This window comes from Salvelinus namaycush, chromosome 13 (genome assembly GCF_016432855.1).
Source record: "Salvelinus namaycush isolate Seneca chromosome 13, SaNama_1.0, whole genome shotgun sequence".
Taxonomy (NCBI): Eukaryota; Metazoa; Chordata; class Actinopteri; order Salmoniformes; family Salmonidae; genus Salvelinus; species Salvelinus namaycush.
Window position 1 is genome coordinate 39,248,306 of NC_052319.1, and position 72,089 is coordinate 39,320,394.

Below are 72,089 nucleotides of genomic sequence, written 5' to 3' on the forward strand. Positions count from 1 at the left end.
AGAGAGAGAGAGAGAGAGAGTGAGAAAAGAACCAAGAGAGAGAGTGAGAGCGAAAGAGAGAGAGTGAGAAAAGAACCAAGAGAGAGAGTGAGAGAGAAAATAACCAAGAGAGAGAGAGAGAGAGAGAGAGAGAGAGAGAGAGAGAGAGAGAGAGAGAGAGAGAGAGAGAGAGAGAGAGAGAGAGAGATTAAAAGACTGTTCACCTTTCTGTATATATACATAATTTGAAATGTCTCTATTCTTTTGGAACATTTGTAAGTTTAATGTTTACTGTAAATGTTGTATTGTTTATTACACTTTTGTTTATTGTCTATTTCACTTGCTTTGGCAATCTAAACATATGTTTCCCATGCCATTAATGCCTTTAAATTGAAATTGAATTGAGAGAGAGAGAGTGCGTCACTGCATGCGTCTGTCTGTGTGCGTATGTTTCTATGTGGTTTGCTCTTCATTATATCCTCTTGGATGTGAACAATACATTAGCTGCCTATGACATGAAAAAAAGCAGGAACACATGAACAGGGGGGGTAAATGTGTTATTCCAGTCTGTAAAATAGTATACTGTAACGTGGAGAGGAATGCTCTGAAGGGAGGTTACTATCAGCAAAAAGCTGAAAGCTGATTTTACATTCATCTCTATGAAATACAGAGAAATAAGTAATACTCAAGCCTTTTAACCCTTTACATGGGGGGGGGGGGGCTGTGGCATTATTTAAGATGCTCTTTGAAAATGTAGGGTGTCAGATGTTTTCGGAAGATGGGCAGGGACTCTGCTGTCCTAGCTTCATGGTCGAAGCTGGTTCCATAATTTGGGTGCCAGGACAGAGAAGAACTTGGACTGGACTGAGCGGGAGCTGCCCTCCCATAGGAGTGGGAGAGCCAACAGGTGGCAGAACGGGTTGGGGTGTAGGGTTTGAGCAGAGCCTGAAGGTAGGGAGAAGCAGTTGCTCTTGCTGCTCTGTAGGCAAGTACCATGGTCTTGTAGTGGATGCGAGCTTCGACTGGAAGCGGAGGAGTGGGTGATATGGGAGAACTTGGGAAGGTTGAACACCAGGTGGGCTGCAGCGTTCTGAATAAATTGCAGGGGCTTGATGGCACAAGCAGGGAGCCCAGCCAACAGAGAGTAGCAGTAGTCCAGATGGGAGAGGACAAGTGCCTGGATTAGGACCTGCGCCACTTCCTGTGTCATGCAGGTTCATTCTATACGGATGTTGTAGAGCATGAACCTGCAGGAGCGCCTTACTGCTTTGATGTTTTCAGAGAACGACAGTGTGTTGTCCAGGGTCACACCTATGTTCTTTGCACTCTGGGAGGGGGACACTGTTGAGTTGTAAACTGTGATCTAGGAGAATGAGAACAGAAGAGAGAGAGAGAGAGTCAGCTTAGGCAGTGCGGAGAGCCTCCATGACATAGAGAAGAGCTGTCTCGGTTGAGTGACAGAGAGGTCACTGTCTGTCACTCAACAGTCTGAAGCCTGACTGGTTAGGGTCAAGAAGATTTGGCTTGCTTTACTGACATTATTTATTATAATCCTCAAAGCCTCATCTTTCAAAATAGATTGAGTCATCTTAATTTACAGCATTTCCCTCACTCAGACAACAAAACATTTGCAAAAGTTGCCCAACTAGCAGGTGGGAAGGGGGCAACTTCTTGTTGTGTGTGGTGCTCAAGTTCAGATCAGCTGTCAGTCAAAACCCATACAGAGCTGTGAAGCGCAGAGCTTGATCTTTGACGTCATGTATAGCATGTTACTGTACAGCCACTACGTTCCAGTTTTGGTGCGACTCTGCAATTTTATACAGGTCCGAGTGTAAAGGGCTACAAACATTTAACCTTGACCTCTGACGCCAAAAGGTCATCAAAAGGTTAGGCAGATCAATGCCACAGGCCTCTCTACTACTCTCTGCAGTAATGGTAGAAATGGTGGAAAGGGGACAAGTCTGTGTTGGCTTGCTCCTAGGCAGAAACTTGCCCTCTGCCCTGTGACTGCAGCCCTCTCCTCCTCTCCTTTCAAAGTCACATTTTCACTTAATTAAGTCATCAGTGGAAGAGACAGGAAAGGTTTGATTGATCTTTTCTGCCATCGTTTCAGCAAATTAGTTATAGGGAAAGACTCGAGGACAAGATAGAGGCCGTGCCCGAAATCTGGCTAGCCGACTATTTACTTAAACTGCATACTAAACTCAGCAAAAAAAGAAACGTCCTCTCACTGTCAACTGCGTTTATTTTCAGCAAACTTTACATGTGTAAATATTTGCATGAACATAACAAGATTCAACAACTGAGACATAAACTAAACAAGTTCCACAGACATGTGACTAACAGAAATTGAATAATGTGTCCCTGAACAAAGGGGGGGGGGGTCAAAATCAAAAGTAGCCCTCCCTAGCCCTCACCCTCCGATCCAACACGTCCCAGACGTGCTCAATGGGATTGAGATCCGGGCTCTTCGCTGGCCATGGCAGAACACTGACATTCCTGTCTTGCAGGAAATCACGCACAGAGCGAGCAGTATGGCTGGTGGCATTGTCATGCTGGAGCATTGTCATGCTGCTTTGTTTTTTTACTTTGAGTGAGAGGTTGTTTTCCTGACATCACACTTCGAGTGCCCTCAGCTACTCCCTGTAGCCTGTCTCCTCCTTGTTGTAATGCAACAAAATGGGAAAAATGCCAAGGTGGGGGAATACTTTTGCAAGGCACTAGTTTCCTAAGAACTCGAAGCGAGGCGACCATCTCTGTCGGCACCATCTTGAAGATGAACTCCTTGTCCTGGTTGCCAAGCGTCACATCTGGAGGAAACCTGGCACCATCCCTACGGTGAAGCATGGCGGTGGCAGTATCATGCTGTGGGGATGTTTTTCAGCTGCAGGGACTGGGAGACTAGTCTGGATCAAGGCAAAAAAATGAACGGAATAAAGTACAGAGAGATCCTTGATGAAATCCTATTCCAGAGCGCTGAGGACCTCAGACTGGGGCGAAGGTTCACCTTCCAACAGGACAACAACCCTAAGCACACATCCAAGACAACGCAGGAGTGGCTTCGGGACAAGTCTCTGAATGTTCTTGAATGGCCTAGCCAGAGCCCGGACTTGAACCCGATCGAACATCTTTGAAGTTTACCTGAAAATAGCTGTGCAGCGACACTCCCCATCCAACCTGACAGAGCTTGAGAGGATCTGCAGAGAAGAATGGGAGAAACTCCCCAAATACAGGTGTGTCAAGCTTGTAGCGTCATACCCAAGAAGACTCAAGGCTGTTATCACTGCCAAAGGTGCTTCAACAAAGTACTGAGGAAAGGGTCTGAATACTTATGTAAATGTCATATTTCCGCTGTGTATATTTGAATAATTATTCAAAAAACTGTTTTTGCTTTGTCATTATGGGGTATTGTGTGTAAATTGATGAGGGAAAAAAACAATTTAATTAATTTTAGAGAAAGGCTGTAAAGCAACAAAATGTGGAAAAAGTCAAGTTGTCTGAATACTTTCTGAAGGCACTGTATATATATATATCTTTGAAATATATTTCAAACCTTTTGTATAGTGTTGATAAGAGTCACTTCGAGGGCTGGGCCGCCCTACAACATACAGCGATAAATGTCAAGATACAGTAACGTACAGTGTGTTTTAGCTTTTGTTTCTCACATTTATTTTTCCCCCGGTTTGATTTGATTGATGTTAAAACTTAAACAAATAAAGGGGAGAAAATCCATGAGCCCTGAACTGTAGTCATCCATAACCCCTGGGTGTGGCTAACACATTTACACAGCTTTTATAAAGACTGTCTGGGCTCTAATTCAAACAATAGCAAAAGCAGTTTATGGCCTCTCCGACTCCAGCTAGAAATCTCCAGCTAGTTAGTGTGAGTTTTCGTGAGTGTGTATGCATGCTTGTGTGTGTGTGTGTGTGTGGGATCCCAACCAGACAGTTTATTTTAATCTCTATCACATAACCGCTGATGGTGATTCCAGGCTCAGCATTTCTATTCTGATTTGGATGTTAAAGGGCAACTCCTCCACTTTTCAACCTCACGTTCATTATCTCCAGCACAATATATAAAGATATAAAGTTCAAATCTTCTACCCAATGACATCATCAAAGGTTAAAACATTTGAAAAAAGTGTTTTGTTTTTTTAACCACTATGAGATTCGCTGCTATACAGGCAGACATTAAAAAAACCTCCCTTGGGTGACAAACTCATTGCAGGTTTTGAAAATCCACAGTTTATTACTTTTAATTCTACCCTGTGATGTCACAGAGAAGCATTTGTTTTGAGGACCTTCTTATCTTTCTAACCACAGATAATAGACAGTCGTGGTTTTCCCATCCCGGTATGTAGACACTGGTTTGGTGCTGGAGATGATCACTATGAGGTTGGAAAGTGGAGCATTTGCCCTTTATAGGGAAAATCCACTCAAAAACTATTCACTTTAAGTGTGTGCTTGCAAGTGTGTGTGTGTGTGTGTGTGTGGCTCCAACCAAGGTTAATAGTTCCAGTGCTCTGAAGTCTGCTAGTTATTATCCAATCTGTGCAACAACAAACTCCTGAGCATTGAAACTGAATGTCTTGAATTAATATCATCATTTGGAGAAGCGTTTGATTGACTTTTAAGCTTAAAGGGCCAATTTCGATGGAATAAATTGGATTTCCACATTGTGTGGAAAATGAATTTATCCTCTTCTATGTGTTGTGACACCTTGACTACTGTACTAAGCCCTCTTAATGCCACACATGGAATCTATCCTCTAACAGCAGCATTTCTACTGTAGATTTGTGTATTTGTGTTTATTAGGAATCCCCATTAGCTACTCTTCCTGGGGTCCAGCAACATTAAGGCAGATCTATGTGATCTTCCTGTTATATTTCTATACCAGAGAGATCCAGCATCAACAACATGCTCGTCCTCTTCCTTATCCCCACTTAATGGAATTCAGGAATGTTCTTTGTCTCATGTCTCGTGTTTTGTCTCGTGTCTCGTGATTTGAGACGAGAATGTTAGTGTAAGTATTTCACACGCACCGAAGTGCGCACGCACACGCACACACACACACACACACACACACACACACACACACACACACACACACACACACACACACACACACACAAGCATTTTCGCTACACTCTCAATAACATCTGCCAACCATGTGTATGTGACCAATAAAATTAGATTTGATACATACACACACACACACAAACACACACTTTGTTTTGAGAGGTGGATCATAACATATGTTTTAGTATTTTCTTCCGCCTGAATTACAGAGGCCAGGGAATCATTCAGATCACACAGCACCTAACTAAGTTATTCAACAGTATATGAGTGAGTGTGTGTGTGTGTGTGTGTGTGTTGTGATTTTCATTGTCTCCCTATGAGGAACATTTGTAAATGAGGATGTTAATGGAGTCATGGTTAAGCAGGTCTTCTCAGCGGAGGACAAGTCTTCACAGTAGGACTTGGGGTGTCTTTCAGTGTGCTGAACAAATCATTCATTTATATGTGTGCTGTGCTCTACAGAGGACATAGAACAAGAGGGACGTTATACCTTGTTAGGCTCATTAACAAGGAAACAATGTCATGTGTGCTGTGAGGAGACACACAGGCAAATCAGCACACACACACACGCATGGAGGCATGCACACACACACACACACACACACACACACACACACACACACACACACACACACACACACACACACACACACACACACACACACACACACACACACACACACACACACACACGCATGGAGGCATGCACAGGGTTATAGTTAGGGTTAGGGCAGTGGAGGGTATCTTTACAAGGGTGTAAAACTGACTCTAGCCAAGTATACAGTACCATGTTAGCAGCTGGGAGGATTTTCTAGTAAGCATGACCTGTTCCCTCCAACAAGCTATCACACACTCACATCAGAATTAGACATTCATCCATTTTTGTCAAACGTCAAACTTTGAAGTTGTTCCAAACGTCAAATTTCGAAGTGTTAAAGGTTAAATTTAAGCATTAACTCTGAAATCAGAAGGTTAGGCATTAACTCTGAAATCAGAAGGTTAGGCATTAACTCTGACATCAGAAGGTTAGGTATTAACTCTGACATCAGAAGGTTAGGTATTAACTCTGAAATCAGAAGGTTAGGTATTAACTCTGAAATCAGAAGGTTAGGTATTAACTCTGAAATCAGAAGGTTAGGTATTAACTCTGAAATCAGAAGGTTAGGTATTAACTCTGAAATCAGAAGGTTAGGTATTAACTCTGAAATCAGAAGGTTAGGTATTAACTCTGACATCAGAAGGTTAGGTATTAACTCTGACATCAGAAGGTTAGGTATTAACTCTGAAATCAGAAGGTTAGGTATTAACTCTGAAATCAGAAGGTTAGGTATTAACTCTGAAATCAGAAGGTTAGGTATTAACTCTGAAATCAGAAGGTTAGGCATTAACTCTGAAATCAGAAGGTTAGGTATTAACTCTGACATCAGAAGGTTAGGTATTAACTCTGAAATCAGAAGGCTAGGTATTAACTCTGAAATCAGAAGGTTAGGTATTAACTCTGAAATCAGAAGGTTAGGTATTAACTCTGACATCAGAAGGTTAGGTATTAACTCTGAAATCAGAAGGTTAGGTATTAACTCTGAAATCAGAAGGTTAGGTATTAACTCTGAAATCAGAAGGTTAGGTATTAACTCTGAAATCAGAAGGTTAGGTATTAACTCTGAAATCAGAAGGTTAGGTATTAACTCTGAAATCAGAAGGTTAGGTATTAACTCTGACATCAGAAGGTTAGGTATTAACTCTGAAATCAGAAGGCTAGGTATTAACTCTGAAATCAGAAGGTTAGGTATTAACTCTGAAATCAGAAGGTTAGGCATTAACTCTGAAATCAGAAGGTTAGGCATTAACTCTGAAATCAGAAGGTTAGGCATTAACTCTGACATCAGAAGGTTAGGTATTAACTCTGAAATCAGAAGGTTAGGCATTAACTCTGAAATCAGAAGGTTAGGCATTAACTCTGAAATCAGAAGGTTAGGCATTAACTCTGAAATCAGAAGGTTAGGCATTAACTCTGACATCAGAAGGTTAGGTATTAACTCTGAAATCAGAAGGTTAGGTATTAACTCTGAAATCAGAAGGTTGGGTATTAACTCTGACATCAGAAGGTTAGGTATTAACTCTGACATCAGAAGGTTAGGTATTAACTCTGACATCAGAAGGTTAGGTATTAACTCTGAAATCAGAAGGTTAGGTATTAACTCTGAAATCAGAAGGTTAGGTATTAACTCTGACATCAGAAGGTTAGGTATTAACTCTGAAATCAGAAGGTTAGGCATTAACTCTGAAATCAGAAGGTTAGGTATTAACTCTGAAATCAGAAGGTTAGGTATTAACTCTGAAATCAGAAGGTTAGGTATTAACTCTGAAATCAGAAGGTTAGGTATTAACTCTGAAATCAGAAGGTTAGATATTAACTCTGAAATCAGAAGGTTAGGTATTAACTCTGAAATCAGAAGGTTAGGTATTAACTCTGAAATCAGAAGGTTAGGTATTAACTCTGAAATCAGAAGGTTAGGTATTAACTCTGAAATCAGAAGGTTAGGTATTAACTCTGAAATCAGAAGGCTAGGTATTAACTCTGAAATCAGAAGGTTAGGTATTAACTCTGAAATCAGAAGGTTAGGTATTAACTCTGAAATCAGAAGGTTAGGTATTAACTCTGACATCAGAAGGTTAGGTATTAACTCTGAAATCAGAAGGTTAGGTATTAACTCTGAAATCAGAAGGCTAGGTATTAACTCTGAAATCAGAAGGCTAGGTATTAACTCAGAAGGGTTAAGGTTTGGGATAGGCTGAAAAACAAAATCTCGAAAACAGCTTTCTATCTCTTTGAACATGTGACCTTTGGCACCAGAGGCAGATGCTTACTCCCATCCGGCATGCCCGTCCACAACGCCCTAGTAAACCCAAACCTACTAGAAGGTAACAATGCTCACTGTTGCCCCTAGTGGCCCCTACATCATCTCCCGACGTCCTCAGACATGGATGGACGTCAAAAACTGACTTGTATCACTGGGTGACCTGGCTGGTTCCCTTAGTCTGAGAAGAGAAAGGGGGAGACCTTCCTCCTTCAGCTGTACAACTGAATGCATTCAGCTGAAATGGACTTTACTATAATGGGAATGTGTAATACACACACACACACACACACACACACACACACACACACACACACACACACACACACACACACACACACACACACACACACACACACACACACACACACACACACACACGTCACATATTGCCCTTCCTTGTTCTTCCCCAAATTGGAGATCAGTCCTTTCTTTGTGTATTTATTATGTATTTAGAGTTTTGCAGTGATTTTTCATTTAGAAATTATGCACCTTTTTACTTGGCATAATTTACCTTGGTTTGCTGTGTTCTCTTCCTTGTTGTCTTAATGTATTTATTGTAGACTCCACCCCCTTGGCTGTTCGCCTTGGAGAAGAGAATTGGCCAAGGTCTGCCACACCTGGGCCTCATTGACTAACGAGCTATCTGAACTTCTTCAAATGGAATTTCCATTTCACTCTGGGGTTGTCTGCTAGAGGAGGAAGACTACCGCCAAACTGCTGCAACAACAACAACAACAACAACAACAACAGCCAGCCAGCCAGCCAGCCAGCCAGCCAGCCAGCCAGCCAGCCAGCCAGCCAGCCAGCCAGCCACTGATGTCCTTGTCACCAGAGGTGGACCATACATGTGTGGTGGAATACTTCTGTTCAGAATGGCTCCCTGCTCATGCGTGTTTTCCTCTCTGTAGCACCGGACTGGACCGGAACGTGGGCTGGGTGCCACAGACGCTTGACTACAACGGAAGACAACGAGTGGCTGCCAAACAAACAATTCAACCAACAGATGAGCAACCGACTTGAACAATCCTCCAGCAGCACAGACATTATCTCAGGGACTGATGCTGAGTTCATATCAAAGTGGGAAGGTGATATTTACCACCTACGACTGGGAAAAATCCACTTCAACTGGCACTATAAACGGGTGATTTTTAAAACTGATCATTTTAAATAATTAAACAGGGTAAATACCCATCTGTGTGTGCACGTGCTGGTAGTCCTCTCTCACTGACCTGCTAGGGGTCAATAATGTCTACAAATGGGACATGGAGGTCATTACTTGGAAATATTTTTTTTTTTGCATGCACATTGCTATTGAGGGCTTCCAGCATTTTAAAGTAGTCAACTGGTTGAGGATTCCAATGGGTGGGGAGCAATCAGCAAATCTGAGTATTACCTTAATTGGTTTGTAAATGGCTTTAAGATGTTACAACCATCTACACAATACATTAAGCCACTGAGTTCTTCAGTAAGGCCAATGTTTGTCTACGGAGATTGCATGGCTGTGTGCTTGATTTTTATACACCTGTCAGCGACGGGTGTGACTGCAATAGCTGACTCCACGTACTTTTGTATATGTAGTCTATATCAACTCCATCTACTGTCCACAATACATGAACAACAAAAGATTTGGTTCGCCAGTCACCAATATTAGCTTTACACTTTTCAAACATCAAAAGGAAAAAACTGACTACTTTAAAATGGAGATACAACATTATCTCTATGGCATGGGAGAGTAGACAGGACATACTGGGTAACAAAACCTTACTGCTGTTGATGTGTTAGTGGGGCTCACTGTTGCTTGACTCAAGGTGATTGTACACTAACAGGTCCAACATGTCATTGGCTCCTTCTCTATATTGTGGATAGTAAGTCAACCATGAGACACACGCCAGAGGGCCGTCTGTTTGATACCACCCATATTAAAGCTTTCATGGTGCTGTTGAAAAACAACAACTCCTGTTTCCTTCCTCTTCTGTAGAAAGAAACATATGAGAACTCTCTCCATGCCTTACTCTGTAATTACAACCAACATTCAGTGGGTTTCAGCCCACTACAGAGACTACACACTTTGAATCAGCCTATATCAACCCTGACTGAAGCATGTACTTAATTCCCATCCGGTTTTCAATACAGAGGTTACACGCCCACACACGCAGTTCACTCCAGTACAGGCTTCACTGAGTAAACAACAAAGATGGAATGCAATCTAAGATGTGACGGCAAGAAGCCCTTTTTATCAAAATAATACACGTTACTTACCAGAGAAAAGTGGCACAATGAAGCAACAATTGGATCTAAAGTTTAAAAACAATGAATTAGATGTAAAAGATATGGAACCAAATAAAATAGAGATCATGCTGTAATAGAAAGTATTATATGAAATGTGTCAAAGCCAGTAAAATACCACGTACGCTTTAATGTGATTTGAATGATAAAAAGTAATGATTGGTTGAGATAATGGAGGCAGATGAAGACAGTATTCTGGTTGGCTTCTCTCTACTATGAATCCTGTGTTAGAATCAGACTACTCTACTACTGACACACACAGGCATCTGGACATCTCATGTTCTACTCAACGACCTGTGTGTGTGTGTGTGTGTGTGTGCACTAACATCCCCAGTCAAGATACTGATAGTTTCCTTTCATATCCTCTATAAAACATATACGCTGGCCAGCTGTGTGTGTGTGTGTATTGAAGTTCGGAGTGATCATATTGGGGTACACAGGGCTGGCCCATAGCAGACGGTTCCCTGGGAGAGTTTTAATTGGTTCAGCATCAGTGGAAAGAAAAAGGGAAAGGGTTGGGGGTTAACTGCCTTGCTCAAAGACACAGGAGAGGAATGTTCATCATTCCCAGCTGCTCTCCCCTTCTTCACTACAGTCAGCATCAGGGCTTTGAGATAAAGTCCTCTTACCAGGGTGAATAAAGATAGAATGGCTTTCTATCTGTTTGTACAGAGGTCAATGATTGTATTCTTGCAAGGCTGTAAAACTGTATTGCTCTGTGATACTAACACACACACACACACACACACACACACACACACACACACACACACACACACACACACACACACACACACACACACAATGTAGCGAATATTAGGAGGATATCTGAAACAGGGCTAGAACCAACGATCTTACAGCTACAGGGCAATCATATTACTAGAACTAAAATGCTATTTATATTATATATATATATATATATACACACTACCGGTCAAAAGTTTTAGAAGACCTACTCATTCCAGGGTTTTTCTTTTTCTGTGTAACGATTGTCTCTTCTTCAGATGAGGAATATATGAAGGATCGGACCAAAATGCAGCGTGGTATGTGTCCATGTTACTTTAATATAACAGAACACGAAAAAATACAAATAACAAAGTGACTGACAAAGAAAACCGAAACAGTCCTGACTGGTGAAAACAAAACAGGAAACAACTACCCACAACCCATAGTGGGAAAACAGGCTACCTAAGTATGATTCTCAATCAGAGACAACGATCGACAGCTGCCTCTGATTGAGAACCATACCAGGCCAAACACAGAAATACAACAACATAGAAAAATAACATAGACTGCCCACCCCAACTCACGCCCTGACCAAACTAAAATAGAGACATAAAAAATGAACTAAGGTCAGGACGTGACATTTTGAAAATAATAGTGAAGACATCAAACCTATGAAATAACACATATGGAATCATGTAGTAACCAAAAACGTGTTAAACAAATCTAAATATATTTTATATTTGAGATTCTTCAAAATAGCCACCATTTGCCTTGATGACAGCTTTGCACACTCTTGGCATCCTCTCAATCAACTTCAACTGTAATGCTTTTCCAACAGTCTTGAAAGAGTTCCCACATATGCTGAGCACTTGTTGGCAGCTGTTCCTTCACTCTGCCGTCCGACTCATCCCAAATCATCTCAATTTCGTTGAGGTCGGGTGATTGTGGCGGCCATGTCATTCATGGCAGCATTCCATCATTCTCCTTCATTCCATCACTCTCCTTCTTGGTCAAATAGCCCTTACACAGCCTGGAGGTGTGTTGGGTCATTGTCCTGTTGAAAAAAATAATTATAGTCCCACTAAGCACAAACCAGATGGGATGGCATATTGCTGCAAAATGCTGTGGTAGCCATGCTGGTTAAGTGGGCCTTGAATCCTAAATGAATCACAGTGTCACCAGCAAAGCAACCCCACACCATACCACCTCCTCCATGCTTCACGGTGGGAAATACACAAGCGGAGATCATCTGTTCACCCACATCGCGTCTCACGTTGACAAGGCAGTTGGAACCAAAAATCTTCAATTTGGACTCCAGACCAAAGGACAAATTTCCACCGGTCTAATGTCCATTGCTCGTGTTTCTTGGCCCAAGCAAGCCTCTTCTTATTATTGGTGTCCTTTAGTAGGGGTTTCTTTGCAGCAATTAGACCATGAAGGCCTGATTCACACAGTCTCCTCTGAACAGTTGATGTTGAGATGTGTCTGATACTTGAACTCTGTGAAGCATTTATTTGGGCTGCAATTTCTGAGGCTGGTAACTTTAATGAACTTATCCTCTGTAGCAGAGGCAACTCTGGGTCTTCCATTCCTGTGGCGGTCCTCATGTGAGACAGTTTCGTCATAGCGCCTGATGGTTTTTGCGAGTGCACTTGAAGAAACTTTCAAAGTTCTTGAACTGTTCCGTATTGACTGACCTTCATGTCTTAAAGTAATGATGAAATGACATTTCTCTTTGCTTATTTCAGCTGTTCTTGCCATTATATGGACTTGGTATTTTACTAAATAGGTCTATCTTCTGTTTACAACACCTACCTGTATACCACCCCTACCTTGTCACAACACAACTGATAGGCTCAAACGCATTTAGAAGGAAATAAATTCCACAAATGAACTTTTAACAAGGCACACCTGTTAATTTAAATGCATTCCAGTTGACTACCTCATGAAGCTGGTGGAGAGAATTCCAAGAGTGTGCAAAGCTGTCATCAAATCAAAGGGTGGCTACAGTGCCTTGCAAAAGTATTCATCCCTCTTGGCATTTTTCCTATTTTCTTGCATTACAACCTGTAATTTAAATACATTTTTATTTGGAATTCATGTAATGGACACAATAGTCAAAATTGGTAGAGTGAAATGAAAAGAAAAACTTGCTAAAAAAATATTAGAAACTTTGAACATCCCACGGAGCACCATTAAATCCATTATAAAACAATTGAAAGAATATGGCACCACAACAAACCCATCAAAACTCAAGGACCAGGCAATGAGGGCATTAATCATAGAGGCAACAAAGAGACCAAAGATAACCCTGAAGGAGCTGCAAAGCTCCACAGCGGAGATTGGAGTATCTGTCCATAGGACCACTTTAAGCCGTACACTCCACACAGCTGGGCTTTACGGAAGTGGCCAGAAAAAAGCCATTGCTTAAGAAAAAAATAAGCAAACACGTTTGGTGTTCGCCAAAGGGCATGTAGGAGACTCCACAAACATATGGAAGAAGTTACTCTGGTCAGATGAGACTAAAATTGAGCTTTTTGGCCATCAAGGAAAATGTCTGGCGCAAACCCAACACCTCTCATCCCCTCGAGAACACCATCCCACAGTGAATATGGTGGTGGCAGCATCATGCTGTGGGGATGTTTTTCATCGGCAGGGACTGGGAGTCTGGTGAGAATTAAAAGAATGATGGATGGTGCTACATACAGGGAAATTCTTGAGGGAAACCTGTTTTAGTTTTCCAGAGATTTGAGACTGGGACGGAGGTTCACCTTCCGGCATGACAATGGCCACAAGCATACTGCTAAAGCAACACTGGAGTGGTTGAAGGGGAAATATTTCAATGTCTTGGAATGACCTAGTCAAAGCCCAGACGTCATTCCAATTGAGAATCTGTGCAATGACTTAAAATTGCTGTACATCAGGGGAACCCATCCAACTTGAAGGAGCTGGAGCAGTTTTGCTTTGAAGTATGGGTTGAAATCCCAGTGGCTAGACGTGCCAAGCTTATAGAGACATACCCCAAGAGACTTGCAGCTGAAATTGCTGCAAAAGGTGGCTCTACAAAGTATTGACTTTGGAGGGTGAATAGTTATGCAAGCTCAAGTTTTCTTTTTTTTTTTTGCATTTCTTGTTTGTTTCACAATAAAACATATTTTGCATTTTCAAAGTGGTAGGCATGTTGTGTAAATCAAATGATACAAACCCCCCAAAAATAAATTTTAATTCGAGGTTGTAAGGCAAGAAAATAGGAAAAATGCCAAAGGGGGTGAATACTTTTGCAAGCCACTGTGCTTTGAAGAATCTCAAATATAAAATAGATTTGGATTTGTTTAACACTTTGGTTACTACATGATTCTATATGTGTTATTTCATAGTTTTGATGTTTTCACTATTATTCCAAAATGTAGAAATAGTAAAAATAAAGAAAAACCCTGGAATGAGTAGGAGTGTCCAAACTTTTGACTGGTAATGTGTGTATGTATATATATATATATATATATATATATACACGCATGCACGCACGCACGCACGCACGCACGCACGCACGCACACACACACGCGTATGCAAGCACACACACACACACACACACCTTTGCAACTGTCATCTTGAAACACTTCTGGAAATATAAGCATGGCAGAGAACCCATCAGAGATGAGGCAGTAAACGTGGCTACAAACCAGGTTGTTCAACCCATGTTGGCAATGAGCTGAGCGGTTGAAAAAACTCCTGTGGGATAAATGAGAATCGTATAAAGAGGTTATAATGCATTGTAATTATATTTTATGAAGTATACAGAGGGATACGTATCATAGTTACACAACTTGACTCTGTGGAGGCTTACAGTAATAATATGTAGCCTACAGTTTAGAGGAGAATAGATGCACTGCCAAAGTCTCAGTCTAAATTTACCAAAGCTTTCAGTTCTTAAATGACCCAAAAGTCCATTCATCTTTAATGCGCCGCTTATTTATTATTGTTGCCATTTGAACAAGTCTTGCATGGGGAAAGCCCCGGCTATTTTGGAACATTTCAAAGGGAATGGATGTGGGCAATAGAAGCCGTTCCTCATTACAGTTTATGGGAGGAACTTGACATTGAGATTAGCTATGGTCAGTTCTCTTCCCAGAGAGCTCTCTCCAGCGGGGTTGCCAGTTGTGAATAAAATCCAAACTTTTAATTGAATTAAAATGAGCAGTAAATGTAAAATGAATTCATAAATTAGATATTGTATTTTGTGAATCATTTGGTGTTTTATAAGAGTAGTTTTAGTCAGAAGGGTTTCCCAAAAGACTGAAAGACTACAACATTTCCAGATAAAGAGATTTAGTTTGCAACTGGCAACCCGCTGTGCAGGGGCTGGTGCTGTATAGCGCCGCCGCACCAGCGAGGAGAGTCGAAGGCAGGGCAGATGGTTTGTGTGGACATTACTGGGATAGCGGCAGAGTTTTAGGTTGGGAAATCGGGAGACTGGAGATAGAGATGCGTTTCCCATACAGAAGAGCCACTCTCTACAGGTTTTCCTCTTGAATCCGGACAAAGACTTCTATGCCGAAAACTCCCAGCTTTTTAGATGGCTTATTTGGATAGTTGGACAGTCTTTTCAAATAACGGTCAGAGAGTGCTGTTTCGAGAGTGCTGTATCAGTTAACTTCTTAACTTGTGGATGTTAAAATGCTGTGTACACTTGGAGTGTATAACTGATATGCAAAGAAATTCCAGAAGCACAAAGTCAGCGTCTTTTCCCTAAATAGTGTGGTGATTTGGAGAGCTGAACTTGGAGGTTTGGAATAACGGTTTCTAATACCCGGAATGATTTTTAGGAATTGCTGACTCCGTCAATGAGTGGCTAGTTTGTTGAGTTTTCCTGTCTACGTTTTCATGCAGCTGTCATGTTGATAGCAGGCTGGTGAAGTAGGGTTGGGGTTATCTGCTGTTCCACTGCTTTAAAACACAACACTAATGTGTTTGCCTCTCTCTTGCAATCTATTTTTTACTGCGCTGTACTGTATTTTTTATTTACTGAAAACAACTGTTCTAAATAGACATACAGGTCCCATGTACACTATTGAATATTTCTCACTCTGTCAGATTTTTCATTGTAATTGACAGCTTCCCATAATGCGGGGAGCGTTTGTTCTGGGTCTGTTTCTGCTCTGTCTGCTAGCGTGGGCAGGACACGCAGACAAACAGACCCATCTCAAACAGATGCCCATACTCAACAACGGGCGTCTGCAGCCGGGCGCAGCCGGCAGAAAGCGCCCTGTCGGCGGGGGAGGGACCTCCCGCCCTGGACCCAGCTCAGCCTCGGTGCCCACCGGTCTCAGCGCTACGCGCGGAGAGGACATGCAGGCAGACCAGGCCTCTGTTCCTCGGGCCAGGACTGGGGCTGGACAAGGCAGAAGAGGTGGAGCGCTGGCAGGGGCAGTAGGGAGGAGGGCAGCCGGGCAGCGTGTTCCCCTCCATCCTGTCATGCTTCAGGATGAAGGCACTCTCAGGGTGAGGACCAGACAGACCCGCATACCAAGCAGTGCAGGGTCACCTAACCTCCTGGCGAGCTTTGCAGGGAAAAACCGAATTCTGGTGATTTCTGCCCCGCACGACTCAGACGGTTACTACCGGCTAATGATGACACTGCTGAAGCCAGACGTGTACTGTGAGCTGGCGGAGCGGCATGTGCAGCAGATCGTGATATTCCACCAGGAGGGGGAGATGGGTGGGAAGGTGAGGCGGATCACCAGAGAGGGGAAGGTGATGGAGGAACCTTTGGACACAGCGCTCATCCCCCGCCTCATGACCTTCCTCAAACTGGAGAAAGGTAAAGGCATGGTCCTATCTGAAAACTATCCCCTACTCCTTCAGTGTTGGCAGATCTGTCACTCCTGTTCATCATGTTAAGTTTGTATATGACAAATGAAAAATGTCCTTCCTTTTGCACATTACATATTCCAATAACATTATTGTTTACGTATCCCAGCATTGGGATATGCATAGGCTCTTGAGGAACTCCGATACTTTCAAGCTTCTTTAAAACTACAAAAGTGTTAAGTATTAATTTGTGATAACAATACAACAGAACAGATGAACCGGAATGGCATTTACTGTCACAGGTGCCCAAAATGAACTATATCAAAGCCACGCCCCTACTAAGCAACATCTCTTCTGATCTGAGCCACTTGGTCATATCTCAATCACAGGAGTTTGGTGGCACCTTATTTGGGGAGGGCGGGCTCATGGTAATGGATGGAGCGGAATAGGTTGAATGGTATCAAATACATAAAACAGTTGGTTTCCATGAGTTTGATGCCATTCCATTTACTCCGTTCCAGCCATTATTTTGAGCCGACCTCCCCTCAGCAGCCTCCTGTGATCTCAATAACCCAGCACACATTATCAATACCCCAGCAGTTTTTAACAAAACAAACCAACTTAGTGTCACAACGCCAACAACCCAGCAATGAACCATTACCATACTGGTCACACCTGTCCTAGACCATTCAAACATGTCACCTGTTTGATGTGGGGGTTACAGGGTTGTGTGGGGTTGGCTATTTGCATGTTTGCTGCATATGATATGCTGAAAAGCAGTGAACATGAATATTAAATTGTGAGGGTAACAACATAAATCTGAGTCTTTCCAGGTAAGTTTGGGATGCTTACAGCGTGCTTGGTGAGATTGTCTCCTTTCTGCATGTTGATTGTGGCCAAAGCCATGAAAGCTAGACTATTTTATTCAGTAAATGTAATCTCTTATCTGTCACCCTGTCCTGTCCAGGTAAATTTGGAATGGTACTTCTGAGGAAAACCCTCCAGGTGGAGGAGAGGTACCCCTATCCAGTCAGGCTGGAGGCCATGTACGAGGTCATCGACAAGGCACCAATGAGGAAGCTGGAGAAGATCCGACAGAAGGGATTCGTCCAGAAGTGTAAAGGGGCGGGAGTAGAGGGCCAGGTGGAGGAGGGGGGTGGAGACTCAGGGACGGTAGTGGAAACAGGTGGACAGGTAGACCCGCCCCCAGAGAGGAAGCCGGTGAGGAAGCCAATGAGGAGACCCACGACAACCACCACTGTTGCCACAACGACAATGAGGCCGACGACAACTACCACAGCAACAACTACCACAACTATGCGACCCACAAGGACCACGACAAAAGCCACCACGACAAAAGCCACCACGACAACCACACCAAAACCCACACCAAAACCCACAACAACCACGACTAAAAGGACTACAACGACCACAACTAAACAGACTACAACCACACAACAGACCACCACTGCTACTTCCACCACAACCCAGAGACCCACAAAAGCCCAGACCACCCCTGACTGGCTGCCTTCCCCTAGGACCACAGCTGAGCCATATTACTATAACCGCAGAGACAGGGAGAGGCAGAGGGACAGGTACCCAGCCAAGACCACCCCGTCTGGGGACAACCGAACAGACAAGGAGGGGAAGGACCACAATGGCCGTCAGCAGGCAGAAGTGGTGCCCACCCAGCACAAACCCACCAAGGGCAAACCGACCAAGAGGAAGAATGAAATGGTATGCTGTGGACTTATTACATTTCACTTATTACATTGCTGTTGAGATAGAATGTTGCATCAGGCTTGATTTTGGTGATCAATTAAGTATTATCCTCCTCTCCTCTCATCCAGGTGTTAAATAATGAGTATGAGGACAAGTACGAATCTGGCCGGCCCACCGTCAGCGACCCAGAGACACAGACAGAGGTCAACACAGAGGTCAGCCCAGCCAAGAGGGGCAAGGGAAAACACGACAATACTGAGAAGAAGAAGAAAAAGAAGAAGGGCAAACCAGACAAGGCCGCCAAGAGGGACAAGGCCGAGAGGAGAGGAGCGAAGGCAGGGAAGGAGGGCAAAAACAACGGAAAGAAGAACGGAAAGAAGGTGTCAAAGAATCCTGAGAAAGAGGAGTACTACAAACCCACCAAGAAGCCTCCGCCTCCTAGGGGATCCATGGCTTCCTTCCTGGACTACTTTGAGAACAGGAGAAGACTCGTGGTAAGAAAAGTGTTTCCCGTTGTTTCTCGGTGTGGCGCCAGGATCCCCAGAGAAACCGTCAGGACTACAAACGCACCACTGAAACAAATAGAAGACTTTAGAGAACTAATGAAGCAATATATGGGATATTGTAACTAATAACAAAAATAAATTTGATTTAAATCCAATTTGTTCCACATCCCAATAACATATCAAAGCCACAATACAATAGCAGCAATAGCACACAGTCAGAAACGTCATAGCACTGACATAAGCGCTGTAGTAAACTGCCTAGCACTGACTTAACAGCTTTAGAGTACTAGCAGACTGTATAGTACAGTTGTGTTGTTATAGATTGGAGTACAGCCTTTCAAAAATTTTATCATAGGAGTGCAGCCAAGGGCAGGGTGGGAAACACAGTCCTCATCCTCTCCCTCCCCGCTGTCTAATGTAAACACAATCTCAACAGCGGTGTGTGTGTGTGTGCTGGCGTGCGAGTGTGTGCATGCATGTGTGTGTAACCCGGTCTAACCCAGTCTTTCTTTCTCTGTGTGTGTGTGTGTGTGTCTCCAGATCATAACAACCCCCAATGAGGAGAGCAATATGTACCTGCAACAGAAAGATGAGTACCTGGAGACGGTGTGTGAGATGGCCATCAGGAAAGTCTCCATCATCACCATCTTTGGCTCGCTCACCAACTCCACCATGAAGATAGATCACTACCAGCTGGGTAAGTACCTTAAACCATCATACCACTACAGACAGGGTCGACAATGGTGAAAATGGTTCGGTGAATGGAGGTGAATGGGGCACTATAAACATTGAATGGTAAACAGTATACAGAGGATGTAAGATATGGAAGGGTTTCACAAAGACAGAGTCCGGGTCAGGAGGAGAAGACAGGGTCCAGTTCAGGAGGAGAAGACAGGGTCCGGGTCAGGAAGAGAAGATAGGGCCCGGGTCAGGAGGAGCGGACAGGGTCCGGGTCAGGAGGAGAACACAGGGTCTGTGTCAGGAGGAGAAGACAGGGTCCGGGTCAGGAGGAGAAGACAGGGTCCGGGTCAGGAGGAGAAGACAGGGTCCGGGTCAGGAGGAGAACACAGGGTCTGTGTCAGGAGGAGAAGACATGGTCTTGGTCAGGAGGAGAAGACAGGGTCTGGGTCAGGAGGAGAAGACAGGGTCTGTGTCAGGAGGAGAAGACAGGGTCTGTGTCAGGAGGAGAAGACAGGGTCCAGGTCAGGAGGAGAAGACAGGGTCTGGGTCAGGAGGAGAAGACAGGGTCCGGGTCAAGAGGAGAAGACAGGGTCCGGGTCAGGAGGAGAAGACAGGGTCTGTGTCAGGAGGAGAAGACAGGGTCTGGGTCAAGAGGAGAAGACAGGGTCCGGGTCAGGAGGAGAAGACAGGGTCCGGGTCAGGAGGAGAAGGCAGGGTCTGGGTCAGGAGGAGAAGACAGGGTCCGGGTCAGGAGGAGAAGACAGGGTCCGGGTCAGGAGGAGAAGACAGGGTCTGTGTCATGAGGAGAAGACAGGGTCTGTGTCAGAAGGAGAAGACAGGGTCTGTGTCTGTGAACTTATCTTAATTAAGCTATTGAAGTACCCATTGGTCAATCTAAGAGACATAATAAACAAATCCTCATGTAAATCTGTCAGTTTAAGGTGGAGATATCTGTTTATGCATGAAGATTCCCAAAAATAAGGGGCTAAAATATGTGTCCAAAAAACACATGCCGACCGTATTACCTCCCAAGAGAATTTTCTTCGGGTTATAGTCACATCGGTGTATATTCCCCCTCAAGCCGATACCACAACGGCCCTCAAGGATCTACACCAGACTTTATGCAAATTGGACACCACATATCCTGAGGCCACATATATTGTAGCTGGGGATTTTATTAAAACAAATTTGAGGAAAACGCTACCGAAGTTCTATCAACACATTGACTGTTGGGTCCCAGTACTCGCGCTGGGAAAACACTCAACCATTGCTATTCTCTCTTGCGGGAAGCCTACAAGGCCCTCCCCCGCCCTTCTTTCGGCAAATCAGATCACGACTCCATTTTGCTCCTCCCTTCATATTGGCAGAACCTCAAACAGGAAGTACTCATGCTAAGGTTTATTCAACGCTGGTCTGACCAATCAGAATCCATGCTTAAAGATTGTTTTGATCACGTGAACTGAGATATGTTCTGGGGCCTGTTGCACAAAACTAGGATAAGGGATTAAGCCAGGATATCTTGGTGATCCTGGCTCAATTGATCCGTAATCCGGTTGCACTAAAGATGGATAGGGGGCAGGAGGATATGTTATGGTATAAATTACCATGGAGATTTATTCTGTGGAGCTAGCCTGCTCCAGACCAGGCTAAATTCCAGGATCTATTTAATCTCATCCCTAATGTCAGTCAGCAGTCACCACAAATGGAAACCAATAGTTATTTCACTGCTCACTATACATTGTTATCACATATAACTAGACCCACTGTTATTATTTAAACGTTTGTGATCATTAATTTCAATGATTTTGGATAAAAAATGATTTTTAGATGATGTTGCTATCATTAGATAATTTACAGTTTCCCATAGACTATAAGGCTATATATAAAATGATAGAATATTAGGGCCACAGAGGGGAAAAAAACACAAGTCATAATATTGTAACCAGTTGTTTTAAAGGAGGACAGTTGTTAAAATGACAGATGTGGGGCATTTCGTGAAATTGTACTTCAGTATGGTTTCATAAACAAAGACATGCTGATGTGCCAGAATATTAAGTATCACATTGTCATAAGTATCAAAACTGTAAAAACAATATGTAGCTTTTCTGCAGAAAGAACCAGCCTCATAAATTTATGACTTTATCCTTTTTCTTCAGTGTGGCCCTAGTACTCTGTCATATAAACAAATACACATTCCATATGAATATAAAAACACAATGTGTAACATTATGTTCCTTTATTGAATAAGGACAAAACAAAGCAGGTAAACCATCAGCTCCTTTCGAAACTGAAGTCACAGTGACTCTACAAGATGGAAAGCACAGAATCCAAGCATATTATACAAAATGATACATACACATTCAAAGGTCTGTATATAACACACCCTGCATGTCTGCACACTAAAATAAATGCAGGACAAATCCATACACATCAACTGAACAGACAAATGAATGGATGCAGTAGCCTCCCTGCAGCCTTGTATTACACACAGTATACCGCACAAACATCATAAGAGGCCAAATTCGTCAAAAAACGAACCCAAAAAAAACCAAATTCCTCTGCCACCGCAGGACATATTTAACCAAAATTGAAAGCACACATACTAACTAAAATAATTCAACACATATTGGTCCCTCAGCAGCCGACCACTGTCGTCATCAGGGAAGATTGCCGGATTGTCCCAGTCCATGGCTGGTGGCACTCTGGGGGCCCTCTCCTTCCTCAGGCAGGCCACATTGTGGAGGACAGCACAAGCCACAGTAATATCACATGCCCTAACAGGGCTGACCCTTAATTTGTGAAGGCAGTGAAAGCGTGCCTTCAGGAGGCCAAAGGTCATTTCAACTCTGGCCCTGGTCCTGGCATGGGCATGGTTGTAGGCCTGCTGTGCTTCCTGGGGGTCTGTGAAAGGTGTCAGGAGAAAAGGCTGGCAGCCATACCCCCTGTCTCCCAGCAACACACCAGAGAATTCACCTGTCAACACAAAATCTCATCATTACTACCTCATAAACACAGTGATATTCTTGACACAGCCATGATGGTTATAAATAGGGGTTGTGTGGCTTACCTTGTGATAGGCACTGATAGATTTCAGAGGCCCGAAAGATTCTGGAGTCATGGACTGAGCCAGGCCATTTTGCCACAACATTGCTGATCACACAGTCAGCATTGCAGACCATCTGAAATCATAAGATGAGGAATATTACACCAATCAATGCACATCACTGGCAATGCAGAGTGTTCGTCAATGGACAATATCAAAAAGTTATGTTCACCTGAACATTAATGCTGTGAAAGGATTTCCTATTCACAAAATCGGCCTCATGGGCACCTGAGGGGGCTTTTATCCTTATGTGTGTGCAGTCCACTGCACCAATGACATTGGGGAAACCTGTCACACAAAGTAATGAGTATCCTACTATGTGTTAACAGTTGTCCTGTAATTTGTAGATCCTCTTACCTGCAATCCTATAGAACTCCTCTTTGATGTCACAGAGTCTTCTGTGGCCAGGGAAGGAGATGAAGACATCTGCTAATGCTTTGATAGCCAGACACACACTCCTTATTGTGCGGCAAATTGTGGCCTTGTTCAGCTGTTCTGCATCCCCCACTGAGTACAGGAAGGCTCCACTAGCAAAAAAGCGCAAGGCCACACAAACCATTTGCTCCACACTCAGTGCATGGCTCCGTGCAGTGCGGTGCTTAATCCTGGGACCCAGTAGTCTGCATAGATACCTGATGCCATCTGCAGAAAACCTGTATCTTTCATATAGATGGTCATCAGGGAAGGCCAGTGGGTCCAACCGGTCCCTGAAGACCCTTTCTCGCCTGAAGGCTCTCCTCAGCACAAGTGCTTCTTCATCCACCACATCTCGCACGAATGGGCATGCCATTGTCAGAGCAGAAAGGAACACACAATTTTGGGCCTTCATATAGGCTAGTGGCCACACCTGGTGCTGGGGGGGTGGGCAAAAGAGGGCGATGCCTTATAACGATGACTTGGTTGTACTGATTGCTGGGAAAATAAAAAAAACCTTAGAAAGATGCCACCGTCCTGTGTGCTCACAATAAGAGCTCATATGTCATGGCTCACTTGACTTTACGAGAATATACCTAATTTTTTATTTTGAGCTGTGTCATCTTCTTGGAGCTGGGGGAGGAAAGAAAAATAATGATTAATACATTTGTGTTACAGTTAGCATACAGTGTACATTGAAGGCATATCTCACCTCCCTCTCAAGTTTTTTTATTTCAAGGTCCAGTTTCCTAATTGTCCTCTTTTTTATTTCGGACTCCAGTGCAAGATTTTCCATCTTTTTCTTCTTGTACTGAATGTCTATGTCTGCCAGTTCTATTTGGCGCCGGAGGTGGTTGCCATACAACTTTCTGATAGCTTGTGAGCTCTGTGAACACAATACAATTAGCGCAGCTGGAATTTGGCAGGATGTGGTGTCCTTTTATTAATACGCACTATGTTGCCAGGCTGGTTTTCCCACTGTATAGCATCTGGGTCCTGTAAAAGAAATTAGATTTTTTGATTTTGATGAGGACTCCTCACCATTGTAGAGTAAATAGTACTTTCACAGTCTTAACATGATACCTCATGCCTTCTGGAATCCAGAGAGATGGTCTCCTCCTCATCATCGTCTCCATCATGTGCTGTTGCTGCTGCACTGGGGCCTTCACCCTATCACATTTAATCGGATTCATATTGAAGCTAGTAGACAAGACATGCCAGGCCTACAGTATGCCTTTGATGGAGTACTCACTGGATCAGCATCGTCTGGTGCTTGTGCTGGTGGCTCTAACAGGAACACAGTGCTGCCAGACACTGCAAGGCAATAGGTAAACCAAAGTCAGACAGTCCAAATTGATTCAATATGAATGTGGTTGTATCCCATGTAGAGATGGAAGGACATACCTTGAATGAAGCGGGTGGCATCTTGGGAGGAACCTATGCTCGTCTCTTTCCCCCCAGGGATCCCCTCTAAGACGGGCCTGCCTTTATTTAGCTCCAAGGCCATGTCCTCTGCTGGGGTAAGGTCAGCCTTTGGTGACCCACCACCCGTGCCTTGTCTGTGGGTATTCTTTTTCACTGCTAAAACAGTACAGACAATGTGTGAGCAGGCACCTTCTGGGTACAATATATGCTTGTGCTTTGTTAAATATTAGTCAGGGACCATACCATTCTGCAGAATGTTCTTGTATTTGATTTTGACCTGCTGCCATGTCCGTTTTGGCCCGTTCATGTTTAATCTACACACACACACACACACACACACACACATTTAATGGAGTCACACTGCAAAAAATTACTTGGTATTTTTGTCTTGTTTTCAGTAAAAATATCAAAAAATGTATCATAGCTTTATACAGTGTGATGGAGTTACTTTACACAATTTCACTCATATCTGCAGTGCATTTCAATTAAAAATTTAACCGTTTCATAATTACAGTACAACTGCATTTTTGGAGATGTGAATTAAATATTTGAATTGTAATGTTTCAGCGGAGCGGTGAGTGTGTAATTGTGCACTACTTACGCATTCAGGCGGTCTGCAATACTTTGCCACGCTTTTTCTCTTTGCTTTATCACTGTGGCGGTGTTGCCTTTCTTCTTAATTATATCTTTTACCTCCTCGTATGCCTCCATGAGGATTTGTGCTTCCGACGGGGAAAAGTACGCGGCTCTAGTTGCCATGGTAAATCAGTTAATCTGTGATCTGTGGCGGGGTCTATTTGAGTGAGCCGTGAGCGCGCACCTATCCAGGATTGGTTTCACCTGGCTTAATGAATCCGTGTCTGCTCATCCTGGCTTGGTCTTTGTGCAACCAATTAAGCCTGGACGCACATGTTTTGGCTTCATTGAGCTCAGCTGAGTCATTTATCCCGGATGTCTTAATTCTACTTTTGTGCAACAGGCCCCTGGGTAGCCTCGGAGAATAACATTGATGTATACACAAACACGGTGACTGAGTTCATTAGGAAGTGAATAAGGGATGTTGTTCCCACTGTGACTATTAAAACTTACCCAAACCAGATAGGACTCAACACTGCTTTTCCTTAGAAACCATGTACCTACAGATATACGGTATATAATCCAAGTGAAGTTGAAAATATTTTCTGTAGAAAGGGTTTGATTTTGGTTTTAAAAAATCTTCATCTTCATATTGGTTATATATCATTGTAAAACCTTTGTTGATACGGTACTAAAATAATGCATTTCAGACGTTTTGGGTCCCTAATTAACATATCATGTCAAAATCATCCTAGGTGTGGAGAATGATCGGTTTCCAGTCAAAACATACAGTAACTTAACTTATAGTCTCTATCATCACCGTATACTGAAGACAACTGTGGTCTTCTATTATCACCTCATTAAAGACAGCTGTGGTCTTCTATCATCATCTCATAATAAAGATGGCTGTGGTCTTCTATTATCACCTGATATTAAAGACAGCTGTGGCCTTCTGTCATCATCTCATACTGAAGACAGCTGTGGTCTTCTATCATCACCTCATTAAAGACAGCTATGGTCTTCTATCATCATCTCATAATAAAGATGGCTGTGGTCTTCTATTATCACCTGATATTAAAGACAGCTGTGGCCTTCTGTCATCATCTCATACTGAAGACAGCTGTGGTCTTCTATCATCACCTCATTAAAGACAGCTGTGGCCTTCTGTCATCATCTCATACTGAAGACAGCTGTGGTCTTCTATCATCACCTCATACTGAAGACAGCTGTGGTCTTCTATCATCACCTCATATTAAAGACAGCTGTGGTCTTCTATCATCACCTCACAATAAAGACAGCTGTGGTCTTCTATCATCACCTCATACTGAAGACAGCTTGTCTTCTATCATTACCTCATATAGAAGATATCTGTGGTCGCCTATTATCACCTCATATAGAAGATATCTGTGGTCTTCTATCATCACCTCATATTAAAGACAGCTGTGGCCTTCTATCATCACCTCATACTGAAGACAGCTGTGGTCTTCTATCATCACCTCATATAGAAGACAGCTGTGGTCTTCTGTCATCACCTCATTTTAAAGACAGCTGTGGTCTTCTATCATCACCTCATATTAAAGACAGCTGTGGTCTTCTATCATCACCTCATACTGAAGACAGCTGTGGTTTTCTGGGTGTTCTGGATTCAAGTCGAAAACAAAGGAAAACAGAGGAGGGAAAAAAATGTGAATACATTTTTTGAGGAGGAATATCCATGTTAAAACAGAGTGAGAAAATCCTTAGATTTGAAGGAAATAAAAATAAGATAAACAATCTAGGTTGGCTTCTCCCGCTTCAGCCATCTTCCTTTAACTCTTTTTGAGAGAGGGAAGTGCCAGTGTTTTGGAATAGAGCGGGTGTCAGTGTGAATGAGTGAGTGAGTGACTGAGGTGTTTGTGTGTGTGTGCGTCTCTTCTCCGTAGAGGAAGCAGTAAACCTAGAGTAAACACACGATTGCCCTTCCTTTGGGTGATAAACCTCTGCCCTTGAGATTATTTTACCTCAGAGAGACGCTCATCAAAAAACAACTCTTAGTCCCTTCCACTCGTCTCCTCCTTACCACTATGATGTTTGCAGAGCTGAAGAGACAGGCATAGGTGGAGTACTAATAATCTATCCTGAACATGCTGTGGACTGATATGGACCTATGTTTACTTTTGAGGCTGCACATGTCTTCTGGTCGGTCATATGTCAACCAATCCGGTCCCTGATTGGAAGGGGGTTGTCCAATCCGTGTTTCCCAATGGCTGTAGTTGTACTAGGCTTTGTTTTTGTTGTTGTTTCAGCTTCCTTACCTGAAAATGCACTCTTATGCACAATTTACATTTTTTTGACTCTTTCTTCATTTTCTCTCTCTCTCTCACTCTGTCTCTGTCTCTCTCTCTCTCTCTCTCTCTCATTCCTCCCCTCTCAGAGAATGATAAGCCTATGAAAGGTCTTCGCCAGGAAGACCTGGTGAACCAGGATGTGATTACAGAGCTGAGGAAGGAGTTCAGTATGACCTTCAACCACTTCTACATGGTCGTCACTGACACTGACATGAGATTCAAGGTGGGGTTACCAATACAATTATGATTTAGAACAATCATTTCATAGGATTTCTATGGGGTTAACTCTCTGTCTATCAGTATCTCTTTCATTCTCTCTTTGAATCTCTCTCTCTCTGTATCTCTCTCTCTCTGTATCTCTCTCCGTATCTGTCTCTTTCTCTGTATCTCTCTCTCTCTCTGTGTATTTCTCTTTCTCTGTGTCTCTCTCTCTGTATCTCTCAATCTCTCTTTTTCTCTGTATCTCTCTCTCTATTTCTCTGTATCTCTCTCTCTCTCTCTCTCTCTCTCTCTCTATCTCTCTGTATCTCTCTCTCTCTTTCTCTGTATCTCTCTGTCTCTTTCTGTATCTCTCTCTCTGTATCTCTCTCTTTCTCTGTGTCTCTCGCTCTCTATGTATCTCTCTCTCTGTATCTCTCTCTTTCTGTCTGTATCTCTCTCTCTCTCTCTCTCTCTCTGTATATCTCTCTTTCTCTGTATCGCTGTCTCATTCTCTAACAGTCTCTCTCTCGCTCTCTCTCTCTCTCTCTCTCTCTCTCTCTCTCTCTCTCTCTCTCTCTCTCTCTCTCTCTCTCTCTCTCTCTCTCTCTCTCTCTCTCTCTCTCTCTCTCACTCTCACTCTCACTCTCACTCTCACTCTCTCACTCTCTCTGTATCACTCTCTCTCTGTATCTCTCTGTATCTCCTTGTATCTCTCTGTATCTCTCTCTCTCTGTATCTCTCGCTCTCTCTCTGTATCTCCGTATCGCTCTCTTTCTCTGTATCTCTCTCTCTCTCTCTGTATATCACTCTTTATCTTTATCTCTTTCTCATTCTCTGTATCCCTCTCTCTCTCTCTCTTTATCTCTCTGTATCTCCGTATCGCTCTCTCTCTCTGTATCTCTCACTCTCTCTGTATCTCTCTCTCTGTATCGCTCTCTTTCTCTGTTTCGCTCTCTCTGTATATCTCTCTTTCTCTGTTTCGCTCTCTCTGTACATCTCTCTTTCTCTGTATCTCTCTCTCTGTATCGCTCTCTTTCTCTGTTTCGCTCTCTCTGTATATCTCTCTTTCTCTGTTTCGCTCTCTCTGTATCTCTCTCTTTCCTAATAGATATGCTTAATTTAGCTCATCTGGTCCACCTGATTGTGGGTACTTTTGGGACCATTCCATTTAGACCTAAAGCCTGTACTCAACCCAACCGTCTTGCCAAGTGAACTAAATGGAGCACACACACCTATCCTCTCTATTGAGCCCATTAGACCAATAGTCATGTTGGTTGACCAGCCTTCACCATACTGTCAACATCCTGCAGTGATCAAACACTGGTTCAATTCACACAACATGACCTTCTCATAACAGCAGTGTGTGTGTGTGTAAATCGGCAGGCTGTTTTTAGACATAATATTAAACAAAGACTGTTTAACCAACCCTCTACTGCTGTCAGGACAGACAGGAAAGTATATTAAGACATGAAAGTCTATTACAGGGTGTGGGTATGAGAGAGATAGGGGCGTGTGCCCTATAAAATATCATATTTTATGCTGGGATCCCTGCTGTTCCTAAAAAATAAGCTGCATGGTGGAATTTATCACGTTCTGAACAGAGTTGTGTTGAACCCCATGGCCCACTGTGTTGAACCCCATGGCCCACTGTGTTGAACCCCATGGCCCACTGTCTTGAACCCCATGGCCCACTGTGTTGAACCCCATGGCCCACTGTCTTGAACCCCATGGCCCACTGTGTTGAACCCCATGGCCCAATGTCTTGAACCCCATGGCCCACTGTGTTGAACCCCATGGCCCACTGTCTTGAACCACATGGCCCAATGTGTTGAACCCCATGGCCCACTGTGTTGAACCCCATGGCCCACTGTGTTGAACCCCATGGCCCACTGTCTTGAACCACATGGCCCACTGTGTTGAACCCCATGGCCCACTGTGTTGAACCCCATGGCCCAATGTCTTGAACCACATGGCCCACTGTGTTGAACTCCATGGCCCAATGTCTTGAACCCCATGGCCCAATGTCTTGAACCACATGGCCCACTGTGTTGAACTCCATGGCCCAATGTCTTGAACCACATGGCCCACTGTGTTGAACTCCATGGCCCAATGTCTTGAACCCCATGGCCCACTGCTCTGGTTGTGCTTCTCAGAAACATGCAGAGAATGCCTGTGAAGTCATAACAAACTGGAACACATTGCTCAGTCTCTTGGAATACAGGATACAGGGTTTGAGGTTTTTCTAGGAATACTGGAATCATTATAACCTAGGAATAGCATTTCTTACATTTTTCTCCTGACCACTAGAATAATAGGGATTGTACACTCAAATCCTTCAATGGTTGGTTACCTTTTTGGTCCACTGACTTGATGATGTGTGTCCCTCCAACAGCAATCCTATGAGGTTCCCATTGCCATGAAGGCTGTGTTCGATTACGTCGACACCTTCACCTCTCGCATCAGAGAGATGGAACAGCAGAAGAGAGATGGAGTGGCCTGCAAGAAGGAGGACAAACCAAGATCACTTGAGAACTTCCTCTCCAGGTAGTGTGTGTGTGTGTGTGTGTGTGTGTGTGTGTGTGTGTGTGTGTGTGTGTGTGTGTGTGTGTGTGTGTGTGTGTGTGTGTGTGTGTGTGTGTGTCTCTCACGCCTAGGCTGGGAATGGCTGGAATCTGAAACAGACATTTTGCTCCGTATGAAACAGACATTTTGCTCCATATGAAACAGACATTTTGCTCCATATGAAACAGACATTTTGCTCCATATGAAACAGACATTTTGCTCCATATGAAACATACATTTTGCTCCGTAGCCGGTGGGAATATTGCCTCATTCTGCCAGGTAGGGATCTGGCTGAGGAGTGGTCAGAATTGACAGATAGCCATGTCAACATTAATATTAACACCCATACGTTAAAAATGCATGTACACACAACTGTAAGTCTCTTTGGATAAATGTGTCTGCTAAATGAATATTTTATTTCCAGTATTGTAGGATACACTAACACCTTGGTCTTGGATCGATTGACTCTGGTCCCGTATATAAACTACATGACCAACAGTATGTGGACACCTGCTTATCGAACATCTCATTCCAAAATCATAGGCATTAATATGAAGTTGGTCCCCCCTTTGCTGCTATAACAGCCTCTAGTCTTCTGGTATGGCTTTCCACTAGAAGTTGGAACATTGCTGCAGGGACTTGCTTCCATTCAGCCACAAGAGCATTAGTGAGGTCGGGCACTGATTTTGGGCGATTAGGCCTGGCTCGCAGTCGGCATTCCAAGTTGTCCCAAAGATGTCCGATGGGGTTGAGGTCAGGGCTCTGTGCAGGCCAGTCAAGTTCTTCCACACCGATCTCGAAAAAAAAAACATTTCTGTATGGACCTCACTTTGTGCACGGGGGCATTGTCATGCTGAATCCGAAAAGGGCCTTCCCCAAACTGTTGCCACAAAGTTGGAAGCACAGAATCGTCTAGAATGTCCTTGTATGCTGTAGCATTAAGATTTCCCTTCACTGGAACTAAGAAGCCTAGCCCGAATCATGAAAAACAGCCCCAAAACATTATTACTCATAAACCAAACTTTACAGTTGGCACTATGCATTCAGGCAGGTAGCATTCTCCTGGCATCCGCTAAACCCAGATTCGTCCGTCAGACTGCCAGATGGTGAAGCGTGATTCATCACTCTGGATAACGTGTTTCCAGTCCAGAGTCCAGTGGCGGTGAGCTTTACACAACTCCAGCCAACACTTGGCATTGCGTATGGTGATCTAAGGCTTGGGTGCGGCTGCTCGGCCATGGAACCCATTTCATGAAGCTCCCGATGAACAGTTCTAGTGCTGACGTTGCTTCCAGAGGCAGTTTGGATCTCGGTAGTGAGTGTTGCAACCGAGGACAATTTTTATGCAATACGCGCTTCAGCACTCGGCGGTCCCGTTCTGTGAGCTTGTGTGGCCTACCACTTTGCGGCTGACTCTTTGTAGCTCCTAGACGTTTCCACTTTACAATAACGGAACTTACAGTTGACCGGGGCAGCTCTAGCAGTGCAGGAATTTGACGAACTGACTTGTTGGAAAATTGGCACCCTATGACCGTGCCAGGTTGAATGTCACTGAGCTCTTTAGTAAGGTCATTCTACTGCCAATGTTTGTCTATGTAGATTGCATAATTGTGTGATCGATTTTATACACCAGTCACAAACGGGTGTGACTGAAATATCCGAATCCACTAATTTGAAAGGGGTCCACATACTTTTATATATGTACAGTACCAGTCAAAAGTTTGGACACACCTACTCATTCAAGGCTTTTTCTTTATTTTACTATTTTCTACATTGTAGAATAATAGTGAAGACATCAAAACTATGAAATAACACAAATGGAATCATGTAGTAACCAAAAAAGTGTTAAACAAATAAAAATATATTTGAGATTTGAAATTCTTCAAAGTAGCCACCCTTTGCCTTGATAACAGCTTTGCATACCCTTGGCATTCTCTCAACCAGCTTCATAAGGTAGTCACCTGGAAGACATTTCAATGAACAGGTGTGCCTTGTTAAAAGTTAATTTGTGGAATTTCTTTCCTTCTTAATGTGTGTGAGACAATCAGTTGTGTTGTGACAATGTAGGGGTGGTATTCAGACGATAGCCCTATTTGGTAAAAGACCAAGTCCATAGTTCATTAGAGTTACCAGCCTCAGAAATTGCAGCCCAAATAAATGCTTCACAGAGTTCAAGTAACAGACACATCTCAACATCAACTGTTCAGAGGAGACTGCGTGAATCAGGCCTTCGTGGTCTAATTGCTGCAAAGAAACCACTACTAAAGGACACCAATAAGAAGAAGAGACTTACTTGGGCCAAGAAACACGAGCAATGGACATTAGACCGGTTGAAATCTGTCCTTTGGTCAGATGAGTCCAAGTTGGAAATTGTTGGTTCCAACCGCCGTGTCTTTGTGAGACACAGAGTAGGTGAATGGATGATCTCCGCATGAGTTGTTCCCACCGTGAAGCATGGAGGAGGAACTGTGATGGTGTGGGGGTGCTTGCTGGTGACACTGTCAGTGATTTATTTAGAACTTAAGGCACACTTAACGAGCATGGCTACCACAGCATTCTGCAGCGATACGCCATCCCATCTGGTTTGCGCTTAGTGGGACTATCATTTGTTTTTCATCAGGACAATGACCCAAAACACTCCTCCAGGCTGTGTAAGGGCTATTTGACCAAGGAGAGTAATGGAGTGCAACATCAGATGACCTGGTCTCCACAATCACCCAACCTCAACCCAATTAAAATGGTTTGGGAGGAGTTGGACCGCAGAGTGAAGGAAAAGCAGCCAACAAGCCAGCATATGTAGGAACTTCTTCAATACTGTTGGAAAAGTATTCCTCATGAAGCTGGTTGAGAGAATGCCAAGAGTGTGCAAAGCTGTCACCAAGGCAAAGCCAGGCTACTTTGAAGAAAATATTTTTGTATATGTTAAACACTTTTTTGGTTACTACTTGATTCCATATGTGTTATTTCATAGTTTTGATGTCATCACTATTATTCTACAATGTAGAAAGTAGTAAAAATGAAGAAAATCCCTTGAATGAATATGTGTCCAAAGTTTTGACTTTTAACCAGATTGACTGTGGTTTGTTGCAATGGAGACTAAATTCCAGTCTAATGACCATGACCCACTGTGTTCAGACAGGAAATGATTTCCCACTGGGCAAAAACTGGTTGAGTCAACTTTGTTCCACATCATTTCAAAATAAAAAAAGTTATATGTGATAACGTTGAATCAACATGGAAAACTGATTGTAGAGTCATCAACGTAAAGAAATGTATTTTTTTCACATAACTTGTTAACGAAATCCAATGACATGGTGACATGTTTTGTTGATTTCACGTTGAATTCACGTTAGTTGACAACTCAATGTAACGGCTGTCTTCGGGTGAAAGAGAGGTGGACCAAAATGCAGCGTGATGATAATCCATGTTTTAATTAGGATATTTAAACGACGATCAAAAACAACAAACTGACAGAAGGAACCAAAAACGCTACAGTCCTGAACATGGGAACACAGAACAGATGAACAGGAACAATCACCCACAAAACCCAACACAAAACAGGCTACCTAAATATGGTTCCCAATCAGAGACAATGACTAACACCTGCCTCTGATTGAGAACCATATCAGGCCAAACACAGAAATAGAAAAACATAGATAAACAAACATAGACTACCCACCCCAACTCACGCCCTGACCATACTAAATAAAGACAAAAACAAAGGAAATAAAGGTCAGAACGTTACACTCAACCAGATGTAAATCTAAACTAGACGTTGAAAGGATGTCAGTACCCAGTGGGTTGGTTGTTGGTTCTAATGACAGTGACTCACAGTGTTTATACAGGAAGTGACTTGGTTCAAGTCTTGATGAAGAGCCTTGTAGGATCTTTAAATACGTGAGATTGATGACATCACCGTATAGTTTAATCCTACTGCATCTCATCCTCGTTCCGTCTTTGGGTTCTCAGGTTCCGTTGGAGGCGTCGCCTGTTTGTAATTTCCGCCCCCAACGATGAGGAATGGTCCTATCAGCAGCAGCTTCACGCCCTGACCAGCCAAGCCTGCAACCTGGGTGAGTATAAGAAGGAATCATTAAGTTATTACCATATTTACCATATTTATCCTATCCTTTCAGATCAACAGGAAGACACGTTGTTTCTGAAGCAGGCCATAAACTGCTCACACGCACACAGGCACACACGCACACACACACAAACTGGGCAGTTGTCAAATCAGAGCCATCTACTAGCAGCGTGCTGCCAACAGTATCATCTGGGCTCTGTGTGGATCATCCCGTGGTCTCACCAGGGCCTCCGGAAAACTTGTAGCGAGGACACACTTTCCACACCACTTTTGATTTTGTTTAATAAAATATATTGACTGAAATATATTGACACTGAAATTTATCAATAAACACAATAGCTGACATAGACTGAGTTCACTTTTAATTAAGGCCTACGGTTGCATAGTGCGGGACTACACGATGCAAACCTGAATAAAGCAAGCTCAGCCGTTTTACTGTGCAATCATTTTGCTTTCTCTCTGTGTGTGTAGGAAACCCCCCTAGTCCTTCCTTAAAATATTATTAATATGAACAAGAAAAAGGTTGCTGTAGTTTTAACAGGATTTTCATCCTTCCCACAGTCAGGAGTTTCTCCAGGATTGTTTTTTTTTTTAAACCATGTGACCTGCTCTGAAAGATTCTGGTTCCACCATTACCAATATTAAACCTTTTAACAACAAATGAATCATGTCAGACCATATAGGGTCAGAAGTTTTACCAGTCTGGGACTTGTTGTGCCAAACTCTGGTACACACACAACATATGTAAATCAGCACACACACGCACACACACACACACACACACACACACACACACACACACACACACACACACACACACACACACACACACACACACACACACACACACACACACACACACACACACACACACACACACACACACACACACACACACACACACACTGCTCCCTGTGGTTCACAGCAGGTGTAAATCATATTAGATTTACAACAGCCTCCATTCAGACCTGATCTGGAAGAACACGGTCAACAACACTCGGGCTCTCATTTCATCTGTTACATTTTAGCTTGATAGGTAAACACGCTGAAAAAGTCATAATACATGTGTTGCAGTCACTGAAACTGAGGAGGACCATGATCACTGTTTCTCACTCACACACACACACACACATACACAACCACACACAACCACACATACACACAACCACACACACACACACAACATACATCCCTCAGAAAAGGTTAATGGAAGTGTAACTCCCTACTCATCTACCAGTTCTATAGTCTCAGATCAAAGACTTTGATCCCCTCCTCTGTTTCTCTTGGCTAGGTGTGTGTGTGTGTGTGTTCAAACCTGGCCTCTCTGATAAACAAGGCTTCTCCTAGCTGCTGACTCTGCTTTGGGTTCGTACCACGGTATTCAGCTCTTGGCTCTCACCTTAGAGAGCAGTGTTTTCATGTGGTTACTGTGGCTTTTCTGTCTTCAGAACAACCAGCTGTCTGGCTCAGCAGGACACAAGTCCTTCACATTCCCTCTCTATTATCACGACTAACTCACAGATGGTTCTGATCAGGAACGACCGCATCCACATATTGAATAAATACGTTTAGAGATGAATATGAAACAAGTGGTTGAATTATATCCGTTTTGGGGGAGTCTCCGACTCTGATCCTGGAGATCAAGGTCTTCTCTCTGGGCCGTTACTTAGCTGAATCAGGTGTGTGTTATTGCAGGGGGTTGGATCAAAACCCTGCATACTCAGTAGCGCTACAGGTTTCTCTCTTACTAAGGAGCACCTTCAATCTATAAAGATTTCCTAACCAATCAACGCCTCTCTTCCTTATTGTTTACAGGTTGAAGAACCCTGACTTAGATGCTCCATAGGAGACGTTTGACTTTACGTTGTAAGTTGTTGTTGTTGGGTATTTTGTTGTTCTAATGTGCTACTACGGCCTCTCTGTTGTGTGTTTGTCTGTATGGTGGTGGTTTCCATGGTGACCCAGGCCTGAGACACATCTCCATCCTGAAGCTGGTCGGCATGGAGGCAGTGGATCAGGGAGGAGTCCTAGAGCTCTATCCAATCAACGGTGAGAACCTTGTTGTCTCCACAGCGCCTATGTGTATCATACTTCATACAGGAAATGGCTGTGAAGAGGAAACAAAACAGGAAACACATGGAGGATAAATGGGCTGGGTTATGTTTTGTTCTTCAGTTAATACACCCATGCTGTTGAATGTCTGATGTTGTTTAATTGTCACAGCAGGCAGGTAGCTCAACTTTAGCCCAAATTCCTGCTGTTTCCCCCAGTCCAAGACTATAGCCCAGCTCCCAGCTCTCCCCCAGTCCAAGTCCCTATAGCCCAGCCTCAGCCCTAACTCCTGCTGTCTTCCCCAGTCCTTGTCCCTATAGCACAGCCTCAGCCCTAACTCCTGCTGTCTCCCCCAGTCCAAGTCCCTATAGCCCAGCCTCAGCCCTAACTCCTGCTGTCTTCCCCAGTCCTTGTCCCTATAGCCCAGCCTCAGCCCTAACTCCTGCTGTCTCCCCCAGTCCAAGTCCCTATAGCCCAGCCTCAGCCCTAACTCCTGCTGTCTCCCCCAGTCCAAGTCCCTATAGCCCAGCCTCAGCCCTAACTCCTGCTAACTTCCCCAGTCCTTGTCCCTATAGCCCAGCCTCAGCCCTAACTCCTGCTGTCTCCCCCAGTCCAAGTCCCTATAGACCAGCCTCAGCCCTAACTCCTGCTGTCTTCCCCAGTCCTTGTCCCTATAGCCCAGCATCAGCCCTAACTCCTGCTGTCTCCCCCAGTCCAAGTCCCTATAGCCCAGCCTCAGCCCTAACTCCTGCTGTCTCCCCTAGTCCAAGACCCTATAGCCCAGTCTCAGCCCTAACTCCTGCTGTCTCTCCCAGCCCACATCGCTATAGCAAAGCCTCAGCCCAGCTCCTGCTGTATCCCCAGGTCCTTGTTCCTATAGCCCAGCCTCAGTCCTAACTCGTGCTGCCTCCCCCAGACCTTGTCCCTATAGCCCAGTCTCAGCCCTAACTCCTGCTGTCTCCCCCGGTCCACGTCCCTATAGCCCAGCCTCAGCCCTAGCTCCTGCTGCCTCCCCCGGTCCACATCCCTATAGCCCAGTCTCAGCCCTAACTCCTGCTGTCTCCCCCGGTCCACGTTCCTATAGCCCAGCCTCAGCCCTAGCTACTGCTGTCTCCCCCAGTCCAAGTCCCTATAGCCCAGCCTCAGCCCTAACTCCTGCTGTCTTCCCCAGTCCTTGTCCCTATAGCCCAGTCTCAGCCCTAACTCCTGCTGTCTCCCCCGGTCCACGTCCCTATAGCCCAGCCTCAGCCCTAGCTCCTGCTGCCTCCCCCGGTCCACGTTCCTATAGCCCAGTCTCAGCCCTAACTCCTGCTGTCTCCCCCGGTCCACGTTCCTTTAGCCCAGCCTCAGCCCTAGCTACTGCTGTCTCCCCCAGTCCAAGTCCCTATAGCCCAGCCTCAGCCCTAACTCCTGCTGTCTTCCCCAGTCCTTGTCCCTATAGCCCAGCCTCAGCCCTAACTCCTGCTGTCTCCCCCAGTCCAAGTCCCTATAGCCCAGCTTTAGCCCTAACTCCTGCTGTCTCCCCCAGTCCAAGTCCCTATAGCCCAGCCTCAGCCCTAACTCCTGCTGACTTCCCCAGTCCTTGTCCCTATAGCCCAGCCTCAGCCCTAACTCCTGCTGTCTCCCCCAGTCCAAGTCCCTATAGCCCAGCCTCAGCCCTAACTCCTGCTGTCTTCCCCAGTCCTTGTCCCTATAGCCCAGCCTCAGCCCTAACTCCTGCTGTCTCCCCCAGTCCAAGTCCCTATAGCCCAGCCTCAGCCCTAACTCCTGCTGTCTCCCCTAGTCCAAGACCCTATAGCCCAGTCTCAGCCCTAACTCCTGCTGTCTCTCCCTGCCCACATCCCTATAGCCCAGCCTCAGCCCAGCTCCTGCTGTATCCCCAGGTCCTTGTTCCTATAGCCCAGCCTCAGCCCTAACTCGTGCTGCCTCCCCCAGTCCTTGTCCCTATAGCCCAGCCTCAGCCCTAGCTCCTGCTGTCTCCACCGGTCCACATCCCTATAGCCCAGTCTCAGCCCTAGCTCCTGCTGTCTCTCCCGGTCCAAGTCTCTATAGCCCAGTCTCAGCTCTAACTCCTGCTGTCTACCCCGGTCCACGTCCCTATAGCCCAGTCTCAGCCCTAACTCCTGCTGTCTCCCCCAGTCCACATCCCTATAGCCCAACCTCAGCCCTAACTCTTGCTGTATCCCCCAGTCCATGTCCCTTTAGCCCAGCCTCAGCCCTAACTCCTGCTGTTTCCCCCGGTCCACGTCCCTATAGCCCAGCCTCAGCCCTAACTCCTGCTGTCTCCCCCGGTCCACGTCCCTATAGCCCAGCCTCAGCTCTAACTCCTGCTGCCTCCCCCTGTCCACATCCCTATAGCCCAGCCTCAGCCCAAACTCCTACTGTCTCCCCCAGTCCACATCCCTATAGCCCAGCCTCAGCTCTAACTCCTGCTGCCTCCCCCGGTCCACGTCCTTATAGCCCAGCCTCAGCCCTATCTCCTGCTGTCTCCCCCAGTCCACATCCCTATAGCCCAGCCTCAGCCCAAACTCCTACTGTCTCCCCCAGTCCACATCCCTATAGCCCAGCCTCAGCTCTAACTCCTGCTGCCTCCCCCGGTCCACGTCCTTATAGCCCAGCCTCAACCCTAACTCCTGCTGTCTCCCCCAGTCCACATCCCTTTAGCCCAACCTCAGCCCAAACTCCTACTGTCTCCCCCAGTCCACATCCCTATAGCCCAGCCTCAGCTCTAACTCCTGCTGCCTCCCCCGGTCCACATCCCTATAGCCCAGTCTCAGCCCTAGCTCCTGCTGTCTCCCCCGGTCCACATCCCTATAGCCCAGCCTCAGCCCTAACTCCTGCTGTCTCCCCCCGGTCCACATCCCTATAGCCCAGTCTCAGCCCTAACTCCTGCTGTCTCCCCTGGTCCACATCCCTATAGCCCAGTCTCAGCCCTTACTCCTGCTGTCTCCCCTGGTCCACATCACTATAGCCCAGTCTCAGCCCTAACTCCTGCTGTCTCCCCCAGTCCACATCCCTATAGCGCAGTCTCAGCCCTAGCTCCTGCTGTCTCCCCCGGTCCACATCCCTATAGCCCAGTCTCAGCCCTTACTCCTGCTGTCTCCCCTGGTCCACATCCCTATAGCCCAGTCTCAGCCCTAACTCCTGCTGTCTCCCCCAGTCCACATCCCTATAGCGCAGTCTCAGCCCTAGCTCCTGCTGTCTCCCCCGGTCCACATCCCTATAGCCCAGCCTCAGCCCTAGCTCCTGCTGTCTCCCCCGGTCCACATCCCTATAGCCCAGCCTCAGCCCTAACTCCTGCTGTCTCCCCCGGTCCACATCCCTATAGCCCAGCCTCAGCCCTAACTCCTGCTGTCTCCCCCAGTCCACATCCCTATAGCCCAGCCTTGTTTATTTATTCTCTCCATGCTACCAGATACACTTGTTTGATCTTTCCTCTGTGGTATGGGGCTCAACCTCAAAAACATGTTGGTGCTGCTGCCTACACCACACCATCAACACAAACACATACAGCCCTCCATCCATACACCCCTCACAGCTGCATAAGCACACAGACATTTGCTGTGGTGGGGGTGTTAGGGAGGAAATATGTAAACCCTCCCATTCATTTCTCTGCCCATCCAAATAGCATTCATATGAGCTCTTTTTCGGAGCTTTCCTTGAATGAAGTGGTAGCTTGCAGGGAAAGAGAGCTGGGGCTGGGGCAGAGAGATGTTGCTGGGGCAGAGAGCTGGGACAGAGTGGTGGGGCTGGGGCAGAGAGCTGGGACAGAGAGGTGGGGCTGGGGCAGAGAGATGGGGCAGAGAGGTGGGGATGGGGCAGAGAGCTGGGACAGAGAGATGGGGCTGGGGTAGAGAGATGGGGTAGAGAGATGGGGCAGAGAGGTGGGGCTGGGGCAGAGAGCTGGGACAGAGAGGTGGGGCTGGGGCAGAGAGGTGGGGCTGGGGCAGAGAGCTGGAACAGAGAGATGGGGCTGGGGCAGAGAGCTGGGTCAGAGAGGGGGGGCTGGGGCAGAGAGATGGGGCAGAGAGGTGGGGCTGGGGCAGAGAGCTGGGACAGAGAGGTGGGGCTGGGGCAGAGAGGTGGGGCAGAGCTGGGGCAGAGAGCTGGAGCTGGGGCAGAGAGGTGGGGCAGAGAGCTGGGGCAGAGAGATGGGGCTGGGGCAGAGAGGTGGGGCAGAGAGATGGGGCTGGGGCAGAGAGGTGGGGCTGGGGTAGAGAGGTGGGGCAGAGAGATGGGGCTGGGGCAGAGAGGTGGGGCTGGGGCAGAGAGCTGGGACAGAGAGGTGGGGCTGGGGTAGAGAGGTGGGGCAGAGAGCTGGGGCAGAGAGATGGGGCTGGGGCAAAGTGGTGGGGCAGAGAGATGGGGCTGGGGTAGAGAGCTGGGGCAAAGAGATGGGGCTGGGGCAGAGAGATGGGGCAGAGAGGAAGGGCAGAGAGCTGGGGCTGGGGCAGAGAGCTGGGGCTGGGGTAGAGAGCTGAGGTAGAGAGGTAGGGCAGAGAGCTGGGGTAGAGAGCTGGGACAGAGAGATGGGGCTGGGGCAGAGAGATGGGGCAGAGAGGTGGAGCTGGGGCAGAGAGCTGGGGTAGAGAGGTGGAGCTGGGGCAGAGAGCTGGGGCAGAGAGGTGGAGCTGGGGCAGAGAGATGGGGCTGGGACAGAGAGCTGGGGCTGGGACAGAGAGCTGGGGCAGAGAGGTGGGGCTGGGGCAGAGAGCTCGGGCAGAGAGCTGGGGCTGGGGCAGAGAGCTGGGGCAGAGAGGTGAAGCAGTGGCAGAGAGGTGGAGCAGAGAGCTGGGGCAGAGAGGTGGGGCAGAGAGCTGGGGCAGAGAGGTGGGGCTGGGGCAGAGAGCTGGGGCAGAGACGTGGGGCTGGGGTAGAGAGCTGGGGCAGAGAGCTGGGGCTGTGGCAGAGAGGTGGGGCTGGGGCAGAGAGCTGGGGCAGAGAGGTGGGGTAGAGAGGTGGGGCAGAGAGCTGGGGCTGGGGCAGAGAGCTGGGATAGAGAGGTGGGGCAGAGAGGTGGGGCTGGGGCAGCTTGGCCTAATTTCTTCTTTCTCTTGAGACAGGCAGCTTGGCCGAGGAGCGAGTATGGCTCTCTGCCTCTTCAGTCAAAGACATCAATCATACCAAAGGATATTGACTGACTCCTATCCATCTCTCTCTCCTCCTTCCAGGCAGCGCCACGGTGGAGCGCGAGGGCCTCTCGGCCACCCTGGTCAAAGACATCCGCAACTACTTCCAGATCAGCCCAGAGTACTTCTCCATGCTGCTGGTGGGAAAGGATGGCAACGTCAAGTCGTGGTACCCGAGCCCCATGTGGTCCATGGCTATTATCTACGACCTGGTGGACTCCATGCAGCTCCGCAGGCAGGAGATGGCCATCCAGCAGTCACTGGGCATGCGCTGCCCGGAGGACGAGTACGGGGGCTATGGGTACCATCACCACGGCTACGACGGTTACCAGGACGGCTATCACCAGGGATACGGTTACTAAAGGGGGTGTCAATAGTCTATAAGCAATGATATGGTTACTAAGGGGTGTGTTACTTAATCTCAAATCAATCTCTTTTACCATTATCCATGTATGCTTCTTGATGGCCCATTGTAGATTCAAATGGATCAGATAGGTGTAAGCAGTAAGGTATGGCTCTACCTAGCCCCATGGTAGTCTAGATGTACTTAGCCACTGGTTTCTAGCCCCACGGTAGTCTAGATGTACTTAGCCTCTGGTTTCGGATCTGTAGGCATTAATTAAGAACCCCTAGGGATAGGGGTTGATTTCCAATTGGTCATGCGTGTGCATGGGAGAGGGGCATGAGTATAACCTTTGTCTCGCCTCTTGAATGGCGGTTTTTGTTTTCAGGACGTCTATGGAGGGTTAAATGGTCTTGGGGTTAGCTCTGTGCTTCCTGGTTCTAGAATGAAATAAAGAAGGATTGGATAGTGATGTCATCAATTTCTGTCTAATCCTTCTCTATATCAGTCTTGTTCTTTTGTATTAAGAATTACAATCAACAGTTGTTTTACATTTCACGTGTTCCGTCTACTACATTTCCATTCTTTACCAAATGTACATGTTCACTTTCACAGTCAGGACCTTATTGTAGATAAACGTGTAAGGATGAGTCAAACATTTTGTTTGTATTGGATGTCTGTTTTTAACTTGTGGCTATAACAGTCTTGTTTCTGCAATGAACTTTCAACTTCATTCTGTTTTGTAATTTTCCTGTTGTTACATATGGTTCTTATTCTTACTCTGTTGTGCATGAGAGACAGAGTCTCTGTTTACTGTATATTTATGACAAATAAAGCTTTGTTTCCTGATAACACTTTTCTCTGAGTTTTAATACTGTATCTCAGTACTTTGTATTGTAGTCAAAAGTTCTTTAGGCGCAGTATAACAATTTATTATGTTACACCGCCCCCAGTTGGTTCAAGTTTAACAATACAGATTGAACAATACAGACCAACAGAATGGAAAATACAGTCAGCAACTAAAACAAAATGTGTCCATTTGGTAATCTATAGACTATTTTGCGTGAGAAACTGAGCAATTATGAACTGAATAATTATGCACTGTATCGTAAGAAAATACATGTTATTAACCCGGTGTCCATTGCCTTAAAGATGTACAGTAAAACACATCAGAGATGCAAGTCACCCAAGTCATAGTCTCATTATTGTTCTTTTTTTAGTTTTTTACTATTTTCTTAGCTCTTCTTGAACTGCACTGTTGGTTAAGGGCTTGTAAGGAAGTATTTCACTGTAAGGTCTACACCTGTTGGTTAGGGGCTTGTAAGTAAGCATTTCACTGTAAGGTCTACACCTGTTGGTTAGGGGCTTGTAAGTAAGCATTTCACTGTAAGGTCTACACCTGTTGGTTAAGGGCTTGTAAGGAAGCATTTCACTGTAAGGTCTACACCTGTTGGTTAGGGGCTTGTAAGGAAGCATTCCACTGTAAGGTCTACACCTGTTGGTTAGGGGCTTGTCAGTCAGCATTTCACTGTAAGGTCTACACCTGTTGGTTAAGGGCTTGTCAGTAAGCATTCCACTGTAAGGTCTACACCTGTTGGTTAAGGGCTTGTCAGGAAGCATTTCACTGTAAGGTCTACACCTGTTGGTTAAGGGCTTGTCAGTAAGCATTTCACTGTAAGGTCTACACCTGTTGGTTAGGGGCTTGTAAGTAAGCATTTCACTGTAAGGTCTACACCTGTTGGTTAAGGGCTTGTCAGGAAGCATTTCACTGTAAGGTCTACACCTGTTGGTTAAGGGCTTGTCAGTAAGCATTCCACTGTAAGGTCTACACCTGTTGGTTAAGGGCTTGTAAGTAAGCATTCCACTGTAAGGTCTACACCTGTTGGTTAAGGGCTTGTCAGTAAGCATTCCACTGTAAGGTCTACACCTGTTGGTTAGGGGCTTGTAAGTAAGGATTCCACTGTAAGGTCTACACCTGTTGGTTAAGGGCTTGTCAGTAAGCATTCCACTGTAAGGTCTACACCTGTTGGTTAGGGGCTTGTCAGTCAGCATTTCACTGTAAGGTCTACACCTGTTGGTTAAGGGCTTGTCAGTAAGCATTCCACGGTAAGGTCTACACCTGTTGGTTAGGGGCTTGTCAGTAAGCATTCCACTGTAAGGTCTACACCTGTTGGTTAGGGGCTTGTAAGTAAGCATTTCACTGTAAGGTCTACACCTGTTGGTTAAGGGCTTGTCAGTAAGCATTCCACTGTAAGGTCTACACCTGTTGGTTAGGGGCTTGTAAGTAAGTATTTCACTGTAAGGTCTACAACTGTTGGTTAAGGGCTTGTAAGGAAGCATTTCACTGTAAGGTCTACACCTGTTGGTTAGGGGCTTGTAAGGAAGCATTTCACTGTAAGGTCTACACCTGTTGGTTAAAACCTCTAACACCTCCCAAACCCGGATCCGGGATCCCCCCCATCAAAAAAGCTGACTAGCATAGCCTAGCCTAAAGCCACAGGGATATCATATAATAAAATGTTCATGAAATCACAAGTCCAAGACACCAAATGAAAGATACACATCTTGTGAATCCAGCCATCATTTCTGATTTTTAAAATGTTTTACAGGGAAGACACAATATGTAAATCTATTAGCTAACCACGTTAGCAAAAGACACCACTTTTTTACTCCACCATTTTTTTACTCCATCAGTAGCTATCACAAATTCGACCAAATAAAGATGTAAATAGCCACTAACCAAGAAACAACTTCATCAGATGACAGTCTGATAACATATTTATTGTATAGCATATGTTTTGTTAGAAAAATTTGCATATTTCAGGTATAAATCATAGTTTACCATTGCAGCCACCATCACAACTCTCACCAAAGCGACTAGAATAACTACAGAGACCATCGTGTATTACCTAATTACTCATCATAAAACATTTCTTAAAAATACACAGCGTACAGCAGATGAAAGACACAGATCTTGTGAATCCAGCCAATATTTCAGATTTTCTAAGTGTTTTACAGCGAAAACACAATATAGCGTTATATTAGCTTACCACAATAGCAAACATCACAACAGCATTGATTCAAGGCAAAAATAGCGATAACGTATAAACCACCAAAATATATTAATTTTTTCACTAACCTTCTCAGAATTCTTCAGATGACAGTCCTATAACATCATATTACACAATGCATATAGAGTGTGTTCGAAAATGTGCATATTTAGCGCCACAAATCGTGGTTATACAATGAGAAAAGTAGCAAAGCTGCCCAGAAAATGTCTGGAGAAATCTTTGAAGAGGCACCTATTCTAATCAGTAACTATTCCAAAACTTGACTAAAAAATACTGGTTGGACAGCAATTGAAAGACAAATTAGTTCTTAATGCAATCGCTGGTTTACATTTTTAAAATTAACGTTACTTCAAGCATACAGCGTGCGCTAAAGCGAGACCGCACCGAAATTCATGGCGGAATTATTATTTGACATTTGTCAACATAAATACGAATTAACAACATAAAGATTGCTTACTATTTGCCGAGCTTCCATCAGAATCTTGGGCAAGGTGTCCTTTCTCCAGAACAATCGTCTTTTGGTTGAAAGATGTCCTCTTCTCATGTGGAAAAAGCAGCTAACGATAGCCACCCACTGGAGAGGTGTCCAACTCGTGAAAGCGCATCACAAAGAAATCCAGGAAAATCGCAATAAACTGCTATAAGTCGGTTTAAATTAACTACCTTATGATGTCTTTAACAACTATAACGAATAAAAACATGACCGGAGATACAGAACTGCTAAAACGAAAGCTTTGCAGGAGGCCATTGTGAATTTCCTGATGCGCCAGGCGCACCGTTGAAAAGAACGGTACTTCCGTTCCACGGTCTTATATAGGGCCCCAGATTGCGCAATCCACTCCATTCAAATTCTCCCCGCTTACTGACATCTAGAGGAAGGCGTATGCAGTGCATGTAGCCCGATGGCTTACATGGGGACTTATAAACTGACCTCAGAACAGGGACCTCGATTTCTGAAATCTCACTCCCTGACAGGAAATGTGCTGCAGAATGAGTTCTGTTTCACTCAGAGAAATAATTCAAACGGTTTTAGAAACTAGAGAGTGTTTTCTATCCAATAGTAATAATAATATGCATATTGTACGAGCAAGAATTGAGTACGAGGCAGTTTAATTTGGGAACGAATTTTTACAAAGTCGAAATGGCGCCCCTCTAGTGTCAAGAAGTTTTAAGGGCTTGTAAGGAAGCATTTCACTGTAAGGTCTACACCTGTTGGTTAGGGGCTTGTAAGGAAGCATTTCACTGTAAGGTCTACACCTGTTGGTTAGGGGCTTGTCAGTCAGCATTTCGCTGTAAGGTCTACACCTGTTGGTTAGGGGCTTGTCAGTAAGCATTCCACTGTAAGGTCTACACCTGTTGGTTAGGGGCTTGTCAGTCAACATTTCACTGTTAGGTACCTGTTGTATTGTTGGTTAGGGGCTTGTCAGTCAACATTTCACTGTTAGGTCTACACCTGTTGGTTAAGGGCTTGTCAGTCAGCATTCCACTGTAAGGTCTACACCTGTTGGTTAGGGGCTTGTCAGTCAGCATTTCACGGTAAGGTCTACACCTGTTGGTTAAGGGCTTGTCAGTCAGCATTTCACGGTAAGGTCTACACCTGTTGGTTAAGGGCTTGTCAGTAAGCATTTCACTGTAAGGTCTACACCTGTTGGTTAAGGGCTTGTCAGTCAGCATTCCACTGTAAGGTCTACACCTGTTGGTTAAGGGCTTGTCAGTCAGCATTCCACTGTAAGGTCTACACCTGTTGGTTAAGGGCTTGTCAGTAAGCATTTCACGGTAAGGTCTACACCTGTTGGTTAAGGGCTTGTCAGGAAGCATTTCACTGTAAGGTCTACACCTGTTGGTTAAGGGCTTGTCAGTAAGCATTTCACTGTAAGGTCTACACCTGTTGGTTAGGGGCTTGTCAGTAAGCATTTCACTGTAAGGTCTACACCTGTTGGTTAAGGGCTTGTCAGTAAGCATTCCACTGTAAGGTCTACACCTGTTGGTTAAGGGCTTGTCAGTAAGCATTCCACTGTAAGGTCTACACCTGTTGGTTAAGGGCTTGTCAGTAAGCATTCCACTGTAAGGTCTACACATGTTGGTTAAGGGCTTGTCAGGAAGCATTTCAGTGTAAGGTCTACACCTGTTGGTTAAGGGCTTGTCAGTAAGCATTCCACTGTAAGGTCTACACCTGTTGGTTAGGGGCTTGTCAGTAAGCATTTCACTGTAAGGTCTACACCTGTTGGTTAAGGGCTTGTCAGTCAGCATTCCACTGTAAGGTCTACACCTGTTGGTTAAGGGCTTGTCAGTAAGCATTTCACGGTAAGGTCTACACCTGTTGGTTAAGGGCTTGTCAGGAAGCATTTCACTGTAAGGTCTACACCTGTTGGTTAAGGGCTTGTAAGGAAGCATTCCACTGTAAGGTCTACACCTGTTGGTTAAGGGCTTGTAAGGAAGCATTCCACTGTAAGGTCTACACCTGTTGGTTAAGGGCTTGTCAGTCAGCATTCCACTGTAAGGTCTACACCTGTTGGTTAAGGGCTTGTCAGTAAGCATTTCACGGTAAGGTCTACACCTGTTGGTTAAGGGCTTGTCAGGAAGCATTTCACTGTAAGGTCTACACCTGTTGGTTAAGGGCTTGTAAGGAAGCATTCCACTGTAAGGTCTACACCTGTTGGTTAAGGGCTTGTAAGGAAGCATTCCACTGTAAGGTCTACACCTGTTGGTTAAGGGCTTGTCAGTAAGCATTTCACGGTAAGGTCTACACCTGTTGGTTAAGGGCTTGTCAGGAAGCATTTCACTGTAAGGTCTACACCTGTTGGTTAAGGGCTTGTAAGGAAGCATTCCACTGTAAGGTCTACACCTGTTGGTTAAGGGCTTGTAAGGAAGCATTCCACTGTAAGGTCTACACCTGTTGGTTAAGGGCTTGTCAGTCAGCATTCCACTGTAAGGTCTACACCTGTTGGTTAAGGGCTTGTCAGTAAGCATTTCACGGTAAGGTCTACACCTGTTGGTTAAGGGCTTGTCAGGAAGCATTTCACTGTAAGGTCTACACCTGTTGGTTAAGGGCTTGTAAGGAAGCATTCCACTGTAAGGTCTACACCTGTTGGTTAAGGGCTTGTAAGGAAGCATTCCACTGTAAGGTCTACACCTGTTGGTTAAGGGCTTGTCAGTAAGCATTTCACTGTAAGGTCTACACCTGTTGGTTAAGGGCTTGTCAGTAAGCATTTCACTGTAAGGTCTACACCTGTTGGTTAAGGGCTTGTCAGTAAGCATTTCACTGTAAGGTCTACACCTGTTGGTTAGGGGCTTGTCAGTAAGCATTTCACTGTAAGGTCTACACCTGTTGGTTAAGGGCTTGTCAGTAAGCATTCCACTGTAAGGTCTACACCTGTTGGTTAAGGGCTTGTCAGTAAGCATTCCACTGTAAGGTCTACACCTGTTGGTTAAGGGCTTGTCAGTAAGCATTCCACTGTAAGGTCTACACCTGTTGGTTAAGGGCTTGTCAGTCAGCATTTCACGGTAAGGTTGACACTTTTTGTATTCGGCGCATGTGACAAATAAAGTTTGATTTGATTTATAAAATGATATTACTGATAACCACTTCATATCCACTCCACAAGAAGCTTTCTGTGAATACATGGCAGAATACATGTCAATTCTATGGGACAATAAGTATGTATAGGAGAGTAAAAAGACCCTTGAACACTTGTAATTTCTATAGCTGTGTGTTTCTGTAACCTACTAGGGAAGGCAGTTGGTCCCTGTGTGTAATGTAAACCACAACCTTACATGTTCTACCATCATGTCATCAAATACGGTTTTCTGAATGTAACATGGACCCCTGTGACCAGAGTTAATCACATGGGCCTTACGCGCTTACTGTAGGGTCTGTGTGAGGTGACTGTATGGTCTGTGTGAGGTGACTGTATGGTCTGTGTGAGGTTACTGTATGGTCTGTGTTAGGTTACTGTAGGGTCTGTGTTAGGTTACTGTATGGTCTGTGTGAGGTGACTGTATGGTCTGTGTGAGGTTACTGTATGGTCTGTGTTAGGTTACTGTATGGTCTGTGTGAGGTGACTGTATGGTCTGTGTGAGGTTACTGTAGGGTCTGTGTGAGGTTACTGTATGGTCTGTGTGAGGTTACTATGGTCTGTGTTAGGTTACTGTATGGTCTGTGTGAGGTTACTGTATGGTCTGTGTGAGGTGACTGTATGGTCTGTGTGAGGTGACTGTATGGTCTGTGTGAGGTTACTGTAGGGTCTGTGTGAGGTTACTGTATGGTCTGTGTGAGGTTACTATGGTCTGTGTTAGGTTACTGTATGGTCTGTGTGAGGTTACTGTATGGTCTGTGTGAGGTTACTATGGTCTGTGTGAGGTTACTGTAGGGTCTGTGTGAGGTTACTATGGTCTGTGTGAGGTTACTGTATGGTCTGTGTGAGGTTACTGTATGGTCTGTGTGAGGTTACTGTAGGGTCTGTGTTAGGTTACTGTATGGTCTGTGTGAGGTTACTGTATGGTCTGTGTGAGGTTACTGTAGGGTCTGTGTGAGGTTACTGTAGGGTCTGTGTGAGGTTACTGTATGGTCTGTGTGAGGTTACTATGGTCTGTGTGAGGTTACTGTAGGGTCTGTGTGAGGTTACTATGGTCTGTGTGAGGTTACTGTATGGTCTGTGTGAGGTTACTGTATGGTCTGTGTGAGTCCATGCTACATATTATGTGACTTGTTAAGCACATTTTTTACTCCTGAAGTTCTTTATGGTTGCCATAACAAAGGGGCTGAACACTTATTGACTCATTTTTTTCATTTTTAATTAATTTGTTTAAATGTCTGAAAACATTACTCCACATTGACATTATGGGGTATTGTGGGCCAGTAGTGTAGGCCAGTGACACAAAATCTCAATTTAATCTATTTTAAATTCAGGATTATTCAGTATATAGCCTCGTTATTGTTATTTTCTTGTGTACTTTTTTTTTTAAACTTGAGTTTATTTTGTAAATATTTTATTAAGTCTATTTTCTTAAAACTGCATTGTTGGTTAAGGGCTTGTAAGTAAGCATTTCATTGTAAGGGCTACATCTGTTGTGTTCGGCGCATGTGACAAATACAATTTGATTTGATTTGATATAAAATAATGCAAAGTTGGCTAGTAGCTAGCAGCAGGGCGACCGCGTCTGTCGGCACCATCTTGGCTGAGACAGGAGAGTTTTTGCTAATTGAGACAGCATCCTGATTTGAGCTTGGCACACTACGTGCCGTAACCAGCAGACAGAAAACCTTTCTATCTGCAATAAAACATCTATTTATCTTTAAAATCCTTTGCTGTGTTTGAGAGACTGTTTACATTGCAGACAGTTCAAAGGTCATCACAGGCTGTTCACCAAGAAAGTGAAAGTGTGCAAGCTCTTATTTGAGAGCTTTGAAGCGAGGGTACTGAAAAACTTTCAAAACCATGGGCAAACTGTGTGTCTTTTTGTTAGTTGTTTCATTTTACACCATTGTAAACGCTGGTAAGATTGACATTTTATTCTCTGGTGTATATCAGATTTAATTATAAATCTGCTACTAGGATCAATATTCATAACATAAATAACAGCACCCTATAGGAAGGGAAACGACAGCGTCAAATGTCGTTTCCCAAAATGCCAAAACTATCAGCAACATCAAGATAATTAGGACTTTCTTGTAGTACAGCCTATATACAGTAGACTATTGGCTATACTACAGGATTTTCAGACATAACCATTGATAAAAACGTTCCTGGAGAAAGAGAAGAAATGTATAATGCATAAAGTGCGTCCCATGCGTCCCAGAGTCAGGCTCATACAGAAAGCCATGTCTGGAGGGGTCCAGCAGGTGAGCTGTCTGGCGTTTGGTTTCTATCCCCGCCACATCAACCTGACCCTGCTGAGAGACAGTCAGCCAATAGCAGAACAGGCTTTGAATGGGGGGCAGCTGCTGCCCAATGGAAACGGCACATACCAGCTGAGGAGGAGTCTGGAGGTCAGTACAGAGGAACTGAGAGAGAGACACAACTACACCTGCACTGCCTCCCACCTCAGTCTGGACAACAAGCTGGATGTCAGCTGGGTACCTGAACCTGGAGCAGACAGATCTGTCTATCCTGTCAGCTGTACTGGTAATGGTGTCCATAACTATTCTAATCTGCATTTCCGTTTGCCTAAGGAGGAGAAGCGAGGCTCCCAGACATTGTCATAGCTCTCCAACGCTGTTGATGCCCAAGTGGCCGAGCAAATTAGCCTGTCTTCACATTCTGAGACCTGATATATTTACTGCTGCCGCTCATGCAGTGACTTTCTCAATTCAAACTAATCGACAATATGTACAGTAGCCTAATAAAGAGAAGTCCTTGTTTTTTTATGATACAGTAGTGCATTGACGTTCCAAAAACGTTTACTCTCAATGCTATGACACTGATTTGTATGTGATATGTAAAATAAACGTTCTATTAAAATTCATGATACAAATAGATCATTAGAGTTTAGTTAATTAGCAATGAGCAGAAGGAAATCTTACCTGGAAGCAAAATAAAAATACCAGGAACACCAATCACACCCTGTCTTTCACACCAGAATATCAGGAACACCAATCACACCCTGTCTTTCACACCAGAATACCAGGAACACCAATCACACCCTGTCTTTCACACCAGAATACCAGGAGCACCAATCACACCCTGTCTTTCACACTAGAATACCAGGAACACCAATCACACCCTGTCTTTCACACCAAAATACCAGGAACACCAATCACACCCAGTCTTTCACACCAGAATACCAGGAACACCAATCACACCCTGTCTTTCACACCAGAATACCAGGAACACCAATCACACCCTGTCTTTCACACCAGAATATCAGGAACACCAATCACACCCTGTCTTTCACACCAGAATACCAGGAACACCAATCACACCCTGTCTTTCACACCAGAATACCAGGAACACCAATCACACCCTGTCTTTCACACCAGAATACCAGGAACACCAATCACACCCTGTCTTTCACACCAGAATACCAGGAACACCAATCACACCCTGTCTTTCACACCAGAATACCAGGAACACCAATCACACCCTGTCTTTCACACCAGAATATCAGGAACACCAATCACACCCTGTCTTTCACACCAGAATACCAGGAACACCAATCACACCCTGTATTTCACACTAGAATACCAGGAACACCAATCACACCCTGTCTTTCACACCAGAATACCAGGAACACCAATCACACCCTGTCTTTCACACCAGAATACCAGGAACACCAATCACACCCTGTATTTCACACCAGATACCAGGAACACCAATCACACCCTGTATTTCACACCAGAATACCAGGAACACCAATCACACCCTGTATTTCACACCAGATACCATAGGTTAGGAATCAGTCAGAGTCTTACAGTTTTTTTGGATTGCTTACACACTAAAATTAAAAGTAGTACACTATTAGCAAAACCTTACACTCAAGAAGCAAAACATCAGCCCATATTTGCACAACTATAAGCACATTGTCAACCTCACACTTGTTGCAAAACTCTACACACAGTGATTTGCAAAACACTAAACACACTTAACATACATTACACACACAAATCTATCATGAAGTCACGTCCTTGCAATACCAAAGCACTGACTGTCAAATTACCACACCGTCCAACCAATTGGTTCAACACAGTCATCAGGTGTGCAAACACTCGTTTGCTTAATTGTAGACACACCAATCAGGTGTATAAGCACTATAAAAAGCAGCAGGTGAGTTCATCGGTCTTCAAGCACAATGGAAAGAGTCAGAGAAAGAGTAAGACGAGGAGGAGGAGGAGGACGAGGAGGAGGACGACGAGGAGGAGGAGGAGGAGGAGCACGAGGAGAACGAGGAGGACGAGGAGGAGGAGGAAGGGGAAGAAGAGGAAGAGGAAGACAAGAAGGTGCTCAAAGAGGACCGAATCTGACAAATGAGATCCGCGCAACACTGGTTGACCACGTTGTCAACCACGGCCTGACGCTGAGGGAGGCTGGACTGCGAGTACAGCCAAATCTAAGCCGATATACAGTGGCAAGTGTGATGAGAACATTACGACTGGAAAATAGGTATTGTAAAAATATCATCATATCAAAAACATCTGCATGGTTTCAGTAACTGCTTACAGTACTGTATTCTATGCACTATCAGCACTTCTGTTACCTTTTCCTGTGAAATTACTGTACTATTGTATACTGTTTTTTTTTCTACATAGGATTGAGGGTCAGGGACGACAAGGGGGAAGGCCTCCTATGTTCACAGAACAGCAAGAGAGGGAGATAGTAAACATGGTTTTGGCCAACAATGCTATAACACTCAAGCAGCTCCAAGCTAACATTGTCAATAACCACGCCATTTTCAACGATATCCATCAGGTCTCAACATCAACACTGGCACGCATCCTAAAAAAAAATCATATTCAAATGAAGCAAATTTATCGAGTGCCTTTCGAGCGCAATTCCGAAAGGGTGAAACGACTGCGGCATGATTATGCAGAGGTATGTATTCACTTTAGCAGTGTGATCTTGCATACTGTCTCATAATCTTTTACTGTACTGTAATATGTATACTAGATCTACACTGAACTACACAATTTTGCCTGACACTGTTTTTCAGAGAGTTTTACGAATGGATGGAGAGGAGATCCAGCATGAGTTCATTTACGTAGATGAGGCTGGGTTCAACCTGACGAGAACACGAAGGAGGGGAAGAAACATCATTGGCCACAGGGCTATAGTCAATGTCCCAGGGCAACGTGGGGGTAATATAACACTCTGTGCAGCCATTACACAGAATGGGGTCCTCCACCGCCATGCCCATATGGGCCCTTACAACACAGCACTCATACTTACATTCTTGGACCAATTGCACAACATAACAGCAGCAAATCAAATCGATCATATGCAATACATTGTTGTCTGGGACAATGTCTTTCCACCTCTCTGCTCTGGTTCAGAACTGGTTTCAGCAACATCCACATTTCACCGTCCTATATCTTCCACCATACTCTCCATTCCTCAACCCTATAGAAGAGTTTTTCTCGGCATGGCGGTGGAAGGTATATGATATCCGTCTCCAGGCTGAGGTACCCCTCATCCAAGCCATGGAGGAGGCCTGTGACCAGATGGAGGTAGCAGCAATGCAAGGATGGATTCGTCATTCAAGACGTTTCTTTCCAAGGTGTCTTGCTAATGACAACATGCGATGTTGATGAAATTCTCTGGCCAGATCCAGCTAGGCGAAGAGACAATGTCTAGTTATTTTTTTTATTATTTTTTTGAACTTACAATACGTAAAGTGACGTTTGGTTACAGTATTATGAATCTCCATGTCAACATTTTGGGCGTGTTGAGAAATAAATGAGTTTCTTCAGTCTGCAACATTGGTCTTGTGTAGTGTTTGGTGAATTTACATTATATTTGTACTTTGTTGATAGTAGTCTACTCTAATCATAGGGAAGTAGAAGTGCTAAAAGTGGTTTAGGTATATCACAGCAGAGTGTAACTCGTGCAAACAGAGTATAGTAATGTGAAACGTGTGTGTTTCATATGGTAACAAAGTGTGGTTTTTAAAAAGAAGTGTATAGTTTTTACAAGAGTGTTTAATTTTGCAAAGGATCTGTAGTGTTTTGCTAATTGGGTGTGTGGTTGTGCTAATTGTGTGTAGTGTTTTGAAAACACGGGCCCTGTTTTGAAAATCGTGCTTAAGCAATCAAAAAAAACTGTAATGGATTGTGTTTCATGATAGTGGCGTACATAAGCGAGCTGCAGGGGCTGCAACTCTACTTCATACCAGAAGGTGTCACTCCCACACTCAAATGAGGATACTACCAGTAGGTTAACTCGATTAGTATGCTGGATGTATGAATGTAATTCTGGTTCCACTTAATTCTGGCATAGACCACAATGGCACATTTGAGGCAGTTGAAATATGCTGTTGAAAATAAAAGATGTAGCGACAAGTCTCACAATTGACTTTATTTTTCAAAAACTTGCCAAATCTAAATATTATTGATATTGATATTGTAGACATTTCAAATAATCAATTGGTAAATACATTGTTTGTTAGCTTCATTTTCACATTAAAATTTGTTTAAACAGTATGACCAATTCGCTTCAAAACCTGCCTAGTGATAAAAGATGGAAAGCTCAGGGTCAGGGATATAAATTAAACGTAAAGTAAAGTATTACATGTATACTCGACAAGCATTACATGTCTTACTGCTCAGTGACACACAAGTTCTTCACAAACATAGTTTACGGGGGATGATGTCAGCGACCGTAACATCACCATAATCTCCCTAGGAATAGAACATGGTCACGGATACCAGTAAAATGCATAGTGCGTTAACTCTCTCTCTCTCTCCCGCCTCCTCCGAGACGCCACCTCTTCCGTAGGTAGGGAAGAGTTTAAAACCAATCTTGAGACGCGGGACACTTCATAAAAGGGACAGTGCGTCATTTTCACGGACTAGTAGTGGACAGGAGCAGACGGAGAGCTAGAACGTCTTTATTGGGAATACCCGCGGAGTTTATGTTGAATAGTTTTGAGATTCACAAGACAATAAAAATGAAATCTCCAAAGTTGAAGTCTCAAGGCAAATGTGAGTTGAAGAATGCTGACCATCTCATTTGTTCTTGGGATTTCCACTGGACGATACATAATGCATTGAACACTTACCAGGCATGGGGTCAGTTGAGCGTTTGCAGAAAAGGATCCTTAAAGTTATGTCAGATAGTGTGGTTGTTTATCAACATCTGTTAGAATTTGAAAATGTGTTTACTACAATGTAACAATGTAACAAAAACATAGACCGTTAGCACGGGATAGGATAAATTAATAGAGAGCAATTTATTTCATTAGGATAACTGAAATTAATTTTAAAAATATATAATTTGAATGGGAATGGTTGTTTTCATCAGTTATTTCAGCTACATTCCTTGAGGAGGAGGATGATCTGTCTGACGTGCTGTGTGAGTTTGATGCGGTGATCGAGGATTTTACGTCCCCGGTGGAGAAAAGACACTTCCGCTACGATGAGCACCTGAAGACAGCGAAGAGACGCAGCAGCGCCAGCGTCAGTGACAGCGGCATCAGCGACTCGGAAAGTAAGTGAACCACACCCACACGCACACACATATATTGTAGCATTTATTATGGAGTATATCTGGAACAGGGGTTGAACTAACGATCTTTATTCACACCAATGTGCCATAAAGGTACAGACCTTTTAGCGGTGAAATTACATTCAGCAGTACACTAGTAGAACAAAATTATTATTCAGCAGTCCCCATAGGGTTGTGAAAAGGTTGTACATGGTACACACATTTGTATTTTTTTATTTAACTAGGCAAGTCAGTTAAGAACAAATTATTATTGACAATGACAGCCTACCGGGGAACAGTGGGTTAAATTCCTTGTTCAGGGGCAGAACGACTGATTTCTTACCTTGTCAGCTCTGGGATTTGATTCGGCACCTGGAACTAAAAGGGTTCTCTTATTGGGGACAGCCGAAGAACCCTTGTAGGTTCTCTAGAGAATACCTTTTTTCAAAGAGTGTAGCATATATAAAACACTGAAGCAGTGAGAGGCGCTATCAGCAGCCTAGATATGTTCCTGTTAAACAGGGTCCTTGGAGCGTTACAGTTTGCACTGAGACGCACAACTCCTGCTACTTCGTTAAGTGTCAGACAGAGCTGATAGGTGATATCTTGTCATGTGTCCAACGAGAGCTATTCCTGCTCTGCAGAAGAACTATATCAGCCGTACACACACACACACACACACGCACACGCACACGCACACGCACACGCACACGCACACGCACACACACACTAACCCCCTAACTCTAACCCTCTAACCCTAACTCTTTACTTTCTCTAACCCTGGACACTACCCTTCCTAACCTTCTAACCCTGGACACTACCCTTCCTAACCCTATAACTCTAACCCTGGACACTAACCTTCCTAACCTTCTAACCCTGGACACTAACCTTCCTAACCTTCTAACCCTGGACACTACCCTTCCTAACCTTCTAACCCTAACCCTGGACACTACCCTTCCTAACCTTCTAACCCTGGACACTACCCTTCCTAACCTTCTAACCCTAACCCTGGACACTACCCTTCCTAACCTTCTAACCCTGGACACTAACCTTCCTAACCTTCTAACCCTGGACACTACCCTTCCTAACCTTCTAAACCTAAACCTGGACACTCCCCTTCCTAACCCTCTAACTCTAACCCTGGACACTACCCTTCCTAACCTTCTAACCCTGGACACTACCCTTCCTAACCTTCTAACCCTAACCCTGGACACTACCCTTCCTAACCTTCTAACCCTGGACACTAACCTTCCTAACCTTCTAACCCTGGACACTACCCTTCCTAACCTTCTAAACCTAAACCTGGACACTCCCCTTCCTAACCCTCTAACTCTAACCCTGGACACTAACCTTCCTAACCTTCTAACTCTAACCCTGGACACTCCCCTTCCTAACCCTCTAACCCTGGACACTACCCTTCCTAACCTTCTAACTCTAACCCTGGACACTAACCTTCCTAACCTTCTAACCCTGGACACTAACCTTCCTAACCTTCTAACCCTGGACACTAACCTTCCTAACCTTCTAACCCTGGACACTACCCTTCCTAACCTTCTAACCCTGGACACTACCCTTCCTAACCTTCTAACCCTAACCCTGGACACTAACCTTCCTAACCTTCTAACCCTGGACACTACCCTTCCTAACCTTCTAACCCTGGACACTACCCTTCCTAACCTTCTAACCCTAACCCTGGACACTAACCTTCCTAACCTTCTAACCCTGGACACTACCCTTCCTAACCTTCTAACCCTGGACACTACCCTTCCTAACCTTCTAACCCTAACCCTGGACACTAACCTTCCTAACCTTCTAACCCTGGACACTACCCTTCCTAACCTTCTTAACCTAAACCTGGACACTCCCCTTCCTAACCCTCTAACTCTAACCCTGGACACTAACCTTCCTAACCTTCTAACCCTGGACACTAACCTTCCTAACCTTCTAACCCTGGACACTAACCTTCCTAACCTTCTAACCCTGGACACTACCCTTCCTAACCTTCTAACCCTGGACACTACCCTTCCTAACCTTCTAACCCTAACCCTGGACACTAACCTTCCTAACCTTCTAACCCTGGACACTACCCTTCCTAACCTTCTAACCCTAACCCTGGACACTAACCTTCCTAACCTTCTAACCCTGGACACTAACCTTCCTAACCTTCTAACCCTGGACACTACCCTTCCTAACCTTCTTAACCTAAACCTGGACACTCACCTTCCTAACCCTCTAACTCTAACCCTGGACACTACCCTTCCTAACCCTCTAACTATAACCCTGGACACTACCCTGCCTAACCCTCTAACCCTAGACACTATCCTTCCTAACCCTCTAACCCTGGACACTACCCTTCCTAACCCTCTAACTCTAACCCTGGACACTCCCCTTCCTAACTCTCTAACTCTAACCCTGGACACTCCCCTTCCTAACCCTCTAACCCTAACCCTGGACACTACCCTTCCTAACCCTCTAACCCTAGACACTCCCCTTCCTAACCCTCTAACCCTAGACACTCCCCTTCCTAACCCTCTAACCCTAACCCTGGACACTCCCCTTCCTAACCCTCTAACTCTAACCCTGGACACTACCCTTCCAAACTCTCTAACCCTAGACACTCCCCTTCCTAACCCTCTATCTCTAACCCTGGACACTCCCCTTCCAAACTCTCTAACTCTAACCCTGTACACTCCCCTTCCTAACTCGTTCTGCAGACGTGGAGTTTCTAGAACACACTACATGAAGTTCTCTTTTCACATCATCCCTCGGAAACTCTAACACTCACATGTGGTTGGGAAATGAAATCGGTGTCCAGTGGGGGAACGGGAGCATATTTCTGTCTGTGTGTAACTGTGTGAGGCTATCACATTTGGGTTAGGGCCTGAGGCGTAGCCAGCTGTGGAAGTACGTCTTTAAGAAAGTGTACACACACACACACACACACACACAGTATGGTAATGCACAGCTTGACGTCTGAGAGATGGCATAACTGCTTATGACAATAAAATCTAAGAGGGTATATAGGCTTCCACAGAGACATGGCTGGGTTGGAATTTGGGGGCTGTGTGCCAAATATGCAGCAGCGGCTCAATCTAACCCCAAGATCTCTGGACTCTGATCAAGGTGTGTGTGTGTGTGTGTGTGTGTGTGTGTGTGTGTGTGTGTGTGTGTGTGTGTGTGTGTGTGTGTGTGTGTGTGTGTGTGTGTGTGTGTGTGTGTGTGTGTGTGTGTGTGTGTGTGTGTGTGTGTGTGTGTGTGTGTGTGGTGGAGGTCAGGGTAGGTAATACTACATAATAAATATTCTTTCAGGATCCAGTGGAACTCTTGTGTGAGGAGAGAAACAGAGAGAGAGAGAGAGCTAGAGAGAGAAAGAGAGAGTGAGAAAGAGAGAAAGAGCTAGAGAGAGAAAGAGAGAAGAGAGAAACAGAGAGAGAGAGAAACCGAGAGAGAGAGGAGAGGAGTAGAGCGAGAGAGAGAGCTAGAGAGAGAAAGAGAGAAACAGAGAGAGAGAGAGAGAGAGAGAGAGAAAGAGAGAAAGAGCTAGAGAGAGAAAGAAAGAGAGAAAGAGAGAAAAAGAGAGAGAGAGAAAGAGAGAAAGAGAGAAAAAGAGAGAGAGAGAGCTAGAGAGAGAAAGAGAGAAAAAGAGAGAGAGAGCTAGAGAGAGAAAGAGAGAAGAGAGAAAGAGAGAGAGAGAGAGAGCGAGAGAGAGAGAGAGGAGAGGAGTAGAGCGAGAGAGAGAAAGATAGCAAGAGAGAAAGAGAGAGAGAGAGGAAGAGTAGAGAGAGAGAGAGCTAGAGAGAGAAAGAGAGAGAGAGTTAGGGAGAGAGAGGGAGAGAGAGAGAGAGAGAGGGAGAGCGAGAGAGAGAGGGATAGACAGAGAGAGGGAGAGACAGAGAGACAGAGCGAGAGTGAGAGGAGGTTAAGCTGTGTATCCTCTAGTAGTTAGCCATACCATACTCCTAGTTAGACCTGTCAAGAGGGTAATACAAGGACTAAATCACAGACCATTAGACCAGCAGACCTCAATCTGAAAGGAGTTGAATGGAGTTCTAGTACCTTTTGGATTGGAGACAGACCACACAGGGAACAGAATACAATTCTGTTGAACATGACCATAGTAAAACAACAGCCCCTCCATCTACAGGACTCACCCTGACTTCAGAACATACAGACTTCATAGTCAAACTAAACTGAGCTGTTTAGAAGAGGAATGAATTCCACTATACAGCCCCTTTCTGTATTTGACTCAGAAGAAACAACGATGATCTCTCCTTCTCCCACCAACATTCCTTTCCCGGATATAAACAAACAGTGCAACAGATCTGTCATCTCCTGTGGCTGAAACATCTACTGTTGGAGTGAAAGTGTTTATTGTGTCCCTTCTGAAGTCACACAGCCAATGTTTTGACCACACGTCGTCTGAACCAATGTTACCACTGTGGGGGAATGCAGGCGAGAGAGTGGTAGTGTGTGTGTGTGTGTGTGTGTGTGTGTGTGTGTGTGTGTGTGTGTGTGTGTGTGTGTGTGTGTGTGTGTGTGTGTGTGTGTGTGTACACATTTTACTACACTTGTGAGAACCAGAAGTCCTCACAAGAATAGTAAACCAACTCAAATTCAGAGAAGTGAGGAGATTATGCCAGTCCTCACTTATTAAAATACTAAGTCTAAGTCTGTCAGACGCAGAGTAGTTGCCATAACAGGCAGTGATGCAAAAGGTCAGGATGCTCGCGATGATGCAGCTGTAGAACTTTTTGAGAATCTGGGTACCAATGCCAAATCTTTTCAGTCTCCTTAATAAGGGGAAAAGGCGTTGTCGTGCCCTCTTCACGACTGTCTTGGTGTGTTTGGACCATGTTAGTTTGTTGGTGATGTGGACACCAAGGAACTTGAAGATCTTGACCCGCTCCACTACAGTCCCGTTGATGAGAATGGATGGGGGTGTGCTCATCCTCCTTTTCCTATAGTTCACGATCATTTCCTTTGTCTTGATCACGTTGAGGGATACGTTGTTGTCCTGGCACCACACGGTCAGGTCTCTGACCTCCTCCCTATTGGCTGTCTCATCATTGTCGGTGATCAGGCCTACCACTGTTGTGTCATCAGCAAACTTAATGATGGTGTTGGAGTCCTGCTTAGCCACGCAGTCGTGGGTGAACAGGGAGTACAGGAGGGGACTAAGCACGCACCAGTGAGGGAACCCAGTTTTGTGAATCAGATTGGCAGATGTGTTGTTGCCTACCCGTACCACCTGGGGGGCGGCTGGTCAGGAAGTCCAGCATCCAGTTGCAGAGGGAGGTGTTTAGTCCCAGGGTCCATAGCTTAGTGATGAGCTTTGTGGGTATTATGATGTTAAACACTAAGCTGTAGTCAATCAACAGCATTCTCACATAGGTGTTCATTTTGTCCAGGTGGGTAAGGGCAGTGTGGAGCGCGATAGAGATTGTGTCATCTGTGGATCTGTTGGGGTGGTATGCGAATTGGAGTGGGTCTAGGGTTTCTGGGATAATGTTGTTGATGTGAGTCATGACCAGACCAGTCGGTGTGCTACTGTGTGTGTGTGTGCAGATGCATACGTATGTGTGCACACAAAACATCTGGATGTGGCAATAGACCCTACAGCTTCTTGGGGGCTACAGAAATATGAACTCTCTCTCTTTCTCTCTCTCTCTCTCTCTCTCTCTCTCTCTCTCTCTCTCTCTCTCTCTCTCTCTCTCTTTGTTTTTCCTTCTCTCTCTCTCTCTCTCTCTCTCCCGTCTCTCCCTCTCTCTCTCTCTCTCTCTCTCAGGTGCCGAGTCACTCAACAGGAACAGCTTCAGTTTCAGTGATGAGATATTGAACTCTCCCACCGTCTTCACTCCCTCCCCCACCACTCCCCCATCTTTGACGTCACCCAAAGGTGAGCCTCGACACACACACACACACACACACACACACACACACACACACACACACACACACACACACACACACACACACACACACACACACACACACCTTTACACAAACACGTCAGTCTGACTAGAACTAGAATCTCAGTTTGACAGCCAAAGTGCAGCTCTGTATTACTCCTGTTTAGACGGAACGACAGAGGCATGATTCTACATGATGTGTGTTTTAGGAGAAGTTAAATGTTATGATAGGCAGACATATTGCCTTGGGCTTAGAGCACTTCAGCTAGCATCAGCTATTACAGTGGTTCACGTATTAACTCATTACAGTTCAAGTGACTCATTCTTCTTCTTTAGTAAGGTAGTAGTATTTATATGTGTAGTAGACAGTGCCATGTGTTGTTCAATTCACACAATGCATGATGTGTGTTCATTTTAGGTTATGCAATTGCAGGTGGACTATCAAGTGCTATTTCATTGTTGGACTGTCTCTCTATGTTGTTTACAGCTAAACTGGGAGACACTAAAGAACTGGAGGACTTCATTGCTGACCTTGACAAGACATTAGCCAGTAAGTGCTAATACCTTGCACCATTCACAGTACTTACTCAGGGAGGGGTTTGCTAACGCTGTTAGCGATGCTAACCACCACACATATACTGTAGCTACATGATCGTCATAACTCTGGTTATCCAAAACAATAAGCTCAATAAGCGGTGTCAGCTCTAAGCAGGGTTGGGGTATTGGGACGTATGGGGATGTATGGATGGGCCAGATGAGACCTCTAGGGAGGTGGGAGGTAAAGAAAAGATATCCCTTTCAGCTGTCACTCATGTCATTATACCTTGACACACACGCACACACACACACACGCACACACACACACACACACACACACACACGCACACACACACACACACACACACACACACACACACACACACACACACACACACACACACACACACACACACACACACACACACACACACACACACACACACACACACACACACACACACACACACGCACACGTACACGCATACGCACACACACACACACTCCCCACCAGTGACAGTCTATGTAAGAGCGTAACCCGAGAGAGAGAGAGAGCTGAGTTTATGTACTGGATACAGACCAACATAGCTCCGTTTATTTGTTTTGGATTTCTCCAGTACTCCAGAGTGTTGGAACTTGCGTCAGGGGCGGTTACATTGGAATGTTCCCGTTTAAAACCTGGGGTGGAATATCAACTGTAAATGTCAGGATTGGAATGGATTTGCCAATGGAAGTGTTCAGGTGCTGTTCTTAAGACCTACAGACAGCGAATCCTAGTCCTTTAATAACGGTTAGAGTACTGAATGTTCCTCATTCAAACCAAAGGGACGGTCAGTCAGTCAGTTAGACACATGAGGCAATGGGACAGCAAGTCACATAAAGTAAAGGGACGGTCAGTCAGTCAGTTAGACACATTAGGCAATGGGACAGCAAGTCACATAAAGTAAAGGAAAGGGACAGTATTTGCCTCTCAGGTTAAGCAGAGCCTGGCATTTTTATTAGGGTCTACATTGTTTACCTCCGCCCCCTTGGTCTATCCGTCTGACCTGAGGTACGTAGAGGAGTCTACAGTCCATTACTGTCTGACCTGAGGTACGTAGAGGAGTCTACAGTCCATTACTGTCTGACCTGAGGTACGTAGAGGAGTCTACAGTCCATTACTGTCTGACCTGAGGTACGTAGAGAAGTCTACAGTCCATTACTGTCTGACCTGAGGTATGTAGAGGAGTCTACAGTCCATTACTGTCTGACCTGAGGTACGTAGAGGAGTCTACAGTCCGTTACTGTCTGACCTGAGGTACGTAGAGGAGTCTACAGTCCGTTACTGTCTGACCTGAGGTACGTAGAGGAGTCTACAGTCCGTTACTGTCTGACCTGAGGTACGTAGAGGAGTCTACAGTCCATTACTGTCTGACCTGAGGTACGTAGAGGAGTCTACAGTCCATTACTGTCTGACCTGAGGTACGTAGAGGAGTCTACAGTCCATTACTGTCTGACCTGAGGTATGTAGAGGAGTCTACAGTCCATTACTGTCTGACCTGAGGTACGTAGAGGAGTCTACAGTCCATTACTGTCTAACCTGAGGTACGTAGAGGAGTCTACAGTCCATTACTGTCTGACCTGAGGTACGTAGAGGAGTCTACAGTCCATTACTAATCAAACATATGTCTGGTTCTGTCTGTCTGTCTGTCTGTCTCTCCTTAGGCATGTGACATAGAGCCCAATGAAAGTGACTGAGATCCTTTTTGGAGAGTTGCCATCGAGAGGAGGGGACTCCCTGTCCAGACACCCAGGCGCCCCCCCCAACACACACACACACACACACACACACACACACACACACACACACACACACACACACACACACACACACACACACACACACACACACACACACACACACACACACACACACACACACTCCAGGAGTGCTGTGAACAGGGACAGTCACAGTGGCTGTCAGAAGTGCTGAACAACTTCATCTCAAGGCTGTGTCCCAATAGTATAAAGCAGCGTCATCTCCTCATCTCCTTTACTCTTCCTCATCTCCTTTCCTTCATGAGCTGATCTGATTGTACTGGATAAGTTAAATAGGTTCGTTTACACAGTTAGAATGGGCAAATGTGAAATAGCACCTCATGTTCTATTGCACTATGTAACATCGGGTATTATTTCTGACACAGCCGTAGTTTATAAACTTTTACCAGTCATGGAGGAGACTAGGGAAGGATATTAGGAAGGAGATGAAGGAAATTAAGCTTTGTAAAAGTATTGGGACACTGTCAGACAGAAAAACACCATCTCACATACTATGCGTCCATTATACAAAACTTGAGCTGGAAGAGTATTTAAGAAATGGCTTTTTATAATAGAAGTATATTTGTAATTTTTTAGAGCTGGTCATTGTACATTTATCAATAATACTTGTTTGTGATATATATTTTTGTATCTATATGTAAATAATAATTGTTTCAGATTCTATTGCATTGCATTATATGATGGGTTTTAGGTTTGTCACTCATTGGCTGGAGTTAAGATGTGTTGATGCTTTTAAAGAATGTGAACCAAAATGTGGATGAACTCTGAAAAACTGGAATCCAACAACATGTATTTAATACAGCTAATGTCTATTGTCTATAAGAGATAATATTAAAGTTAAATATTATTCTTTTAAAACATGTCTCTTCTCTTTTTTTCCCTGCGTACATTATTGGTATCCCGTATAACATCTAAACTAGCTAAATTAATGTTAATACTTATAATCTGGATCAGCGTTGTAGTACTCCAGACCCGTCACATTGGGTGTCTCGTTCTTGAGTGTCCCTGCTAGTTCTCAGTTCAGTTGTATTATACTACAGAATATCAAAATACAAACAGCTGTAACAACCTCATACAATGACAGGTAGAATTGCTCAGAATTGTATTTTTTGTATTTTTTATTTTTTTGAACAGGAAGGATATAACATCTCATTCAATCACATAGGGAGGAGTGAGCAGAGCCCACGTCCCAGCCTGGTCTCATAGACTAGACGTAATATAGTAAATGTATCTCCGGGACACTCAAATTAGCATGATATTATACATTTGGTATGGTTACAGAAGACAGATTGCTACTTACGACAAAAGTAGGGTGGCTGGGTGGGTGTATTACGTGAAAGTCTAGGAAAAATGTTGCTAGTTCAAATCTCATGATGGACAACTTTAGCATTTTAGCAACTTTTCAGTTACATACATACATGTTAGCTAATCCTTCCCCTGCCCATAACCTTAACCCTTTAAGCGAACCCTTCCCCTCTTCCCTAACCTTAACCCCTAGCCTAGCCCAGCTAACGTTAGCCTTAGCCACCAACTAAATTTAGCCACAACTAATTGGAATTCGTTTTGCAAATTCGTAACCTATTGTACATTTTGCAAATTAGTAACATATTGTATGTTTAAAGTTTAACCAACAATGTTTCACATTTATTTTCAAAAAGATAGCTAACAACAGCAAGCAAACTGCAATTAAAAATACTGTTCTACTCACCAGATGATGATCATTTTAAACTTAACTTTTTGTTCAAAGTTAGTCTTGAAAAGGGTGAAGCTAACAAATTAGCAACAACATCCTCTTTGATAACACCTGTTACCTAACACACTGCAAACTAGCCTACAACAAAACCTAGATAACTAGACCGTGGGAAAAATCCTGCTCACTATTGCGCAGTGAGCTGTTGGCCTTCGAGAAGACAGACGTTTCCATAAGTTTTTGTAAAAATGTGTCCACCTGTTACAAATCAAAACGTGATTGGTTGATTCCACCTTCAGTCCAACATTATGCCTTTATCTAGCTTCTGAAGGCCTAGCCAATGGCTGATTTAGCTAGCTAGATTTATCTCCCCAGAGACCACCAATGAAAAATCCTGATTGGATTTTTATTTTTTTATTTTCATTTTTAACCCTTTCCTTTCGAACAAAAACTGAAGAGATTAAATCAGAACATCAATGAAAATAATAATATAAGTATTATTATTATTTTATAAATCCTTAGCCCTTCTCTGAAGGCGTAGACTAGGCCCTCGTTGTTCCCCACTGGGTTTGGGTTAGTAACAACTTGTAGAATGACTCTATTTGCACTCAGCAGGCATTTCTTTCACCATTCTGAATGTCAAAAAATCCATGTTCTTCTGAAATATGAACACAGAAATATTGGACATTTTGAACTCTCATTAGGGTGGCGATTTGACAAAATTACAATCATGATCTTGAATTGGACTCACATTTTCCTGGTCTCAGTCTGGACTCGGACCCTCGTTCCACTCCCGGTCTCGAACACAACACTGGTCTGGATACTAAAGCAGTTATTGAAAACCAACATGGAATACAGGTCAAATTAATGTGAATTGCTACCGACCCCCCACAGGGATAAACCCACAGGGATAAATCCACAGGGATAAACCCACAGGGATAAATCCACAAGGATAAACCCACAGGAATAAATCCACAGGGATAAATCCACAGGGATAAACCCACAGGGATAAACCCACAGGTATAAATCCACAGGGATAAATCCACAGGGATAAATCCACAGGGGGGAGCTAGTTAGGGGAGAGCGATTGCTCAATGGAGATTTTGAGTGACAGCTTGTCACTGGCCACGGCCGCAGCACTTTTGGACTGTCCCCCTCTGTGTCCCTGTCTCTATGACTTATATGACTGTCCCCCTCTGTGTCCCTGTCTCTATGACTTATATGACTGTCCCCCTCTGTGTCCCTGTCTCCATGACTTATATGACTGTCCCCCTCTGTGTCCCTGTCTCTATGACTTATATGACTGTCCCCCTCTGTGTCCCTGTCTCTATGACTTATATGACTGTCCCCCTCTGTGTCCCTGTCTCCATGACTTATATGACTGTCCCCCTCTGTGTCCCTGTCTCTATGACTTATGTGACTGTCCCCCTCTGTGTCCCTGTCTCCATGACTTATATGACTGTCCCCCTCTGTGTCCCTGTCTCTATGACTTATATGACTGTCCCCCTCTGCGTCCCTGTCTCCATGACTTATATGACTGTCCCCCTCTGTGTCCCTGTCTCCATGACTTATGTGACTGTCCCCCTCTGTGTCCCTGTCTCCATGACTTATATGACTGTCCCCCTCTGTGTCCCTGTCTCCATGACTTATATGACTGTCCCCCTCTGTGTCCCTGTCTCCATGACTTATGTGACTGTCCCCCTCTGCGTCCCTGTCTCCATGACTTATATGACTGTCCCCCTCTGTGTCCCTGTCTCCATGACTTATATGACTGTCCCCCTCTGTGTCCCTGTCTCCATGACTTATATGACTGTCCCCCTCTGTGTCCCTGTCTCTATGACTTCAATGACTGTCCCCCTCTGTGTCCCTGTCTCCATGACTTATGTGACTGTCCCCCTCTGCGTCCCTGTCTCCATGACTTATATGACTGTCCCCCTCTGTGTCCCTGTCTCCATGACTTATATGACTGTCCCCCTCTGTGTCCCTGTCTCCATGACTTATGTGACTGTCCCCCTCTGCGTCCCTGTCTCCATGACTTATATGACTGTCCCCCTCTGTGTCCCTGTCTCCATGACTTATATGACTGTCCCCCTCTGTGTCCCTGTCTCCATGACTTATATGACTGTCCCCCTCTGTGTCCCTGTCTCTATGACTTCAATGACTGTCCCCCTCTGCGTCCCTGTCTCCATGACTTATATGACTGTCCCCCTCTGTCCCCCTGTCTCTATATGACTGTCCCCCTCTGTGTCCCTGTCTCTATGACTTATATGACTGTCCCCCTCTGTGTCCCTGTCTCCATGACTTATATGACTGTCCCCCTCTGTGTCCCTGTCTCTATGACTTATATGACTGTCCCCCTCTGTGTCCCTGTTTCTATGACTTATATGACTGTCCCCCTCTGTGTCCCTGTCTCCATGACTTATATGACTGTCCCCCTCTGTGTCCCTGTCTCTATGACTTATATGACTGTCCCCCTCTGTGTCCCTGTCTCTATGACTTATATGACTGTCCCCCTCTGTGTCCCTGTCTCTATGACTTATATGACTGTCCCCCTCTGTGTCCCTGTCTCTATGACTTATATGACTGTCCCCCTCTGTGTCCCTGTCTCCATGACTTATATGACTGTCCCCCTCTGTGTCCCTGTCTCTATGACTTATATACCTGTGACACTCTGTGTGAGTGGCAGTCAGTTACCTGCTGTTGGTGTCTCTGCAGCTCTGTGTATAGCTCTGTGGGGCTGAGACAGACACACTGAAATAGACATTCCAAATCCCAGGGTTCTTGTAATCATTACTCAACTCATCAACAAATCTAGTGGTTATGAAACAGACTGAAGTTGGGGCAGTAGGGTGGGTGAGTGCTCTGTTGCTGAATGGCATGTATATAAAATTGGGAAAGACAAGCGACATGGACCAGGCAAGGTGTAGAGGGCAGGGGGATATAGGGCAGAGGTAGCCCTCTACTCCCCTGCCCTCTACCCCCTGCCCTCTAGCCCCTGGCTCTAGCCCCTGACCTCTACCCCCTGCCCTCTAACCACTGGCCTCTAGCCACTGCTCTCTACCCCCTGCCCTCTAGCCCCTGCCCTCTACCATCTAGCCCCTGCCCTCTAGCCCCTGCCCTCTACCATCTACCCCCTTCCCTCTACCCCCTGGCTCTAGCCCCTGACCTCTACCCCCTGCCCTCTACTACCTGCCCTCTAACCACTGGCCTCTAGCCACTGCCCTCCAGACCCTGCCCTCTAGCCCCCGCCTTCTACCCCCTTGCACACTAGCCCCTACCCTCTACCCCCTACGCTCTACCCCCTGCCCTCCACCACCTGCACTCTATCCCCTGCCCTCTAGCCGCTATCCTCTACACCCTGGCTCTAGCCCCTGCCCTCTAGCCTCTGCCCCCTGCCCCCTACCCCCTATCCTCTACCCCCTGGCTCTAGCCCCTGCCCTCTACCCCCTGCCCTCTACCCCCTGCCCTCTAGCCCCTGCACAAATGTCCCTGCCCTCTACCCCCTGGCTCTACCCACTGCCCTCTACTCCCTACCCTCTACCCTCTGCCCCCTACCCTCTACCCCCTACCATGTACCCCCTACCCTCTACCACATACCCTCTACCCTCTACACCCTACCCTCTACCCCCCGCCCTCTACCCTCTATCTTCTAACCTCTACCTCTGCCCTCTACCCCCTACCCTCTACCCCCTACCCTCTACCCCCTACCCTCTACCCCCTGCCCTCTACCCTCTACCCCCTACCCTCTACCCCCTGCCCTCTACCCTCTACCCCCTACCCTCTACCCTCTACCCCCTGCCCTCTACGCCCTTACCTCTAGCCTCTACCCTCTAGGCCCTGCCCTCTAGCCCTTGCCTTCTAGCCCCTACGCTCTATCCCCTAACCTCTACCCCCTGTTCTTTACCCTCTACCCCCTGCCATCTACCCTCTACCCCCTGTTCTTTACTCTCTACCCCCTGCCCTCTACCCCCTACCCCTACTCTCTACCCCCTGCCCTCTACCCCCTACCCCTACCCCCTACCCCCTGCCCTCTACCCTCTACCCCCTGTTCTTTACCCTCTACCCCCTGCCATCTACCCTCTACCCCCTGTTCTTTACTCTCTACCCCCTGCCCTCTACCCCCTACCCCTACCCTCTACCCCCTGTTCTTTTCTCTCTACCCCCTGCCCTCTACCCCCTACCCCTACTCTCTACCCCCTGCCCTCTACCCCCTACCCCTACTCTCTACCCCCTGCCCTCTACCCCCTACCCCTACTCTCTACCCCCTGCCCTCTACCCCCTACCCCTACTCTCTACCCCCTGCCCTCTACCCCCTACCCCTACTCTCTACCCCCTGCCCTCTACCCCCTACCCCTACTCTCTACCCCCTGCCCTCTACCCCCTACCCCTACTCTCTACCCCCTGCCCTCTACCCCCTACCCCTACTCTCTACCCCCTGCCCTCTACCCCCTACCCCTACTCTCTACCCCCTGCCCTCTACCCCCTACCCCTACTCTCTACCCCCTGCCCTCTACCCCCTACCCCTACTCTCTACCCCCTGCACTCTAACCCCTACCCCTACTCTCTACCCCCAGCCCTCTACCCCCAACCCCTACTCTCTACCCCCTGCCCTCTACCCCCTACCCCTACTCTCTACCCCCTGCCCTCTACCCTCTACCCCCTGTTCTTTACCCTCTACCCCCTGCCCTCTACCCTCTACCCCCTGTTCTTTACTCTCTACCCCCTGCCCTCTACCCCCTACCCCTACCCTCTACCCCCTGTTCTTTACCCTCTACCCCCTGCCCTCTACCCTCTACCCCCTGTTCTTTACTCTCTACCCCCTGCCATCTACCCTCTACCCCCTGTTCTTTACTCTCTACCCCCTGCCCTCTACCCCCTACCCCTACCCTCTACCCCCTGTTCTTTACTCTCTACCCCCTGCCCTCTACCCCCTACCCCTACTCTCTACCCCCTGCCCTCTACCCCCTACCCCTACTCTCTACCCCCTGCCCTCTACCCCCTACCCCTACTCTCTACACCCTGCCCTCTACCCCCTACCCCTACTCTCTACCCCCTGCCCTCTACCCCCTACCCCTACTCTCTACCCCCTGCCCTCTACCCCCTACCCCTACTCTCTACCCCCTGCCCTCTACCCCCTACCCCTACTCTCTACCCCTGCCCTCTACCCCCTACCCCTACTCTCTACCCCCTGCCCTCTACCCCCTACCCCTACTCTCTACCCCCTGCCCTCTACCCCCTAACCCTACTCTCTACCCCCTACACTCTACCCCCTGCCCTCTAACCCCTACCCTCTACTCCTGCCCCCTACCCCCACCAACTACCCTCTACCCTCTACCCCCTGCACTCTACCCCCTACCCTCTACCCTCTACCCCCACCAACTACCCTCTACTCTCTACCCCCTGCCCTCTACACCCTGCCCTCTACCCCCTACCCTCTACCCCCTACCCCCACCAACTACCCCTACTCTCTACCCCCTGCCCCCTACCCTCTACTCTCTACCCCCTACCCTCTATGCCCTTTACCCTCTACCCTTTAGCTCCTGCCCTTTACCCTCTACCCTCTACCCCCTACCCTCTACTCCTGCCCCCTACCCCCACCAACTACCCTCTACCCTCTACCCCCTGCACTCTACCCCCTACCCTCTACCCCCTACCCTCTACCCTCTACCCCCTGCCCTCTACGCCCTGCCCTCTAGCATCTACCCTCTAGCCTTTGTCCTCTAGCCCTTGCCCTCTAGCCCCTAACCTCTATCCCCTACACTCTACCCCCTACCCTCTACCCCTACCCCATACCCTCTACTCTCTACCCCCTGCCCTCTACCCTCTTCCCCGTACCCTCTACCCCTTACCCTCTACCCCTACCCCCTGCCCTCTACGCCCTGCCCTCTACCCCCTGTCCTCTAGCCCCTGCCCTATAGCCATCTACCCCCTGCCCTCTACGCCCTGCCCTCTACGCCCTGCCCTCTAGCCATCTACCCCCTACCCTCTACCCACTGCCCTCTACCCTCTAAACTCTACCCCCTGCCCTCTACCCTCTACCCCCTACCCTCTACCCTCTACCCTCT

The 72,089-nt window shown here is 45.5% G+C and overlaps 1 protein-coding gene across 1 annotated transcript; it reads left to right on the top strand.

Annotated features, from left to right (window-relative positions):
• The first annotated feature begins 15,383 nt into the window (after positions 1–15,383).
• LOC120058525 (coiled-coil domain-containing protein 80-like) lies at positions 15,384–42,716 on the top strand. Its single transcript, XM_039007247.1, has 9 exons — positions 15,384–16,749; positions 17,707–18,476; positions 18,590–18,955; positions 19,508–19,664; positions 27,580–27,716; positions 30,087–30,238; positions 34,226–34,329; positions 36,306–36,389; positions 41,564–42,716. Exons 1-9 carry the CDS (start codon positions 16,053–16,055, stop codon positions 41,881–41,883), a joined length of 2,787 nt encoding a protein of 928 aa, XP_038863175.1. The 5' UTR covers positions 15,384–16,052; the 3' UTR covers positions 41,884–42,716.
• The last annotated feature ends 29,373 nt before the right edge of the window (positions 42,717–72,089 follow it).

Excerpts from the sequence above, each read along its gene's own strand:
- LOC120058525 (XM_039007247.1), top strand. The coding sequence starts at position 16,053 with ATGCGGGGAGCGTTTGTTCTGGGTCTGTTTCTGCTCTGTCTGCTAGCG. Across the intron at positions 16,750-17,706 it reads CTTCCTCAAACTGGAGAAAG|GTAAATTTGGAATGGTACTT; the intron begins GTAAAGGCATGG and ends TGTCCTGTCCAG. Across the intron at positions 27,717-30,086 it reads ACACTGACATGAGATTCAAG|CAATCCTATGAGGTTCCCAT; the intron begins GTGGGGTTACCA and ends TCCCTCCAACAG.